Raw genomic sequence first — 72,089 nt, forward strand, 5'->3', positions numbered from 1 at the left:
TGCTCCCACAGACACTAACTGTGGCTAGCCATCCCACAGCAGACCCCAGTGAAAACAAAAGAGAAAAACCAAAAGTAACATCCAGATGGCCAGACTAGACACTCAGAGCTCTGAGATAAGAGAGTCGGCACTCAAGCCCCAACTCTCTTTCTCAGCACCCCAAGCATCTTGTCAAGCCACCAGGACTCATAGCTAGCAACACCCTGACTATATTTGTGATTGGGCTACACTATGTTTGTCCAGAAGTGAAAAGTAGCAGCAACCAAAGAAAGTTTTCTAACTGGTATCTTTTCAGGCAGATGCCAACAACAACAAAAAGTTCTTTCGTTTTTGAACATTTAAAAGCGCAACACTTTCTCTTGCAAGTCAGTGGAGCAGCAAGCTTCTGAGTGGATCTGAGATGGCAGTTTAAGCAGTGGTATAACCTGAGTGGTATTTTGGCTTGAAATTAAAACCCTACTTTTAATCAGCAATATTAACCGTGGGTAACATTGTGGGGTGAACAAAAACTACTCTATCCCACCTGCCACCAACACAAACAACAAACCTAATGAGTGGATCTCAAATCCCACCCACCAGTCAGTATTTACATTTTATTTGAAATTGTATTTAAATCTGTAACACCTTTTGCTTGCTTTTATATATGCAATAGTTGTTTTATATTTTTATTGTATTGTGATGTCTCTTCAAAATGCCTCCTAGGAAGTGATTTGATAATTAATTAATTAATTTTGGATTGCATTTGCATTTGTAATAGCAATTATATTTTAAAATGTTTAAAAATACATTATAAACCATAGAAGGGTAGCATGTTGATCTGTTGCAGCAAAAAACATAAAGAATATAATCCCTGATTATATTGCCACTCTACGTTTAATATGGTGTCTTTGTTTTAAAATTGTTAACTGCCATAAATCAAATGAATAAAGTGGAAAGTATTTGTTCTTTTTTTGGTAAAAAGATCGCATTATCTCTTCGCATGAAAAAAGTCCTGAAGAAGAAAGATCCTAAACGTCTCTGCCATTTCGGAGAGGACACGATGGAGGGCCCCCCCCCCATAGCTGAACTACATTAAAATTGTGATTTTACTGTACTGTATCACTTTTACTGCTCTCACTTCAGACCTCGCGAGGTTGAAAAAATGGCTTCTCCAACATACACCCGGAAGTTTCGTATCAAAAGAATAGGATGCATCCCTTTATTTTCTTATCTCTGTGGTCAGACTTTTTTTTTTTAGGTAAATAAGGTCAATTCCGGGTTATAGGTCACGTGACGCACAAGCGAGCGGGCCGCGTTCAAGCGGCGCCTCTTGATGCTCTTTGAGCCAAACCAGCCAGTCACTACTCGCTTTCCGCCTCTCATTCAAAATCGGCGGCGACAGGCACCAATCGAGGCGAGGGTGACGCGACGCCGTCATGTGATTGACGCATCTGACAGCCACTGATGAGGCGGCGAGGCCTGGCGAGGGTGGGCGTGTGCGGCGGCAGAGTCGGCTGGTGATGGCGGAACGAGGAGGAGGAGGCGGCGGTGGCGGCGCGAGTGGCGGAGCAGGCGGCGGCGAAGGGGACGCTGGGGCGGCGGAGCGGTACAACAATGAGATGAGGTAAGGCGAAGTCCTCCTGCGGGAATGGCGACGGGCGAGGGGAAGGAAGGGGTTGGCAGGAGGACCCGGGAGCACGAGGCCTTTTGTGAGTGCGCGCGCGCGAAAGAGAGAGCGCAAGGGGCACGAGCGCCCTTCCCGCTCCGCTTTCACGGCGCTGGGCCCGCCCCCCTCCGTCCTTTCGTCTCGAGGCGGAAGCGGCCGTTCGGCCTCTGCTCCCTCTCGGGGCTCCCCCCCCGGCCCGCCCGACCTCACCTCAAGCCTCGCTCCTGCCCTGGTGAGATTCCCGCTCAGCGCCCCGACCGCTTTAACCGCCGTTATTCCAGAGTAGTATCGTCTCCATGCTCGATTTATTTATTTCAAACGGCTCTTCAACTCAGGAGTAGGACGAAGAGACGGCCTTGGGGACGGACGGGATGCCCGTTTTGTCTGTTGGCTGCTCCCCCACATGCAGCCGGCTTTTGCCAATGGCGGCTCCCGGACACACGTTGACGTATCGAGCGGCGGGCGGGCGGGCGGGCGGGCGGCGGCGGAGGAGATGCGTGGTTCCCTCTTCCCCAGTTCCTGCTTGAACTGGCTTGTCAGCTGGGGGCCCGCGGCTCGGTGGTAGTTGACATGCCTCTGTGCATGTGGGAGGCTTCTATTTCAGTAGAAAAGAGGATCTGAGGAAGGCAAGGGGAGGAAATAAAACAACCCTTGCCTCTGCAGCAGATACTATCTGTTAAATCTATTCTGTGCAGAGTTAAATGAAGCCAGGGGCCAACTTAAGTGTAAGGCAGGATTTCATATGTTTTATGTAACCAGACTGCATTGAGAAGAAGCCCCTCAGGGTTTTGTGTGGGTGGGGAAAAAAGAGGTACTTGCAATGCAGGCATAGAAGGTTGGCAAGATCACATCTAAAGTTTTATCCTACTAACCAGAAGGAATACTTCACCTGTTAACAGTGGTCCTTCTGCATAAGGAAACATTCCCACGTGGGAAATACCATGAAGCTGACGTATGGCATTAAATAGGGCCGAGTTTTGCGTGGTACACTTCTGGCGTCCATGTGTTGGAAAGCTGTGTCGAATGGCAGCTTCCCAACATATGGATGCAGAGCAAAACACATGCATGACGATTTTCTGTACATTGAAATACTTGCGTGTTTATTATTAAAGTCATTTCTTTACTGCTTTGTATTCCTGGAAAAAGAATCTGTAAGGGGTTTGCAACTTTCCTTAAAGCTTCAGATGAAATACAGTAAAGATCCACCATTTAAAGCAACGTAATTAACAGAAAAATATTATTTGTAAACATTAAGAAATTACAAGTAAAAAAAGCTAATATTAAAAATGTACATATTAAGCATCATTAGTGACTAAACCGAATAACTGACATTGAAGTTGTGCCACCACCCCGGCTCCCTTCCACTTAAAACATATGAAGTAGTCCAGTTTGAAGTGGGAAATCTGTACTTGTCTGTGTTGCGGCTACGTGAAAAAGAAGATAGGGCTGCTTCACCTTCAATAGTCATGCAGAAGAAATAATTCCAGCAGCTGGTGAAAGTCTTCAGCACTTCTATTAAAGTTGCAGAAGTCCAGTTTGCTCTTTCACCCAGCTACCCTGCTTGCATATACAGTGGTACCTCTAGTTCTGAACTTAATTCGTTCTGGAGGTCCGTTCTTAACCTGAAACTGTTCTAACCAGAGGCGTGCTTTTGCTAATGGGGCCTCTTGCTGCTGCTGCGCCGCCAGCACACTGTTTCCGTTCTCATCCTGGGGCAAAGTTCTCAACTCGAGATAACTCTTCCAGGTTAGCGGAGTTTGTAACCTGAGGCATTTGTAGCTCAAGGTACCATCTTTGGTAATTTGCAGTATGATGTGACTCACTGTATCCAGAAATTCCACTGCAAATACTAACAACCATAAGAGTAGTGGAAAAACCCACCCAGATAGAATTTTTAGCTCCTTGTGTTCATAGCAGCAGTCTCTATTTGTTCCAATTTAATTGTTGTGCATCATAAGTAAAAGGCATTGTCCTTTTGAAATGACCCATTTTAACAAACAAAACAAGGCCTGACTATGCATATACAGTATAGAGGACTTGGTACTCTTAGGCCCAGGCTGTTTCTCCAGTCTATTGTAGCAGTGGTGAAAGCAGTGAGGATTTAGAGATGAAGGATAAGAAGCCCTCAGCCTTGATTCTCCCTCTTATGCCAGACTTTGGGTAGAGGTGGGCTGGCGGCAATAGTAGTGAATCCTGGAGTTAGAGCAGGGGTCAGCAAACTTTTTCAGCAGGGGGCCGGTCCACTGTCCCTCAGACCTTGTGGGGGGCCGGACTATATTTTTTTTGGGGGGGGGAATGAACGAATTCCTATGCCCCACAAATAACCCAGAGATGCATTTTAAATAAAAGGACACATTCTACTCATGTAAAAACATGCTGATTCCCGGACCGTCCGCGGGCCGGATTTAGAAGGCGATTGGGCCGCATATGGCCCCCGGGCCTTAGTTTGGGGACCCCTGAGTTAGAGAGAGGACAGGAAGACCCACTAGAACACTGTGTGCTCTTTAGCAGGCTGCAGACCTTCCTCCTCTCAGAAACCTATAGAGGAAGCTTTTTGTGTTCAGTATGAATTGAAATGAAATAACTTATATGTATCAGAAATACTAAAAGTTTTGCATTCTCTTGGATTCTGCCAATTTGTCCTTCCCAGGATGGATGTGGGCAACCAGTTTTTCCCATACACTAATGCATGGCAGAAAACATTTCTTTGCTTTATTTTTCCACATTATATTTTCCATTTCACAAGTTCATTATTATCAAATAATGGAGGCCAATTGCAAATTCTCATTACCTATGCATGTATTGTGATAAAATTATATCAGTTCTGTAGACAGTATTTTTTCCAGAACTGGTAGAATACCTTCCTTAGTGAAAGTGTTCAGTCTTAGCACCCCATTTATAAGATATATTTTAGATTACTTATATTTTACATGTACAAAATACATGCACGTTGTGTCAGTTTACTTAGCTGCATTGTCGCTTTTTTCCTTTTAAAATACATTTGAGCTGTGATAGGAAAAGTTCAGGCCCAAACTTGCTTGAGTTCTAAAGGCATAACCTGAAATCCTCACATATGTGCACCCTTTGTAACTCACGCAATATGCATATATTATGTACTCTTAATAGCTTTATCACAAATAAAATAATCTGATGTGGCTCTTGACCATCTCAGTGGAGTTGGCAGTGGCCACTGAGTGTCACATCACAAATTTACGAGATATACAACAATAGAATTCTTAAACACCTCTGTGCTATGCAACTTCAAAAATTAGAAGGTTGAATATTAAGTGTTGAATTATTTGTCTGTTGTCGTTCACCACCTTATAACCTTTGTTTTTTTCAATTTTGAGTCATCATGCCAACATTGGTATTGCACTGGCACTAAATGGTGGGCAAAATTGTTTTCCTGAGAGCATCAGAAGAGCGTTTGTTGGTTGCAAAGGTGAACGTTTTTTCTATATATACATTTACTAAGCTACCTCTGTAGAGGGCTGGGTGGCACAGTGGGGATAGCATTCTCAAATTCTTATTTAGGCTACAAGTGAAAAGAATGTAGATGTTCCCACCCAAGTGTGTGGTGTGCACCCATTCACATTATGAAACTGTTGGGTGCTTTGGTATTTATTAAAATCAGTTGTTTTAGAAGTCTTGGATATATATAAATACAGGAGAGATGTGGGTATTGCACCTTGTGTTTGAGGTGACTTGCATTTAGGCTTGTGGGAGGGAAGCTTGTGCAGTGCCTTTCCATTTGAAGTATCCCCAGTCTAGATACTGCTTTCTAAGTCATTTAAATTGTGAGGACAAAGCCTCCCAAACAGTTTGGGGGCCCAGTATTGTTCATGATAACTTTGTCACAATCTTTTGGTTCACTTGTAATACCAATTCCCCTCTGTTGATCAAATAATTTGAAGACAAAACTGTTCATTTTGGTTTGCTCACAGAATGGCTCAACAGCAAGCACTGAGATTTCGTGGACCAGCTCCTCCACCAAACTCTGTCATGAGAGGCCCACCACCTCTTATGCGCCCACCTCCACCTTTTGGTATGATGCGAGGCCCTCCACCACCACCCCGGCCTCCGTTTGGACGTCCTCCATTTGATCCAAATATGCCTCCAATGCCACCCCCAGGAGGAATTCCTCCACCTATGGGACCTCCACATCTACAGGTAAAAATATGTATGAGATGAGGATAGTATCAGTTTTTTTTTTTTAATGTCTGAAGGATTGCTTGTTCCAGCAGTGAAAACGGTGATCATCCATTTGCCAATAGCGCTTACCACCTTTTTGTTCAAAGAATTAAAGTTACGTTAATATTAGGTGTTTTCTTCATTTGCCTTTTTTCAGTCAGCCTTCCAAATTTCTGCTTGCCTGAAACTTCATCTATTTCTCTTGCTTAGGGCAGCAGTCCACAACCTTTTCTCCCTCTAGGGCTTTGATGGAGTTTTCCTCAACCTTTCTTCCTATTTCTCAACTCATTTGTTTCCTCTTTTCTTTCATATCTACCCACTATTTCCAGAAAGTCTCTAGTTTTCAGTCCTTACTCTTTCCATTTTGTTGAACATGACTGAACATTTTCCCCACCCAGCTTCCTAGATGTGATCCCCTGGAAGCCAAGCACTTATGTCTTTTGTCACAACTTTTCTAACAGTAGCCTCTAGTCTGTAAGCCCTGTGTGATTGAGTGCAACAGAACTCCTCCTCTTTCTGCATGTCCCCCAAATCTGCTCTGGAGGGTTGGGAGAACCCTCAGAACAGATTTGGGGGGCATGCAAGGGGAGGAGAGGCTGGGAAAGTACTGTTGTGTTTGGGGAAGATGTTCCATGCATGCAGTGATTTAGTTGGATACATCCCATAAGGACTTATTTCTGGATAGATTTGGTTAGTTATGAAGGCGCTGTGAATTTGAACATCCCTTGTAATATTTTTACTCTTGCATATGTTTGTAGAGACCACCTTTCATGCCTCCTCCAATGGGAAATATGCCACCACCTCCTGGTATGATGTTTCCTCCAGGAATGCCACCTGTCTCTGCCCCTGGAACACCAACAATGCCACCTACTGAAGAGATCTGGGTAGAAAACAAAACTCCAGATGGAAAGGTAAGATTTATCCTTAGTAGCAATATTAATAATTGCTGTCTTGCTGCATTGAAGATACAACTATCCTGTTGGGAAAGGCAGAAGGTGTGTGTGTGATTGGCACCATGGGGGGGGGTCTGAATTGGTCCCCTCTTTGGGAAAAGGACCAGCCCAGGGCCTCGTGGTTCCATACCGCACCTTTATTTGGGGCCCCATGTCATGGATAACTTCACAACTGCCCACAGTTTTGGCAGGGACAGTGGTAACCTTTATGGCAGCAGAATCCCCTGCAGGATTGAGCTCAGTGGATGGACACGTCTGCAGAATCCCAACCCCCTCTAGCAGCATTGATCAGGGGATTAGTCTTGCATCCTTAGCAATCTTATGTAGTAGTGTAAAGCCTTCAGAATACTAAGAAAAATTTCTAACAATTATATTGATTTTGAGAGTTTTTCGCAGGTAGGAATCTGAAAGGTAAATGGAAGAACTAGGTTATGTACAGTAGCATAAAATTGTCTTTTTTGTCTCTAGGTTTATTACTATAATGCACGGACACGTGAGTCAGCATGGACCAAACCTGATGGAGTGAAAGTTATTCAGCAGTCTGAACTGACACCAATTCTTGCTGCTCAGGCCCAGGCTCAAGCTCAAGCCCAGGCCCAGGCCCAGGCTCAAGCCCAAGCTCAAGCTGTAGGTGGTTCCACACCTACTACTAGTAGTCCTGCATCAGTATCTCCATCTCAATCATCAAATAGTCAGTCATCTACAACATCTACTAGTACCACAACGACGTCTGTTTCACAAACAGTTTCCAGTAAGTAAAATTGCTGCTGAGTTTAATATTAAATTCTTGCACCACTTGGAGGTGCTATAGGATTTTAGAATGCTTACAGTCTGAGTTATAGAGGGAAATATTGAATATACAGTACAGTATCTACATTATGCTGTGGCCATACATATGCTGAAGTGCTTTTCTTATGTTTCAAAGTGTACCTTCACTCTGCAATGGTACAGTGTAGTTTCCTTGTTCTTTATTTTGACTAGGAGCAATGTAAGTTCCTAATACATCAGTTGTTCAAATGACTTTATTTGCTGTTTGATGAATCAACAGAAAACTCATGCCACTGCTCTGGAGGTTTGTTAGGTGCATTTTATGGAAAATGTGGAAATGAAATAAAATCTTAATCCTTTGAAGAAAGCTGAAAAAACCCATTATCAGCTATTTTCAGAAATTTGCCTAGGCTGTTTGAGGTGAGTGTGCGTGTGTATGGTAAATTTTTGCAGCTGCAGAGATTATTTCATTATTTGATCCTTGCAGCAGAAACCTCTTGCTGACTCCACTAGCAGAGCACCTTGATAATCTTGGCATTAAGATTGAAGTTTATACTAAAATGAAATAACTTGCAAGTTCTTAAGTGGCCTCTTTCTGTAAACTGCATAGTTTTGTAAATTACTTATGAGAGCATAATGAACTTGGCATTTGCAAGGGAATCTTGGTGAATCGTATTAAACATGGAGCTTATGCATGTATGATTCAGGGTTTTGGATGTTTGTTCTCTTTATCAGCACCTACAACACAAGACCAGACCCCCAGCTCAGCTGTTTCAGTTGCCACACCTTCAGTCAGTGTTTCAACCTCTGCTCCTTCTGCTACATCTGTGCAGACTGTACCCCAGCAAGTCCCACAGACTTTGCCTCCTGCAGTTCCTCATGCAGTACCTCAGCCGACAGCAGCAATTCCTGCTTTCCCACCAGTAATGGTACCTCCATTTCGTGTTCCTCTTCCTGGCATGCCTATTCCACTTCCAGGTAAATTGAGATAATATGACTGCCTTGCTAGCCACATGTCCATGTTGTCAATTTGTTTGCACTCATGTGTCTACTGTGTATGGAATTTGCCTGAATCCTCTTCATTTAAAGTATATTCTTCAACAAATTTGGAGTTAGCTGATAGGCTTTTTAGAGTAAAAAAATATATTCCATAATTTATTTTTATTGGCAAGAAGTCATGTAAAACACTTTTTTGGGGCATGAATACATATTATACTTCAAACACAATTTATTGGTTTAACAGTTCATGGTTGGAAGAAATTCACCTTGTCTTTGTTACTTAAGCTGCAGTCCTATACACACTTACCTGGGAATGCTTCCTTCTGGGTAGACATGCTTAGGATTGCACCCTAAGAATGTGATACTAGGCTTTACTGACTTTAAAATAAGTGATGTCTTGGTAGAAGTAGACTACTGTCTTGAAGTAAATAGCTGCTTTGGTGAATTAACTCTTATTAAAACTGGTTAATTACCTATACAAGCTCTTCAAAACATTAGTTGTAGATTCACATATTACAGTGCAACTATTAATGGATGCATATTTGTAATTGATAGAGATAAAACTGACTAAGTGCAAAAGAAATACACTTCTGTTGTTACCTTGCCATGTGGTAATTACCAGATGGAATCAGTAAACATTCATTGAAGGGCAGTATAAAATGAATTAATAAATTCAAAGATAGGGTTTAATTATCTGTCAGTGCAAAAAAAAAGTTCAAATCTATGGTGTCCTCTTTCTTGCCATCACTTGTGCCCTAGAATTTAAAGACGACTGTGTTGCAGACTGGGAGAGGATTTGATGGTACTCACATACACAAGTACTTTTTGGTCGGGCCATATACCGTATCTTTCGCTCCATAGGACGCACCTAGTTTTTAGAGGAGGAAAACAAGAAAAAAATATTTTGCTTTCTTGAATTGTCCTAGGCATAGCAGCCAACTCCTGGAGGCCTAGGTGTCTTTGCCCCCCCATTAAATATTTGAGGAACCTTCTTTTGCAAAGGGGGAAAGCTCCATTTTTTAGGATCAGCTCAAAGTTGCTGAGTTTCCCTGCAAAGGGAAAAAATCCAGTTTTTATGGGGTTCAACTCACAGTTCTGCAGCTTCTTCTATAGGAAAGGAAAGGGACCCATTTCTAGAGTTTCCAGACAGATAATCTAATCAGCCAGTCACATGTCTCCCTCTGCAGACAACAATTGAGGCCTAGGCAAGGGGCCGGGAGGGGCGGGGAAGGGAATCTCCCTCCCAATCTCTTGCAATCAGCTGCTGAGCAGGTTTCTTTCAGCTCATTCCCTCTTGTTAGCCTTTAGCTCTTTCTTTCTTTTTAAAAAAGCACGATCTGGTTCACCAGAAGCAGCTTTGTAATGCTGGCCACATGACCTGGAAGCTGTACACCGGCTCCCTCGGCCTATAGAGCGAGATGAGTGCGCAACCTCAGAGTCGGTCACGACTGGACCTAATGGTCAGGGGTCCCTTTACCTATGTTTTTCAATTTATGAAACTCTGCTAGTTTGGCTTCAGTGCTACTGGCCAAGTTGCCTGTCTTAATAGTGAAAACTCTGAGATCTTAAAATATAAAATATGAAATTCCAACAGTTATTCTGAAAAGTATAAACTTGATTGGTAAAGCAGTGGAACCTATCTAGCAGAGGAACAGCAACAACAGGAGATACAGAAGGAAGGCGAAATTGGTGAAAATTCCACCATCTTCCTCCAATGCGAGCAGAACATTGCTGATTGCAAGTCTTGATCAAATTAATAGTGTAGGTTTTTTTGTTTCCATAGGCAGAATCCTATGTGCCTTCTTTAAACTTTCTTTTTGTAGCATAAAAAACTAGTCAAGTTAGAATACTAATGCACTAAGAAAAAAATAAGAGGTTGGAACATCCAGTAACATCTTTAAATACTGAAAATGTATTTCACATTGTCACTACTGCTATTGTACGTGAAGAAGTACCTGTTCAAATTATTTCCTCCCCTTTAACCTTAAGTGTTTAGATGTGTTCAAAATTTTGCAGATTTTTCTCTATGATTGATCACAAGGGCTAGAAATCTGAGGGTTTTTTTTTAAAAAAACAAAACCCTAAAGATCCAGGGATGCACACTCCAGGTATATGTTCACTCTGGTGCACAGTTGCAGCCATGCAGGTTTTTAAATCCCCTATGGTTAAAAAAATTCTGCACAGATAAATATGCACAGTGCATATTGAAGGTGAAGAGCTTTATATAAAAATACTTGCATGTTTGGAACAGTAGGCCTATTCCTATTAGTTCATATACTATAAGCTACTGGTACATTTTAACATGACAAGTTTGACAGTGGAAATGGCTACTTTTCTCAAAAAATCTTTCTGAACAAAAACTTGCCCACATTCTGTGATCTTTCTATATAATAACTTACAGCACAATCTTATGCATACTTATGCAGAAGTAAGTCACACTGTAATGATACTTGTTGTTTAGTCGTTTAGTCGTGCCCGACTCTTCGTGACCCCATGGACCATAGCACGCCAGGCACTCCTGTCTTGCACTGCCTCCCGCAGTTTGGTCAAACTCATGTTCGTAGCTTCGAGAACACTGTCCAACCATCTCGTCCTCTGTCGTCCCCTTCTCCTAGTGCCCTCAATCTTTCCCAACATCAGGGTCTTTTCCAAGGATTCTTCTCTTCTCATGAGGTGGCCAAAGTATTGGAGCCTCAGCTTCACGATCTGTCCTTCCAGGGAGCACTCAGGGCTGATTTCCTTCAGAATGGATAGGTTTGATCTTCTTGCAGTCCATGGGACTCTCAAGAGTCTCCTCCAGCACCATAATTCAAAAGCATCAATTCTTCGGCGATCAGCCTTCTTTATGGTCCAGCTCTCACTTCCATACATCACTACTGGGAAAACCATAGCTTTAACTATACAGACCTTTGTAGGCAAGGTGATGTCTCTGCTTTTTAATGATACTTACTCTCTAGTAAATCTGTTTAGGATTGCAGCTCTTCACTTAATTTTCAGGCATGTTCAAAACATGGTTAACAAGATTAACCTCTGCATTCATTACAAATTTGTAACATAAATACACCCTAACATATATCGGCAAATATTTTGCTTGACTTGGCAGTTGTGCATTTTGTTCCATGCATGAATAAAGCTTGGGAATATTATTAGAAAAGATATTTTCTGGAAGACTAATGCAATACAAAAACCCATGAATGATAGTTGAATGTTTTTGTATTGGACACTCTTGAAGAAACTTTGTTTTTTGTTTGTTTTGAACTTGGGATTTAATTTCATTTTGTGCATCTCAAAATATGGGAGTAAAAATATTCTAAAAGAAAATTGGGAAGGGTTTATGTTCTTGCATTTTCTAGTGTTAGAAGGTACTTGGTACCTCTTATGCAATTGCCTGCTTTAAATTATCTATTGTCTGGAATGTCCCTTCAACCCTGTTTCACTCCCCTCCTTCCTCAATTGCTGGGTGTCCCATCCTATGTGACCTGTCAGTAACTTTTTTCAATTGGAAAACAGTTATTGACTGCTCTTTTCAACGTTAAGCATTAGCCTACCTTGCCACATGGGACTCTTCTGTGTGGCTAGGGTAGTGTTTAAAGAGCTAATTTATAATTTGTGTTGGCTCCGGAATGGAGGTAGGAGCGGGAGAAGGGAGAGAAGATACAAGGGAGAGCATATATATAGGCAACTAATGAGCCACCAACTTCTCTGTTTTCTTTCATCTTTTGGAGGGGGCCTGTTACCTTGTCCCTTACTTGCATTCACTACCTTATCTTCAACCTTGCCTGTTTTCCCTCTTCAGACTGATACACTATGTGCCTTCTAGTATGATTTGCTTTCTCAACACCACCATTCTTCTCCCCCTGCTCCCCCAAATACATTCCTAAGGCTTCAGTCCTGTGAACACAATGGGGCTTCCTTTCAAGTAAATGTGCATAGGATTGGGCTAAATGAGCTATTTGCACTAATCCTGGACAGATTGCTGTAATACGGCAAGATAAGTATGACCTTTCGTAGCATTGTCTCACAAGGGGGTGGAGAAGCTTGACCACACTGAATTTAAATCCCTGCATCATTCCCTCATTTATTTATTTTTTTAAAAAGATGGCTGTATTGTCATTTAAGTCCTCATGTTCAGTATAATCCGAGATTATTGCAGGAACTTGTAATTGATCTGGAATCACTATACTAAAAGGGAATCACATTTTAGACCTTCCTGCTTGCTTCCCACTGCCATTGAAAAAAAATGGCATGCTAAATTTGTAGCAGGAAAATTGATACTTCTCAGATTCCCAGTGGTAGCTGACATGCAGTGGCAGCTTTCCAACATGCTTGCTTATCCATTTTACAGGTGTAGCAATGATGCAAATAGTCAGCTGCCCGTATGTAAAGACAGTCGCTACCACCAAGACCGGTAATTTTTTAAAACCATCTTAGTCTGTTTTGTCTGTAAGTTGGCATGGTAGTGAATGTTGTTGTTTTTACCTTTATTTGCTTTCCCCAAATAACTGGATCTCTTATCTTTATTTTCAAAATACACTTACAAATACAGATTTCACATGTAGTCAGCAAGATTTTTCCCCAATTAACTGGCTATGAGCTTAATTAGTAAAAAAAAAACTTATGCAAGTTAGACTACTCTATTCATGTGAATCTCTTCCATAACCATATTTTGTTTTTGCTTTTCTATGTGGGATACAGTGTTTGATTTCCCCTCTCCTGCCATTTGTTCAGTGATCAGAATTTGTTTGCATGTTAGTGTGCTTGTGTATGTGTATGTATGCCTATGTCTATGTTTAAATTTACATGTTAAAGGCTGTTCTAGATATACAGTATATGTTTTCATGCAAAAAGGAGCTTGTTGTCAGTACCTTACACATTCATGAAAAAGCTAGAGTCATGCTGGATCAAACCATCTCTGTTACTTTAACTTTAAAGTCCAAAAATTAAAGTTGAAAGCAAAATAGTCTTAATCCCCAGGTTGTATTGGCACCTAAACGTGTGATCCTGACTTCTAAGATTGGGTGCTCCTGACAGTGGTTGAAGGAGCTCAGTAAGTGTGCAGGACTCTCTCCCCTTCCATGGCACTGGGGAAGCTCTGCTTGCATGTGTGGGTCTGCTTTGCTGAATCACATGACCAGAGAACTAAGAAGATTTCCTGATAATCATGCTGCATCTGTGCTGAAGAAGCTGACTTTATTGTTTTACTACTCTTTGTTAGTGTTAGCACTTTGAAGAGCAGTAAATCCTTCCCATCTTCTTTTAATGTTGATTCTTATGATAGTGTATGGAATTAGCAATAAATAACTTCATTCTCAACACTTTAAAAATAGTGCAAATTCACAAGATTCATCAAATGTTTCCTACATTTTGTGCCATCAATGACTGGGTATACAGGGCAGTAGTGATTAGTCAATGTGCAAGTACAGTGTACTAACACAGAACTACACCTTAGAAGAAATGTCTCAGCTTCCAGCATTGCTAGCTTCAGTTTCATTAATAAGCTGATTTCAGTTTGATGCTTTGGATTCACAAAATTATACTTTATCAGTACTTGCCTTTTTATTGCTCCTTCTTATATAGGTGTTTTGCCAGGAATGGCTCCTCCTATTGTACCTATGATCCATCCTCAGGTTGCTATTGCCGCTTCACCTGCTACATTGGCTGGAGCAACAGCAGTCTCTGAATGGACAGAGTACAAAACAGCAGATGGGAAGACTTACTACTATAATAATAGGACACTGGAATCAACATGGGAGAAGCCTCAAGAACTGAAGGAGAAAGGTATAGTGTTCAGTTTTGGACCAGCTAATGTTGCGCTTTGCAAAATTAAAAAGACAAATTGGCTGATGAATGTGTGTGCTTATTTCTAGTATTTTTAAACCTGCTGTATGTCTTACATACAGTTAAAACAAGAGTCTCTTGTGTCTACAGACTCACAATCTAAAAAACATGACACAGAAAGAAAAAGCCATGGTGACTCAGAGGTTGGGGGGAAGCAAGCTCTGCATCTCTTATAATGACCAACATAAACGGAAACAGTTCAGGGACAGGAGGAGTCCAGTGGAGCTGGTCTTTCAGAAAAGCTGATGGGATGATTTAGTGTCCCACCTCCACTAGTATGATGACAAACGTAGTTGGTCTCTAAGGTGCTACTGGAAGGAATTTTTTTATTTTGTTTCAACCACAGCAGACCAACACGGCTACCTACCTGTAACTTCTTTTACAGTCATTCCCTTTCTTACTAGCTCACAGTTGAAGTTCATTGCTTCTGTTGTTGTCTTAATTATGGCACACTGTTACAAAATGCCCCAGTTTTGCATGTGTGACTTTGGGCTCCTGGATAGCAGACCTCTACCACCAGGCTGCGGTTTCTCCCAGCTCCCGTTTGTCTAAATTGAGAAATGCCTGTTGTTTTTTTTTCTGGAGCCTACTACTAGCTGTTTTGAGAGTCTCCCAAGTGTTTGCTTTTTATGGATTTCTTCTTACGGATGGATGATTTCTAGAATTCTATTTAGTAGCTATCTCCAGGTTGCTTCATGTTCTCTATTTAGATTTTTTAAAACCATTTCTTATTGGCCTTGGCATTTCTTATTGGCCTTGGCATTTCTGTTGCAGTATGAAAAGGGTATGACTCTTTGAAAGTCCTTTGTACAGGATGCCTAGCACTATTAATCTATCACTGATAAGCTCTTCCTTTTTCCTCCCCAAATCATGGGTTTTAAAAAAGGTATTCCATTGACTCTCTAGGCTTTGACATTTCAGGTGGAAATACTCCACCTCATAAACTATATTACATTTAATAATTAAAAATTACTGGTAACCAAATCTGCCCTGCATTTCTGCATAGGGCTTTTCAGTACCTACCTTATTCTCTTGTCTGCATTTGTTTAAATTGTATTTTTAAATTGCTGTAACCTTAATGATGAAGGGATCTTAATGATGAAGGGTGGGTAAGAAATCAATTAAACAAACAAACAAACAAAATTAATAATTCTTGGTTTTCCTCAATAAAGGTGAAGGATTTAAACATGAGGGAGCTGAGCCTAATTTCTCCTCTATCTCATTGTGTCACAGTGTTGCTGTGCAGCAACAATCAAATCTTTTCTTCCAGACTGGTTATTCTGTGGGTCTGTTGAAGCTTTCTGGGGCTGAAAATTGAGCAAATTTTGTAACACTTAACAGAGAAGGAGGCAGGCCCCAAAGGATGCCTAATAAAACAGCAACTTTATTGCTAAGAACAAACTAGATTAGAATTGCAGCACAGATAACTTAGTTTGGACAAAGTTCCACCAGTGGTTTGAATGGCAACATAACAGTAGTCCTGGAGCCAATATAAATCACATCAGTAGCAAGAGAATACCACTATATTATCTCATCCTTATTGTGTAAACATTTAGCAATCATTTTCTAAAGTAATTGTATCTGCTGATTTCAGAAGTGATTGCCATTCATTTTATTCCTTACCATAGAGAACCAATGTAAGGTGGTTGCATATCCATGGTAATTTTGAAAAGACAGAAAGTATGAAAATGTATTTCTTTTGGAAATACAGTGGATGCTCATGTTGCAAACGTGATCCGTGCAGGAGGCACGTTCACAACCTGCAGCATTTTCAACCAGCAGCACCGCATCTGCACACACACAGGTCGCAATTCGGCACTTTTGCGCATGTGCAAAGCACGATTTAGCACTTCTGCACAAGCGCCGAAACCCAGAAGTAACCCGTTCCAGGACTTCCGGATTCGGCGCGGTGTGCAACCCGAAAACACACAACCTGAACCGGCCGTAACCTGAGGTATGACTGTATAAGTAGAAGACTGTAAATAACAATTGCTTTAAATAAAACCAGACTGCCTAGTGAAAACAAAGAGCTGCTGCTTTGAACTCCATGCATGTGTGATAAGGTCAAGGAGCGTCTCCAGACTACATACCTGTTCCTTCAGGGGAATGCAGCTGTGTCGGGAATAGGCAGATTGTCTTAATTTCTGAATTGGGAAACCACCCACAAGGCCTTCATCTTACCAGGCTTCAGACTCAGTATTGGGTCTTGTCCAGGCCACCACTGTATCCAGGCACTGATTGAGAAATTGCACAGCACATTAGAGTTGGATGTATCACAAAAATAGAGCTGGGTGTAATCAGCATACTGATGATACCATAACCCAAATCTCCTGAAGACCACTTCCAACAGCTTCATATAGATGTTAAACAGCATCATGCAGCACCTAATAGTGTAGCTGTCTGGGGGCAGAAATATAGCCACCCAATGTCATTCTGCTAGCTCTGTAATAATTTGTATAATCACAGATACATGTCCATAGTTGAGAATAATTCTGACAAAAATGAATTCAAATGTACTTTTCATTATGAATAATTATGCTGATAAGAAACTTAAGTTTGAATTTACAGAAAGTGGAAGGTAAAAATCAATGCTTTTCCCTAGAAAAAGTAGAAGAGAAGATGAAAGAAAGCATTAAGGAGCCTGCCGAAGACCCTTTGCCTATGGAGACTGAAGAAGAGGAACCCAAAATTGAACCTATCAAGGAACTTATAAAAGAGGTAAAAGACATGAGAAACCTACAGCTTAATTTTGCTGCATTTAAATACTCTCATGTTGGTTTGTGAAAACAAAGCTGCAGATCAAGTAGAATGAAGTGGAAGATGCATTTAAGTAAACTGAAATAAAATAGAAAATGCACACATTTTGGTCTGGATATTGAAAGCATATTGGCAGCATATTGACAGCTTTCTAACTTGAATAGCTTGTTCTTAGGAACTAACTAGAAACAATATTTGATTTTACAAATTACTTAGAAAGTAAAGCATTGTGGATAGTCTTCAGTGGTTGAAAAACTTGATTGTATCCAATGTTAGTCATACTTTGTGTCAACCAGTCGAAATGAATAAATATGGCAACCTAAGTTCATTCATTCAAATGCATATTCTGAGTAAAAACAAGCTGGATGCAATCCACAGTTTTTAAGGCACAGATGCAGTGCCTTAAATATTGAAAACTTGATTTACATTTAGGAACATAAGCATCAAAACAAAGTGCTATTGCATAGTTTTGAAAGTAGTAAGATATCACAAACTTTTGGCAGCTTTTATATTACTTTGGAGCAGATTTTGGGGCACATGGGGGTGCAGGTGGAAGGGAGCAAAAAGAAACCAGACATCCCATTCCACAGATGGATTACCACTGTGCAAAAGCAGGTGGGCATCTTAGGATGTTGTCCTTAGTGTGTGTTAAACATAAACATTACAGTTCAGAAACTTTTCTTACACATTGGTTTCACTAATTTCCAAATTACTTTTTATTTCCAATTGATTTTATATAGTTCCTCCTTATCCTTCTTGTTAATTCACTATAAATCAAAAAGTTGCTTTTAAATTACCTTTGATCTCTCACCAGGAACCAAAAGAAGAAGAAATGACTGAAGAAGAAAAAGCAGCTCAGAAAGCAAAACCTGTCGCTACTACCCCTATTCCTGGTACTCCATGGTAAGTAACATTTCCCCCCTCAGATTGATTAGTGTGAATATATAATTTAAAAATTCCTTCCAGTAGCACCTTAGAGATCAACTAAGTTTGTTATTGGTATGAGCTTTCTTCTTCAGAAGGCACATGAAAGCTCATACCAAATAACAAACTTAGTTGGTCTCTTAAGGTGCTACTGGAAGGATTGTTTTGTTTTGTTTCGACTGTTGTTGTTGTTTAGTCGTTTAGTCGTGTCCGACTCTTCGTGACCCCATGGACCATAGCACGCCAGGCACTCCTGTCTTCCACTGCCTCCCGTAGTTTGGTCAAACTCATGTTCGTAGCTTCGAGAACACTGTCCAACCATCTTGTCCTCTGTTGTCCCCTTCTCCTAGTGCCCTCCATCTTTCCCAACATCAGGGTCTTTTCCAAGGATTCTTCTCTTCTCATGAGGTGGCCAAAGTATTGGAGCCTCAGCTTCACGATCTGTCCTTCCAGGGAGCACTCAGGGCTGATTTCCTTCAGAATGGATAGGTTTGATCTTCTAGCAGTCCATGGGACTCTCAAGAGTCTCCTCCAGCACCATAATTCAAAAGCATCAATTCTTCGGCGATCAGCCTTCTTTATGGTCCAGCTCTCACCTGTAACTGAATATATAAGTACTACTTTTAAATCTGTGCAGTCTAACCATAGTGAACATTTTATTCCTTGTTTATTTCTAATATAAAATTAATGTTAGATTTACAATGATTTTATCAATCAATAACACTAGCAATAGGCTTATACATTTCATGCTGAATAAAGCAAAAATAGGCTTTACATTATTTTTGTATGAGATTGACCAGCAGTTAGCAGTGATCGTATATCGTAAGTCTACTTTCTGTTTATAAAACATTCTAGTACTGTACAGACTGGTACAATTAAGTGCTGTTGACCTTGGCTATAATCTTGTGCACATTAGTCTGGGAAGAAGCCCACTGAATACAATGTTGCTTATTTATGAGTTAGCATGCTTAGGACAGTGTTGTTTTATGGAGTTTAAGAGCATGTGACATAGGCATTGGGACCTCTGTGTTTTATTAACTGAAAGCATCCTTATACACCCTATCCAACAAACTTGGATAGAGTATTGATAAACCATTGATGGATTGTGGCTTTTCTGCAGGTGTGTGGTGTGGACAGGTGATGAGAGGGTTTTCTTTTACAACCCTACCACACGCCTGTCTATGTGGGACAGACCAGATGACTTAATCGGAAGAGCAGATGTGGATAAAATTATTCAGGAGCCTCCTCACAAAAAAGGAATGGATGAAGTGAAAAAACAAAGTAAGAGTAAAAACAGTATTCTTCATATTTTGTCTTGGTTATTTTGCAATTTTGAATACTCTTGCAGGTTCAAATTTTTTTGTGCTTATTGAGAAGCAAGAGATATATTGTGCTTATCTAGAAGCAAGAGAGAACTGCACTGGAAAAAGTTATCGGTCAATGCATGATTTCTGGGACTCAGTTGTGACTAAATTAAATCAATTTTGATTGCTAAAAGTAGGTTAAGCATATATTCAGTAATGTGAATATTTACATAATCTTAGGAAGTGCAGGTCCTCTATATTTGATATCTCCCATTGGTTCAAAAGCTAATGTTTTCTTTCACTCAACAATTCCCTCTACTTTAAATCCACCGGCATGTAGAACAAAGTTAGGGAAACATGGCTAGTGGTCGGGATGGTGATTGATATACATATATATATTTGGGGGGGGGATACAGGAACCCCTTCTGTGATGTTGGAGATGCAGCTGGAAACCAGATAGTGGTTCATCTCATCTATGAGCTTGATTTGGCCTTTTTGGTTGGATGGTGCTAAAGGATTAGTGAGATTTCCAATGTGGAATACTGAAGCACTTGGAATATTGAAGTGCTTTTTATTCTGTATACATACACATCTCACAAAATACATTGCAGTCTTACCAAGTAGCTTGGGCATAGTCGAGCTATGGCGCAAATTAGTTTCAGAGACTTTGCTGACTGCAGCACTCGCATTGTAACAGAGTCCTAGCATCCCACAAGAATAACTAGGGTGTCATTCCTGAACTACATGGTTGAGTCTGGCTCAATAATTCACAGATTAAAAAAAAAAAATCAATGTGTCGCTTATGGGTTTGCTGCATTGCGTTCCTTTGGGAGGAAGGGTGGAATATAAAATTTAAAAATAATAACAATATTTAACACCAAGCCATAACTGGCTGTTCCATCTGATTTGAGCCTCTGCCTCTAAGGCTTGTATGTATTAGGTTCTGGAAGGTATGGTAGAGTGGGTTTTTTTAAATTATAGATATTAATTGGAAGCATACATTATTGATCAAATGTTATTTGTTATTTAATTTTATTTCATAAAATTAATATACCTATTGATTGTGGGGGGAAACCTCAAAGTGGGATATTGCATTTTCTATTGAGATTCTAATGTGTATCCATAGAGTAACTTTGCATGTCTTAAAATTAACATGAGATGCATTCTTTACCTTTATGTAGACAACAAGCGAATATAAGTGGTGTGTTTTTTCCCCTGAACTGTACCTATAGGGATGCTAATAGAGGCCTCTCTTACAGTAAAAGAAGAGCATGAAATGCTAGATGAAACAAATGATGATGAACCAATTAAAGCAAAGAAGCGGAAGTAAGTTGTGTATGAAAGGATAGACTGCATTAATTTCTGAGCTTTAAAAGTTTTTAAGTCTGAACTGGGGCTCAGCTCTTTCAATGTGGAAAGCTAAGTTTCCCACACTGCACAGTGGCTTTTGTAGTCACCATATTGAGCGAGATTGCTTGTCTGCAGTATGCCCAAAGTATTGCTGTATGCTCAATCATATTTTTTAATTAATTGTTTGGGGGGTATCGGGCCAAGTTAAATAGTCTCTGGTTCCACTGTGCATTGAATGGAATCCATCCTGAACATATGTTACCAAAGTGATGTAAAGCTAAAGATTTAATTGCATTTTTTTAATGGAGTCTTGTATGCCTTCACTATCATAGGAAGGAGGAAAACAAAGACATTGACTCAGAGAAGGAGGCTGCCATGGAAGCTGAAATTAAAGCTGCTCGAGAGAGAGCAATTGTCCCGCTGGAAGCGCGAATGAAACAGTTCAAGGACATGCTACTTGAAAGAGGGGTCAGAAACTATTATTGTATTAAGTTCGCTAGAATGTTGCAGACTTTTTTCTTTTGGTGACAACTATCATGCAATATTGCATCCCTAAATCAGATCGGGAAAAGAAATAGGACTGGAACAACCTTGGTGTTTCCTGATTACACTGACATTTTAGCCCAAATAATGGAAAAATCTGTTAGTTTCTATATTCTTCTTTCACTGACAAGTTATTCCTGCATACTGTCGTTAGGTTTGAAGGATATTGGTTAGCTGTACTAATAAGATATTCCAACTCTGTGTGGGTGCTAATGATAAGGATTTCCCATGCTTTGATAATTTGTTATTGTTTGATTGTTCAGAAGGCACATGTGCAGAATAACTGGTCAAAGATAAAACCAGTGTTCACATAAAGTAAATGCCATTGGGAAACACACACACATTCTTACACACCTATTCATCTGTTGGAGTTCCGCAATGTAGTATTGTTGCACACAACTGGTTGGGTGGGTGCATAATCTTAATTTGGGGAGTTGGATAAATTGGGCTTCCGTTCAAATCCTTATACTATGATAGTTTCACATTTGAAGAGTGTGTCTGTTACCTATGTGTATTTTCTGAAGATAAATTTTGGGTTTCAGTAGCATATTCTTTTCATGCAAAATGAAGCCCACAACACTTGTCTTTTTTAGGGGCAGTTTAGGGCAGTGGAGCATTTTTGGTATGGGTGGGACAGGAGAACGGCGCATGTGTTTGCAATTGATTTCAAAATTCTCTTGTTAGAGTAAAGAATATCAGCTTTCAGTGTGATTTTCCAATGCAGTTTCCATGAAATGTAAGTTTGCCTTGTTAAGCTGTCTTTTTAAAAATGCTCCAGAGACGATTGCTGTGCAAAACCTTCGGGTTTATTTGGGGTGGCGGCGGGCGGGTGAGACATTGGATCATTTAGAAAAAGAGCTATGCAGGCAGCATAGGAAGTCAGAGTAGAGAACTTCAAGGCTCTCTTTTGATGTGGCAATTTTTAAATGTCACACAGTAGTGGCTATTTTAATGAGTAATTAGATGTGTGTTAGTTCTGTGTAATTATGTAGACGTTTTTGGAGCCAATTAGTGTGGAAATTTGCTATGCTGACCTCCTGGAGCTCGTCATCTATTAGTGATGAAACTGCTGTAAGGGTTTCAGTTATGGCTCTTCTCTAACAGATGTCCTGTAGGTTTCAAGCAAAATAGCTCGAATTGCTTGTCTTTGGGTGAATTTAATTGCTAGGAAAATCAGCACTTTTCTCTCTTCCACTCCACCCCTTTCTATTTTTTTAAAGGTTTCTGCATTTTCTACTTGGGAGAAGGAGCTACACAAGATAGTTTTTGATCCCCGCTACCTGCTTCTTAACCCTAAAGAAAGAAAACAGGTAAAATAAAGGCCTACAGGTAAACACAACTGGTCTGTGAATTCTGTGATACCTGGAGTTTCAGATAACAAAAGTTTAGGGAATGGGGTGGGAAAAGGGTAAGGTTCCAGGTATTTCTTAAGAAAGAGAACTTGACAATTTCTATAGGGAAATGAAAGCTTCAAACTCAAATGCATGTTTAGGTATGAAGCCCCACACCCTCAAACCATAATTGTCACAGAGATAAGGAGTTTCTGACAAAGAAACCCTGAATACGTTATTCAGACCCAATATATTCTTGCGTGAAATCTTTTACCACAAAGATGAAAATAAATGGGAAATGTAAAATTTGCAAAAGGGAACAATCAGGATTTATTTATATGCAGTTTTAATTTATTCATCTCCAGAGTGATTATTTAGTTGAGACTTGGTAGAACCACCAGTTTCTGGACCAAGCTGTATGTCTCTCAAAATAAATCATGCACATATAGCCCAATGTTAAATGGAGTTTTTTCCTCCTATCCTAACCAGCAATAAGTGTGAATACTGTGTCCTCGTGAATAAATGATAATTTGATTGCATTAATATTGCCATAAAAGTGTTTCTTAAATGCTGGCCATGAGGTATGAAAGAAAAAAGAGCTGGCTCTTTTCTGATAGTGCAACCTTGGGTTGCGGATGTAATCCGTGATGGAGGCACGTCCACAACCCGCAGCATTCGTAACGTGCAGCACTGCATCTGCGTGCGCATGACATGATTTAGCGCTTCTGTGCATGCGTGAGTGGCGAAACTTGGAAGTAACCCTTTCCAGTACTTCCGGGTTTCCCGCGGTCCACAACCTGAAAACACATAACCTGAAGCATTTGTAACCCGAGGTACCACTGTATTAGCTTCTCTTAGTGAGAATTATACTTTTTGGCTTTGATAGAGAAGAATATGTCACTGTCTCTGTATGTAGCAGTATCTTTGGCAATACCTTTCTTCACCTCCCCTCCTGGCTGCTTGAGCTGCGGGACCCCCTTGTTCCATGCCACATTGTTCAAGATGGGCTTGATCCCAGCTTGAGTGATGACATATAGATCTATCAAAAGACATGCCATTATCTAATGAAGACCTCTGTGCAATTTAAAAATACAGAAGTTCATCCTGATGGAAGGAAGCAGTTCTTAAGCGTCCAACTATTTTACGTTAGGTACTGTTGCTGCTGTGATTGTTACTTGGTGCCCTAAAGAACAGTGTTGAAATTTATGTTGAATGGCTTTACATAAAAGTTCTTATAGAGAGGAATATTTCAGTGAGTCCAAGCTTAGTGAAGTAATACTCTTGGGGTCACATATGGTAACTTCTCGTATTACTGCAAATGATGCATCCAAGCCTTTGACTTGTCCTTTGGAGTTCTCTCCACTTACAGGGTGATAATGCTCCAAATGGTATACTCTGTTTCTGTGTTTCTGTAGGTATTTGATCAGTATGTAAAAACCAGGGCAGAAGAAGAGCGCAAAGAGAAGAAAAATAAAATAATGCAGGCTAAGGAAGATTTCAAGAAAATGATGGAAGAAGCGAAGATTAATCCCAGGTAAGAATATTTCCTCCTACATAAATAATTGTAAAGCTTTTTTCAGGTACTGTATACAGCTAGACTTGGTTTTACTCAAAGTCCAGTACTATCATGTTTACTGCCATTTAATCCAAATTTTATGACACTGGCTATTTCAGGATATGAAGCAATCCCAAATGCTTGGCATGGTGTGGAAGATGGATTTATTTGCCCTAAATGTTCACAAGCCATGTCCTCCAATCTGTAGGTTTCCTCATCTTGATTAGCTGTGAAAACACTATTACTGTATTAAGTATAGAATATAATAAGGAACTTCTACTTTTTTCCAGCATTATGTAAATGTGAAACATATTAGTACCAGAAGAGAGCCAGTGTGGTGTAGTGGTTAAGAACAGTGGACTCGTAATCTGGGGAACCGGGTTCGATTCCCCGCTCCTCCACATGCAGCTGCTGGGTGATCTTGGGCTAGTCACACTTCTCTGTAGTCTCTCAGCCTTACTCACCTCACAGAGTGTTTGTTGTGGGAGAGGAAGGGAAAGGAGAATGTTAGCCGTTTTGAGACACCTACGGCTAGTGATAAAGTGGGATATCAAATCCAAACTTCTTCTTCTTCTTCAGAATTGTTTGTGACTTTGAGCAGTATTTTTTAAAAAACTATCTGTTCTACTTAAGCAAGTACATATGCAAATGGGCCCTAGCTATGACAGGCAAGTTTCCATAAGCTGTTGCATAGTCAGCATGGAGAAAGGACCAGGTGGATTCTCTCTACTTAGCTTTGTAAGGATAAAAGACAGTATACAAATTGAATAAATAATAATAATAATTTCATATTATTTATTAATGACCAAATAGGTTTCCATAGTTCAGTTACATTGTAAGCAAGACATTGCCAATATATTGTTTGAGAGGATGTAGTTATCATTTCCTTTTAAAGACTTGAGTATTTCTTTTTGCGTAAATTAAGTAGGATTTACTTTGCATTACATGTTTGTCTGCTTTAGGTTAATACTGTGGTTTCAGCAAAATGCAGTGAAACACCCAAATGTTTCTTCAGAAGTTGTGCTACTTTGCTTGAATTAACTTGATGTCTACAAATGGTTACCCTAAACACACTTATTAGGCAGGGGTGGGCAACCATTTTTCTGTCAGGGATTGCATTCCCCCAAGAGTAATCGGTTGGAGGCCACATGCCAGATGTGGGTGAGGCCAGATCCAGTGGTGGGTGAGACCACGTTTTTTCTCTTTCTGATGCCCCCTTTTCTCTTTCTCCCCTTTCCTGCCTGCCCAGCAGACTGTCAGGGAGTGACGAGTCACTCCTGCCAGCAGTCTGAACTGATTGCTTGCAAAGAGTTTTTTAAATTAGGCTGTGGGCCACATAAAATAAAGTCAAGGGATTCAGGTTTCCCATCTTTGTTGAACAGGACTGAGCTTGAAAATAATTGCTTTGTTAGTGTAACCATTTTCCCTTTCTTAGCCTTAATTGTTTCTTACTACTTTTTTGCACTCCAAAGGAGACAGAAGTATACTGTATATCATTTATATATGATGTTTGCCTTCTTTACCCACTGTTGACTAAATCCAATCTCCAAAGGACCTGCAAGTCTTGTTAACTAATTTCCCTTTTTTAATCCAACGTAACAGTGCCCATTTGGAAGTTTGCATTCCTTAAAAATCATGTTTGTGCTTTGTGTGCTCAGGAATCCATGTCCAGTCTTTCTTTTGCAGCTCACTTTCTTTAGTTTAGGTTTACATTCACTTCAGTCAGTTGAATAAGCTACCCAATTATTCTCTTGTTTTAATTTACCCTACAGCAACATTAGGCGGGATTTCCCAAGTCTTATTATTTCCATGCTGAGATGAAAACATTCGTAGGATTATAATGTCTCATGTAAACCTGGGGCCAGATTAGCATCAGATCTTGGAAAAAGCACAGTAGTGTTTGTTTTTTTCGAGGTAAGTGGCAGTACTATATCTACTGCACATCTGAGATTTGGAATCTGGCCCTGGAGGTGAGAGTACTGTTAATAATTAAAACTGCAGGGAGCAAGGGTGGGAAACCCTTCAGACACTACTGTCCTTGCTCACAGTATTAAAAGAATCTGGATTTTTGTACCATGCCAGTTCTATTTCTGGCAGAGTTGGGTGGCAAAAGAGCATTGTTAAATTTACATTGCATAATCATGAAGTATCAGGACAGATTGACAATGGAATTTGTGTTCTGCAAGGATTATGTTGTTATATGTGAAGAACTGCATTCAGTGTGTGCAATTTTTTAAAAAACAGTTTTAGCTGGTTCATGTCAACTTCCTAAAAAAGAAAAAAGACAAACTTTATTTCTTGGACCTTCAAGGGTGGCAAGGATACCAATATATTGGTGCTTAGTGTATCCCAACAGAACCAAAACACAATTTTGCTTTTGAATATATTTTCCGTCTAAGAAAGCCCTGCCAAATCAGTACACTTGCCGTTTTGTTACAGAACTACTTTTAGTGAATTTGCAGCCAAGCATGCTAAAGACTCACGATTCAAAGCAATTGAAAAAATGAAAGACCGGGAAGCCTTGTTTAATGAGTTTATCACAGCAGCAAGAAAGAAGGAAAAAGAAGATTCGAAGACCAGAGGAGAGAAGGTAAGATTTTTATATCAAGGATGTGAAAATAGCTTAATGGGAGGATTGGGGAGGGGCCCATGCTAGTCTTCTAGATTTGCCCTTCATCCCTCCCCCAATTTATTTTCCTTTTGTTTCCCCCCCCTCCCCTAGTTTAAGCATTTGACCATGTATCTTATCTGGAGGTGTGGGGTTGGTCATTTTACTCTTTCCCCCCCCTAAATTTGGAATGAGTTTAATGTTCTAGAAAATGTACTATGATTTTCTTCTAAATTAATATCTAGGTTTTAAAATCCTAGATATATTTGGTGGGGTGACAAATGTCTGACTGGAAAACTCCAAGCAGAACATTACATACCCATTCTGTCAGTGATGCAAGCAATATTTGAGAACTGTTTGTGGGCAAATTTCAAAATGCTAACACTTCAGTGGTTTTTTAAAATCTTCTAGTAAATGTATCTTAGCATGACTACTTATCAGAATTAAAGGTCGCCTATGAAAGATTAATGAATTTCAAATGTCATTTGTCTGCACTGTCAATACAAGAGACAAAGTACACATCACTGGGGAAGGTGGATGCTACAAAGTATCTTCAACAAGCGTTAGCATCAAAATATGCAGCAACTTTCTTCAATGTCCTAGCATACACCTTTGAAACCTAATCATTTCTGGTATTTCTGTTTCCTTACATACTCCTTAAGTGAAGCTAATATAAATTCATTTCAATAAGTAGCATAGATGGAGGCAAAACTTTCAGGCAAAAGTTACCTGTCGTATAGGAATAGAAAACATTCACAGCTGAAATGCAAAAATCTTAATGTTGCAAAATAATAATAAATGGAAAATCTTTTGGGTAGGATCCATCACTGTTCGAGCGGACTTCCACCCATGTACAGTGGTACCTCTAGTTACGAACTTAATTTGTTCCAGAGGTCCGTTCTTAACCTGAAACTGTTCTTAACTAGAGGCGTGCTTTTGCTAATGGGGCCTCTTGCTGCCGCAGCGCCGCCGGCACACAATTTCCGTTCTCATCCTGGGGCAAAGTTCTCAACTCGAGGTAACTCTTCCAGGTTAGCGGAGTTTGTAACCTGAAGCATTTGTAACCTTAGGCGTTTGTAACTCGAGGTACCACTGTATTGGGTATTTTACTTCCCCCCTGCTGCCCTATTGTATGAGCAAGCATCTGTTCCACACTTTATTTGATGGAACCTCTTAGGGAACAGAAAATAAAGGCGAGTGACTCACATAAGGCCACTCATACTAGGCATGAGATTCAACCCAGCAACTACTCGATGCACTGCTCAGTCTCATAGGCTGCAGTCCTTTACCCACTTACCTGACAGTGAGCCCCATTGTACTCAGTGGAACTTCTGAAAGATATGTACAGGATTGTGCCCTTAGACTCTATGGTACATCAACTCTATATGCACCAGAATGATTAGCTTTCTAGAGGTGAACATGTATAACCTAGAACTAGCCTAAATTGCACTCTACTTGTTTTAATCTACAATCATGGCTTAAACATTATTGTTGCATTTTAGCCATTATCAAAATGAATAGTTAATAAATAAATTCTTTTATGTTGCATGAGTTAAATCAAACAAGATTTTGTGTTAAATAAATGTGTTTTATCTTTGCATCTGAAACTAATTATTTCTTTTCTCCCAAAGCCTCTTGTAACCATTTTATGTATTCTGTTTTGTAACAAGTGGATAGATTTTACAGTTTTGTGCTGTGCGGCCTGTCAATCAGTTCAGTCTGACAGCTGTCAATCACTGACACGCAAAGTATTATGGGATTCCCTAGTGAGGAAAGAATTGGTATCTCTGTGTGGTGACTTTAGCCTCCCGCAGTTCCGGTACTTTACATTTTTTTCAGTTTTTTTCCTTGTGAAGTGATGAGAGTTGTGCCCAGAATGTGTAAACTGCAAAAAGAGGAGAAAAATCCTCCTAAATAAAAGCAAAGTATTTTCAGCCATACATGCTTTTTTGATTCCACAAGAAACATAAAAGTTGATTTAAAATATGCTTAAAGTGTTAAGTGAAGCTTTCTCAGCCAGTACTTCTCTTCCCAAAAAGAGGTTTAATGCAGGGGCAGAGAAACCTGTGGCCCTCCAGATTTTGTTGGACTCCAATTCCTATCATTGCTGGCTGGAGGTAATGGGCGTTGGAGTTAAACAATATCTATCTATAAGGCTTCAGGTTCTCTATCTCTAATTTAATACTATAATTTTATGATTTCCCACAAACCTTTAAAGTAAGTGATTTGGGTTTTGTTTGTTTTGGCATCTTCCAACTATGTGGTTCATTTGTTTAGTGAAATTAAAGAGAGAAGAAAGCAAAGTTCCCTTAGGACTAGTAATATGACTATTCTTATGCTGAAGGAAGAGATGTAAGGCACATCAACAATTGAGGAGTTTCATCTTTCAGAAGTGTATTATATAGCTCCGCTCAGTAAGGTCTAACTTAGCAGAATGTTGCCACAACTAAACAATTCTGCTTCCCTTCCTTTTCACTAGAAAAACTTCAGTGACCCCCCCAGCTACCATGTCCATGGTTTTTTAAAAAATAAATAAATAAAGCCAGAATAGAGGGACAGGTACAGTTTTGTTATTACATTTATGGATTTAGTATCTATAATATTGGATTTACACTTTTTATTTTCTACTTTACTTTTCCTGAAGGGTGACAGTTTTCAAGTAAAATGTGGTGTTCTCACCACTGTATGAAACCAGAAAAACTGCATGTTTCCTAAACCCTAGAATTATATTAAAATATTAGAAGAATGGATTGGCTGGTTTGGGTAGAAAAGACTGTGGAAGGGTTGCCTTTAGTTGGAATACTGTATGTTCCTGAAGCACTAGGTGGTAAGATCATGCTGGCTTTCAAGTTAGAAAAAGGAGGGCAGCTGCTGGTTTCTAGAGAGACGGGTGCATGCTGTGTAGATGTCAGGCAGGTTTGTTACTGTGCCTTCTTTGTGTTGTAATGTTCTGAAGCCTTCTAAATGAATCCCAGTTAAATTTTGGCTTGAAGATTAGTTTTGTGTACAGTAGAAAAATAGCAATCGATTAAGTGTGCCTGTACAATTACCCTTACTTTAAAGATTTCCACAGAAACACATTTTGTTTTTAATTTCGTAAATGTTGTTTTCATATATCTGGCTTAGAAAGCTTTCTATTTTGATACTAGTTGCATGCTATGCTTAAGTTCATCTTTGGAATAACAAATACCATTAAAAATAGCTATAAGGTTACTGAATATCTTCTTAAACACTACTCTGATAGATCTGCCATTGGTGGAGAGAAAAATTGCTCTACGCAGTGTTGTGCAGCCTTTTCATGATTTTATTTGCCTTTGGACTTTTAAAAAAATCATTGTCCTTGCCAAATACTGTGCCAAGAACCAAACATAAGTGTTGAGGAAGATCTAGCATTATTTTTATGTAGTAATTAATAATTGAAAGAAGCTAGAATGCAAGTTTTAATTGGCTGGTAAGGCACATCTGCATCAAGCTGCAATGTTAATCATACTTAAGTCATTGGGATTTTATGTCTTATAATGCATTAAGACTTGGGGTTGCAGGTAACACCCTCTGCATGCATAATTTGGGTTGGGGGGGTAGGAGTTAAGATTTATAATATAGCCTGTCTTACAATGGAATAATATCAGTTTTAGAGCTAAAATAACTATGATCTGTCTAATCTCAGAAAGAAGCTGTGAATGCTCTTAAAGCGATAAACTTGGCCCCTTGGCAAGGCTTAGCCATTTAGACAGATAAGATAACTGGTAAAAGGTTTCTTAATGGTCAGAGGCCTGATTACGTGTGAGCATAAGTTGTTTGTGTGAAGCATCTTCCCATGTGATTGCAGCAGTTGTACTCTTACTATCTAGCAGCCATGCATGGGGCAGAGGTGCTGTGGAGAAGCAGCCTCCTGGTGGCAGTGCTAGAATAACTGGAAGGGAACGGGGTCAGGAGAGCTCCAGGTTGGCAGTGCATCCGTGGTGCTGCCACCAACCTGGAGCTGCTCCAGCCTTGCCACCTCTCTGTGCAGCAGCACCACCTGGAGGACGCTCCACTTCTCCCACATACATGCACAAATAACTGTTGATGCTATCACAACTCCTGAAAAGGTGGCATTTCACTGCCACAACAACATGAGAAGTTGATTCATCCAAACAGATTATGATGTGCTACGTGCCTTGTAGTTGTGTGATTTTACCTCTCCAGGTGACAGCACATGTGACTCTACCAAAGGCTCTGCAATGACATCTCTGTCATACATAAAATTAAGAAAATTCCAGAATTTCCAAGGGAAGCCAACAGAAAAAAATAACTTGGGCGAGAGGGGGAAGGAAAGCGAAAAATAATGCTTATCTTTTGCTGCATTTGTTTATATGGAAGGGAGAATTGTTTCATGAAACATTTAATTGTAGAGTGAATTCTACTATTATAATAATAATAATAATAATAATTTATTATTTATACCCCGCCCATCTGGCCGGGTTCCCCCAGCCACTCTGGGCGGCTTCCAAAAAAACCAGAAATTCTAAAATACAGAAATCCATCAAACATTAAAAGCTTCCCTAAACAGGGCTGCCTTGAGATGCCTTCTGAAGGTCTGGTAATTGTTCTCTTTGACCTCTAGTGGGAGGGCATTCCACAGGGTGGGTGCCACTACCGAGAAGGCCCTCTGCCTGGTTCCCTGTAACTTGGCTTCTCGTAATGATTTATGCTTGCATTTAGCCAGATAACTATGTTTGGACAACTTCTCACTATTTTGTATGAAACTTAATTGTGCCCTTCATACCAAGTTTTGAAATCAATATCCATTGCTAGCTGCTACCAATGGTGTCCTTGGAACATTAATGTGCCCAATTTCATGCTCACATATAAATATTGATACTTTATTCTATGATTCTATTCCTTAATTCAGTGAGTTGGTCCTTAAAAGTGCAATGAGAAATTTAAGGATGTAGCCCACCAAGCATTGCTTCTGTGAACCAACAGTCTTCAGTGGACTATACCATGGCTAGAATCCAAAAGTACAGTTTACACACGTGTTCTAGAGCTCTGGACTACTTATCAAAGCAGGCTATTGTTATAAGTGGTGTGGACTTAGACTGCATGCACACACTTCCTTAAGGTGGAAGGATTGCACAAATGAACACATATGTCCCACGGTGCGCACTACACATTTGTGTTTCCCTACCATGTAGAGGACAGTTGCAATAAATATGAGGACTAGTCTTGGGTGCAGTTTCTGCAGGAGCAATACCAGTTGTGTATATGATGCACACTCTTTAAGTGGAAGAGCAGATTAGAGCTGCTGTAGTAGGAACTTCTCAAGCAAACCCTAACTATTGAGGTGGTTCTCTTCCACATGTGTAAGCACCCTCTTTAGGTAATGTCCTAAGACTCTCATGACTGCAGTAGCCTTAAAGGAATTAGTCACAGTGCATTTTGAAGGCTTCTGTATTATGTTTTAATATATAATCAAATCTCTCTTTCAAAATGGCAGTGGATTAAATTTAAAGTTTAATATTCTAATGGAATCATCTAGTTTTGAATCTATTAAATTAAAATAGTTTTTGCTGTACGGTGAGCCTGCTTCTTTTTATTTCTAAATTACACTGCAAGCATTCAGAAGTCGAAGTGACTTCTTTTGTTCCCTTTTTCTTCCTTTTGTCTTATGTTTTGAAATATAGATCAAAATGGACTTCTTTGAACTGTTATCTAATCACCACTTGGACAGTCAGTCTCGCTGGAGCAAAGTGAAGGACAAAGTAGAGACTGACCCTCGTTACAAAGCTGTGGATAGCTCTTCACAAAGGGAGGATCTTTTTAAGCAGTACATTGAAAAAATAGCCAAAGTACGTGTGTTAATAATGAAGCTGCTTCCATGTTCATAGTATTTCAGTGATGAAGCAATTGACAATAGACTTTGAAATACCCCACACTAGCATAAATCAGTTTTCTTAGCAGTGGTAGGAATTGTGGTAGAATGTGTCCTTTTATTTAAAATGCATCTCTAGGTTATTTGTGGGGCATAGGAATTTGTTCATTTCCCCCCCAAAATATAGTCCAGCCCACCACATGGTCTGAGGGATGGTGGATCGGCCCACGGCTGAAAAAGGTTGCTGACCCCTGGTCTAGATCTAATTTATGTAGCCCATCGGAGCTGTGATAACTATAGTTAGCAAACATTCTTAAATTTTTTAATTGAAACCTTACACTAGCAGCAGCAGTTTAATGGGTCATATTTTAAACTAGCTGCATTAATTTGCTTTATCAGTTTTATTTCTTGAGTTCATTTTGTGTTAAAGTTCGTAGTTAGGCTAAGCAGAACGTAATGTGTATTTTGGCTTGCATTTCAGAATGTGGACTCTGAAAAAGAAAAAGAAATGGAAAGACAGGCTCGCATTGAAGCAAGCTTGCGTGAACGAGAGAGAGAAGTTCAGAAAGCTCGCTCTGAACAGACAAAGGAGATTGATAGAGAACGAGAGCAGCACAAACGAGAAGAGGCCATCCAGAATTTCAAAGCTCTCCTATCTGATATGGTGAGGTTCCTATGTGTTGAAATTAACAAGGTCAAGTATGCACTTGTGTATAAAGAAGACATTAATTTGTTTCCTGTTGATTTTAATCCCATAAGAGACTGATGTGAGTATAGATGCCTTCCCTAAAGTCCTATGACCTAAAGTCCTATGATTTCAGAAGAGCTAAATTATCCATCTTTCCTCCCCCCCTTTTTCCATTGGCCAGTGTAATAATTGGGTGGTATTCAACTAGGTTTTGCTTAGATACTCATAGAAATTAATGAACATGACTAGGGGTCCATCTCCATTTTACAGCAGTATCATATCACTTTTTTAAATTTTTTAATTTTTTATTGATTTATTATGCAAATACAAAACAAAGGCAAAGCATACATACATCTGGCAAAAATAAAGACCAAAAGAAAAAGAAAAAGAAAAGAAACACCTACATACAAACAAAAACAACAGGTACAAAAATAAATACGATACGAAAATGGAACAAATTCAAAGAATATAAACAATAAAGTAAATAAGTAAGAAAGACTTCCCAGGGTGCCATTTCTCTGCTGAGGTACTGGCTTTTTCTGGGATGGGTTCCATTTGCTTATTTTTTGGTTTTGGTTTTGACTTCCATCAATCACACAGCAGTACATTTCCTGTGGCTAAAACAGTTTCTCTGTATTTCATTATATTCCTCATCTTGGTATGAGGAGTCATATTCTCACTGCCAAATCCTGGTTGTTGAACCTTGATTCAATAAATAAGTATTTAGGCATTTCCATTCCTTCTGGATAGTTTTGTTAGACTAAGGCTTTGGTTAGCTTAGCAAGTTCCAAGTACTCGCTTAACTTTTGTAGCCATTCTTCTTTTGCTGGTATATAATTACCCTTCTAATTTTTGGCTATTAATACCCTAGCTGCTGTTATTGCATAGAAAAAGGGTCTTATTTTTTCTTTTGGAATTCTACTATTTATTATCCCAAGAAGGAATATTTCTGGCTTTTTATGAAATGTAATTTTTCATACTTTTTTCATTTCATTGTAGATTGTATCCCAGAATTTTTTTATTTCTGGGCACACCCACCACATATGAAAAAAGGTTCCCAGTTGCGATTTGCATTTCCAACACTTACTGTTGTGGTTTTTATTAATTTTAGACAATTTGACAGGAGTAAGATACCACCTATACTGCATTTTCATCCAATTTTCTCTTACTTGGTAGCATGCTGTAAAATTTTGGTTTTTCTTATCACTTTAAACAGTCATGGCTTCCCCCCAAAATTCTGAGAACTGCAGTTTGTTAAGGATGTTGAGAGTCGATAGGAGACCCTAGCCCCCTCACAGAGCTACAGTTTTCATAGTTCCCTGGGAAGACGGTTTGACTGTTAAATCACCTGCAGAAATCTGCCAAGAAATAGCAAATGGTAGCAAAAGACAGGAAGCATGATGAGGAAAGGGAATGTTGCATAGCAAAAAACCAATCCTGCTTCCCTCAAAATGAATAATAATAACAAAGAGAATGTGACATTGATGGTCTGTAACATATTGAAAATACAGGGAGCTACTTTAGACCACAATATCTTAATTTCTCTTTGCTTTGAAGTAATTTGGGGCTATATGTATGTTTGTACATTTTGTATAATGGGGGGTGGGTCACTGTTCCCCCTGTATCTACATAGATAACCAGTCAGTATTTTAAAATCAAGGACTCCAGCTCATTTGTTAAAAGTAATGTGTGATATCCACTGCTACTTATATTCTGTTGAAATCAGTGGGATTCAGTAACTTAAGCAATTTGAGGCAGTTGCTGATGACCCAAATGGTTGGGTATTATTCCTCGTCATGTGACGGAGACAGGAGAGCAACGAACCCAGGCACAATCTCCAGTTTTTTCTCTCCTGTCTGATGGATCAGATCGTTTCCCCCCAGCTCTCACTGATGTTTCTTTAAGCTAAGTTTTTCTACTTTCAAATGCTCCTTTTTACTTTTTTTGTGTGGGGCTACTCTTGAGTATGACTTGTTGGATAATGCTCGATGTTTCCATGAAACTCATAGGTATAAGTATTGTCTTCAGCACAGCCAAAATCCATACTTCTTATTTGGGGGAGGGGCACCACATAGCAAAAGAGACCACCTAGGGAAGGTTTTTACATTAATGCAGACATATTTCTCCCTCTTTGGTAGATGTATTTATACCAAAGTAATGGAGAATTACTTTGACACTTGACACATATTTTTACGACCTGGTCTAATTGTGACTGTAATTGGTTTTAAACTGTTTTTAATGCTGTATTTTAATATTCCTGTAACCCACCCAGGGACTTTCTAGTGAAGAGCAAGTAATAAATGGAGCAATAATAGTAATAATCTTATTGCAAATTAACTAAAGTTTTTGAAGTACCATATATATTTTAACAAGCTGTATAGTGATTGAAATTATTCCTTCCATTAGGTGCGATCTTCAGATGTGTCGTGGTCCGATACTAGAAGGACACTTCGAAAAGATCATCGGTGGGAATCTGGCTCCCTTCTGGAAAGAGAAGAGAAGGAAAAACTATTTAACGAACACATTGAGGCACTTACAAAGAAAAAGAAAGAGCATTTTCGGCAACTTCTAGATGAAACTTCATCAGTAAGCAGATGCTGTCCAATTTTTCTTGGATTCTAACACCATAGTTTTATGTGTGTTTTAGCTGTTTCTCAGTATACACTTATATCTTACTACAAAATATTATTGAGATTAAATTGGTATTTTCTACTGTCGTTTCATTTTCCACTGACTTCTGCCTAGCAAATCTTGGAATAAAATGTGTATTTGCTGAATGAAAAATTAGTCTCTTCAAGCCCGCTATTATGTTGTGCCCCTGTTTCTAGATCTGAGCTATGTTGAGCGGGTGGAGAGAGATTTGCAAACATTTTTCTGATTCCTTTTGACAAAGTCTGATGGTTGGTAGCAGATCTCAGATACATATGAAAATGTTTATTGGTGTGGCAGGGAATAAGTTTGATCTTACATGAATAAATGTTAACAATTTAGTAGCACATATTGATTTATAGTCTACCAAGTTAAACATCTCACTATTTACATGGCTTCAGTTTCTCAACTTATTTTATTATGCAAATCTTGTTTAAAAGTAGCATTGTGTTAAAAAGTGAAAACAATGTAACAAGACCAAAACTGTCAGTCAGCACCTTTATATCTCCTTCCCCTCACTTAACAATTGAGCACAATTAAAGGGCATCCCACAAGGCAGGAGAGACTTCCTGTGTTGTGCAGCAGTAGTATAGGCTGTTTGTGAGAGAGTGAATCCTTCCCCCTGGACATCTGCTGAATAGAAGGTCTTTTGCTTCTTTGCAGCAGCCTCTTCTACTTTTGGATGCCTCTTTTACTTTTGGATAATGTTAGGTCAGAGACCATCCTTTGCAAAAATTGCAGCTTAGTATTGCATGTTTGAATTTCTTACCCCAGCCTGTAATATTTCTATTTTTCTATTTCAAAAGATTACCTTAACATCAACATGGAAAGAAGTAAAGAAAATAATTAAAGAAGATCCCAGGTGTATTAAATTCTCCTCCAGTGACAGGGTAAGAAGCCTTACAGTGGTCATTCCAGACTACCCATGTGATGTTAAAACCAACAGCAATTTCCTCCCTCATATATTTTGTTCAGCAGCCCCTAACAGACATTAGGAGATCTATGTTGCAATGGAGATGAGATGTCCAAATTTGCTTCTTTCTTTTCATGCAGAAAAAGCAAAGAGAGTTTGAAGAGTACATCAGAGACAAATATATTACAGCCAAAGCGGATTTCAGAACGCTTTTGAAAGAGACCAAATTTATAACATACAGGTGTGTATTCAAAAGCAACATAGAGATGGTTCCTCATCCTTTTAATATTTATGTCGAGTATCTGATTAGCTTTAGCAATTTTTTAAACAGAGAAAAATTGGATTGCCATCAGTTCTTTCCATGAATTTGAAAGTATTTTAAATCATGGATTTGGATTTTTGGGATGATGCTGTTCAAATTGAATATCTGTGCCAAGCTAATTTTTATGTACACAAATATTTAGAGATGTATATTTTGTAAAATATGTGGCCTGCTCTGGAAAACCCTAGTTCTGAATTTTTACTTATCAGTGTGAACAGATTGGGTTGGATCCAGAGCTGTTCTTCCACTCCCATAAGGGTTGTTTCTGACCTAGCAGAAGAGTGTTGCATGAAGAAAGTTGTCCCAAGTCCAGAAGAGTTCCTCTGTTTTGTGCAAGCTCTTCCTCAAAACCATTTCGTGATCCACAATGTTTATATACTACAACCTGCATTATTATCATTCACTATTTCTTACAGTGTAGCACAACTCCTTCTATGTTGTGCTGCTGCATTATGAAGAGTTGCTGAGCTCAGTTAGCCTCTGCCAACCTGGCATCTTCCAGATGTTTAGGACTACTGCTCTCATCACCCCCAGCCATCAGCCATGTTCGCAGCATCCTACCAGCATGTTGGCTGGAGCTGCGGCAAGTTGCCATCCAAATCATTTGGAGTCACTAGTATCAGGTTGGCAAAGGCTACTTTAGTCCCTATAGGAGAGCTGATGAGAAAGCACTCTTTCTGCTCCAAGCCACTGGTTGTTTAGTTAACAGCAGTCCCCTTACCCATGGATATATCTATCCATTTAGGATAATTTGACCCCAATAGGTTGTGTACTTTTCTTTTTAGTTGGTGCTTTTGCAAAGTATCTATTTAACAATTTACATTGTTTATATACTACCTGTATGCTAAAGTGTTCAGTGCAGTTTCAAAAATGTTAACTATTAAAACAAAAAAGTTGCCAACTAACAAAATAGCAGATTTGCCTTCAGCTATTTGTGATCTCTGCTGATCTCTATTTGAGGAGCTTAGCTTTGTAGGCTGGAATTCTCTTATGCCTTACCTTCTTGGTTCTTTAAGTAGCCCCAGGAAGATGAAGAAAGGACTGACAACAACAGTTCTTGTAGGCCAGTGGTGGTTTATTCAGAAACTGATGGCATGAGCTCCCCACTCAGGCTTCTTCTCTTATACTTGATTATTGCTATTGTTGTCATTGGAATAGAGCACTATCTCAGATGAATGTTAATAATCATATTTATCTTCGGTTGGTCTGGAGTACAACTGGGATATTGGCATCCATTTTCTACAGGTGTTCTTCAACTGCAGTGTTTAATTTGAAATGTGCTCATTTTTCTTATTTTACATTTTTATAGTTTAATTAGTGCTGATTTTAAAAGGTACTGGCAGCCCTTGAGACTGAAGTCTTCTGTTTACCTGCAGAACAGATACAGCACAGGCAGTGGCAGTGCAAGATTTTTTACATTCACACATCCCTGCCATTTTGCCTCACCCCTGACCTGAAGGGGCAACCTTATAGGTGAGAGGATAGCCCAGTCTCTGTGTCCTTTTGAGCATTTGGCCTACCTGATTGCAATGTCAAGAGAGATTTATTTTGGTGGGTGGAATTGTTACTGGGACACCTCTCCACTAGTATCTTCACCAAGATTCCAGTTCATTTCTGTGGTGCACCCAGTCATCCAATGGTAATGAAGACCTTTACACTTAATTGCAGATCCAAAAAGCTGATCCAGGAATCTGACCAGCACCTGAAGGATATCGAAAAGATATTACAGAATGACAAACGTTATCTGGTACTTGACTGTGTGCCGGAGGAGAGACGCAAACTCATTGTGTCCTATGTAGATGACTTAGATCGCAGAGGTCCCCCGCCTCCTCCCACAGCTTCAGAGCCTACAAGACGAACAACAAAATAATTGTGACATACTCTTGAACAAGAATATCTGTTAAGTCAAGAAGATTGCATGAGCCATCTGTCAGGTTTAATCGTATACATTACCATGAACCTATTGCAAAAACCATCCAAGGAGCAGAGAGAAAAGCAACATTTGTGAACATAAAGCAGTCTCTATACAGAGAGAACATTTGCATTATCGATGCTTTTTCTCTTTGTCGCATGACTGACAAATATTCTAACCATGCAGCTATTTCCAGTGATTTTTAGGTCCTAGAACAATGCGATATCTGTGTACAAGGTTTGAATGTTGGTAGCATTTTGAGGCGTTCTTGGCAGCGTTACATGTGAAAGCCTTGGGATGATTGATATTTGTGGTTTGAAGTTAAGAACGGCAAAAAATACCACAGATATCCTAATGGGAGAGCCAAGGTCAGGCATTCTTATGATTAAACTATTGACTGCTGAAGACAGCAGTAAGATTATGCCCCTTCATGAACCTGAAAATATAGGGCCTAATTCTCTACTCATGTGTGGCCTTTCCTGTATATAAATCAGGACTAACCCCATTAACGTCAGATCCAGCATGAGAGGAGAATGAGCCTTGCAGTGACCAAATTGAATAAACACCATTTGATCTTGTTCACAGGCCTGCTTTGATTCCCCCCTCTCCTTGTCCTCCCCAGTAGGCACAATCAAGTTGCTTTGCCCAGTAGTCTGGTAATGTTTTTGCTGTAAATTGGAAATGCACAGGAAAAAGTGTGTTCCCCAGGATAGCACGGTTGTACAAATAAACTTTTATTTACCATAAAGTGATCTCTACCAACTTCTGGATTAGAATATGAAGTTCCCTTCTGGGTATTTCTTGTAAACTATATTCCTGTTTTGAATGTTAAACTTGTGTTTCTAAAGTTTAATTTTGAAATGTTGGGATTGTTCAGTTTACGTATTTGAACGACAATAAACCAACCCTTTTTATATATGGATTGTAAATGCTTAGTAAATGGCTCATTACATTTGGGCAGAGTGGAGGAGGGAGAATGTGAAGCAAAGGAATTACCATATCCATAGCCCTTGCAGAGTATAAGATGGTGGCACATTTTTCTATTCCCTTCTCCCCTTTTTAGATAGATAGGGGTGTTTTTTCTTATTTCATTTCCAGGTTTTCTTACCCAGTGGGAAGGAAAATAAGTATATTAGCTCCAAGGCTGGCATAATTTGATGTTGCCACACCTACAGTGGGAAGACTTATGAGGGCTAACATTCGCGGACTTCCTCAGGAATCATAGGATCACATCCTAAGTGTTTATTTGATGAATCAGGCAATCTGGAAATCATACAAATAGGCATGGGATTTTTTTGGAGAAATCACCTACACATTTAAAGTAGTCAAAATGCAAGAGCATGGGCATCATAATGGTGTGTGTGTGTCATTTTTTACTTTTTGAGGGATTGTATGAAGGATATTGCTTGCTAAGGGTTTGCAGTGTATTCAGAGGATTCCCAAGCTAAAGTAAATTGCTTTAGAGGGATTCTGGCATTGTCCAAGGTGAAGCAGTATGTATGAGATGCCTCAAGGCAAGAATCCCACCCCCAAAGTTTGGTGATTTGAACACCCAACAAATGCTGTAAAGAACATGTCTCTAAAGCTTACCTTTTAACAAAAATGGCAGGGTGGTTTGAGGAAAAGGTAAAGCACCTGTTGTGATTGACAGGTCTAGCTTGAAATCAGAGGGAATGATTACTGTCCAACTAGATTTGACTGTCCAATTCCAGTGCTTTTGGGGGAGGGATGTGGGAGTAAATAGCCTTAGTGTTGAATAAAATACTAACAGTATCTATATTTTGTTGAATTTCAAGGTAAAAATAAAGTATAGCTTTCATTTCTGAGTACCACAGAGCACTTTAGCCGCAAATGCTTCTTTTAAAAATGCATAATTAGTATGTGCACATTTCCTCACTAATGAAAGTAAAGCGAGTTCTGTAGGGCCCCTTTGTCTTTAGAGTTGCCAGATCATTTATGATACTCGCCATGAATGGAAAATTATGGGGTTGTTGTCATAGGTTGTATATGCATTTACAAACACCCCCCGCCCCCTATTGCTTGCAGACCATTTCAATCAAAGAACTCGGATCAACAGATGACTGGTGGAATATTTCTCCTGTATGATTCCAGAGACATCCTACAGATGCAAAGTATTATTACTGGTATTACTGGTATTCCTTTTGCGTCTCTTTCTATGGTGCTGGTGAGGTATGCAATATAAACAGTGTCTTTGGTAAAGACTTGTCTTTATAAACTTGCCTGCTTTTGGGGGGGGAGGAATACATCTTGCTTTTGTGGTTGCATCAAATATAGTATTTACTTCAATAAGGTGAGCCTGGTGCAGTAGGAGCAAACTTCACACCCACGTCTTATTGCACAAACAGTAGCCAATGCAGTTGCAATCAAACTAAGTGTAGTGATGAAAGATACAATGCTCTGTACACAACCAAGTGAAAATACATGCATTTATGGATACCCAAACAACTTGGAAGTTTATTGAAACTGTCATGTTTAACCACACATAATCTAAGTAGTTGTTCGGGTTGGCAATTTTTTTACAAGCAAAAATATGGTAGCACGTGATCCAAGAGCTGCATCTCAGGATATTTTGCAATGTCACAGAAGCACAACTCTTTTTTGGCAAAATGCAGTGTTGCTGTTCCAGGTTTTGATCCAGTGGAATAATCTGCTAATGTAAAAAGGGGAGGTGATTTCTACCAGTTCCCATTCAGCCCGCTTTGCCACCTAACACCTTTCTGGAAGATCTGCCAACTCCCTGAACAGACTGCAGGAGGAAAGGGGAAGCAGTGAAAATTATTTTTTGCCATATGATAAAAGACCCCCTCCACTGGATCAACATCTGTTCTGCAAGGAGAAAAGGCATCACTGGATTTCATCCACAATATGCATTGTTACTCCCCAATGTCCTCTGTTCTATTAATGCAGCCTAAGGCAAACTCATTGAATCTCACAGTGTAGTAGCCACTAGAGGCAACAGAAATGTCTTTGGCCAGCCCTGTTAACTGAGTTCTATGCATTCAAAATGTTTCCAGGAACAGTTGTTGTGTCCCTGTTCGTTTCAGAGGGATGTGTACCAATTAAAATGTCATCAATACATTGGAATCGAATAGCTGCAAGATCTGAACTGTAACTTTAATCCCCTGAACTTTTTATGTATGTACAGTTCCACCTTTAAGCACTCAGAAAACCTATAAGGATGAATAGCACTTACGTTTTAAAAGCTAGTTTGCTGGAGTCAGTTTTTCCTTTCATAAACAAATGTGCTTCAGCAGTTATGAACAGTATTGCTATGTGATGGATAATGCATGTAGCATTGCACTGAAATAAGACTAATCACTGTCCTGCATATACAAAAGTTATATTCCCAGAACTGTGGAAATGAGCCACACCTGATGATAGAACTCAATCAGCAACTCACTTGCTCTTTTCAAAAACAGTATTTTAAATGAGTCCTCGTATGAAGATGAAACAGCCAACTGTATCTACAACTGAGAGATAAAGTAATATATAAATTATGTACCTTTGGAAAAATATATATACCGGTTGCATAATAAGGTCCTGGTGCATTTGATGTAAGTGAAGTGATACCACCTCATTTTGACTCTTGTTCAAAACTCGCCTTGCTGCCAAATACAAATGTTATATTAATTGCTAAATGACTATACAGTGGAATGGAAGATTTCTACACAGCCTGGTTTGGAACACTATACTGTACTTAAGACTACAAAACTCATTTCTGTTATTCGTGTAAAGTGGCAAGCCCATTAAGAAGGCTGATCGGTTAGCAGAAAAACATGAGCCACATTGTCTTTGAGCATGTTTAATACATATTAAGTGTAATAATGAGAGAACCTGCAATGCATACTGCTTCATTAGTTAAAACCAAATTGCACCTTTTGCTCTGCCCTTCTTTTTGAATTGGTCAAAACCTGTTCAAAGCTGTAATTGTTCACCCCAAAGCGTGTCTACAAAACCTGCTATATACAGTATATGTATTATAAATAAGCACAAAGCCCTTCTGTTTTAAAGTCATCTCATGCAATTTCAGCTCACTTATTGATGCAAAACTACTTTGCAAATGTAACCAAATTACTATTTTTTCCTTCCTGAAATTTCAACTTAAATCACCATCCTGAAAGTACAAGACATGCATTTTAAGTAAAATGAGAAATAAAAATCTCAGAGCAGAATAACTGGAATGATTAACTGACAGTTGCATTTGTTCATTACATTAATTCCGAAGACGTTGATAAGTCCCAAGCACACATGCAAAGGTGTAAAACTAAAGTAGTATACCAGTTCAGCATTACTCCGAGTAAGCAACAAAATTATGATTATATATATCAGCTTTCTAACTTCAGTTCTGTTGATCACAACCTACTGTCTCTTGCCCTTCATGTTCCCAAGGAATAGGGTCATTGTCTTGAGCATCGGGAACTGCTTCCCTGTCGTGCCAGAATTGTTCAACATCTGGCAAAATGGGCATCTCCTTCTTGATTTCCATGCTTTCTGAGGTTTGAGGGACAGAGGGGGGCTCTTTTTCTTCATCAGGAGTCACTACCTCTGGAGAAGGAGCAGAATCTGGGGCTTCCTCCGTGTTGTCAACCACTGTTTCCTCCTGATCTTCTGGGGCAGGCAGAGGTTTCTTCAGCGTAAGCCTTTTCCACAAGCCTTTGAAGCCCTCCCTGAACTCTTCTGACATCAGTACAAAGATGAGAGGGTTGGCCGAAGAGATGGCAAACATCAGGACCTGGGTAGTGGCCATGAATCCTTGTGGGGGAGCAGGCCCACCCTTCTTCAGGTGCCAGACCCACAGCCAAGATATCCAGTCAGGAAGCCACATCACGGCAGAGGTGATGGTAACACTCAGAAGCATCATAGTCAGGCACCTGGATCTGATCTGGTTCCTCAGGTTCTGAGTCTTGGTCCCCCTCCGCTGGCATCTCCCATAAGCTCTCCAGAAATAAAAGAAAGCAAAAGTGAGGGGGGTGCAAAAGACCAGCAGGGGATAAAGCTTGACAAAGGCTGACATAAACTTGTGAGCATGGGCTGGAATAATCACGACGCACAAAGCAGAGCCTACCTCCGGCTCCCAGAGGCTGCTGAAGAACCACAAAGGCAGCGGGATTCCCAAGGCCAGCAGCCAAATCGCCAGCAGCACAACGAAGATGGTGTGCCATTTGATGCTCACCTGCTTGGCCGGGTTATTTGCATACATGAAGCAAGTCTTGGCAACCACAGCGATGGTCAAGCTCTTGGCCGTCATGCAAGCGTGTCGGAACCAGTCGGAGGTTTTGCAAAGAAACCACCCCAGGTACCAGGCTCCTTTGGAGTAAGCCGCTGCCCTGAAGGGAACAACAAAGAGGACGAGGAGCAGGTCTGCCAGGCTGAGGTTGAGGATCAAGGAGTGGATCATGGACGGCTTCCCTTTCTTGGAGTTGTACAGTAGGATCCCAATGACACACACATTCCCTGCAAAGCCAGCCAGGCAGATCACCCCCAAGAAGGCTGGGATCACCACCTTCCACTCCTTGGAATCCTGGGGCTCATAGCCGCCTGCATAATGGATTGGTAAAGCCAGGGAACTGTTCATGGTGCTGAAGGCAGATTCTGTCCACCAAAGCGTCTGTTATTGTCGATGATGCACGCCAATGGGACTTAAATCCTCCCCGTGCTGTTCTGTCTCCTTTAAGCCCTCTGTGGGTGAGGCAAATCTACCATTCTGTAAGTAATACAAAACCTCTGCGAAAAGCCTTGATACAGTACATGTGGTTCTAGCCAGACCCTCTCATTGCTATATACCTGCGACGGCTTTGATTGACAGTCCCCTGGTGGGAGCACGTAGCCTGCTGCTTATTAGCAAGTCTAATAACCAGTGTAGCAGCCCCATGGAGTAATTAAAGTGATTCTTCCATAAATGATGTAAAACTCAAAAATGCTGTGCCCAATTCCTTTTATTACTATTATTTTTTTACGAACGATAATGTGCAACTAATCTCTGGACATTTATTAGAGTAAACAGCAGGACTGAATGGTTTTCTGATTTCAATGCTAATTTGAACTTGGGCCATTGGCTAAAATAATTCTGCAATCATGCAAAAAATATGTAGAACTCAAAAAGCTCCACTCCAGGTGCTACAGGTACAAACTTTATAGAAAATTGCCTTTGCAGTTCTGGGATTTAATGACAGGGTGGTGTCACTGCACAGACTCTCTTAATGATTTGATAAACATTTGACGTGGGTATATTCCATGCTCTTTTACTGGGGGTTTTTTAAACTTACATTTTTATTATTTTAGATCATTTCACAGGATATAGATTTTTCTCCCTTCGCATCTTATCCTCACAACCACCCGATGAGGCAGATTCAGTGAGAAACAGACAACCAGTGAGTTTCATGGCTGAGTTGGAATTTGAACCCTGGTCTCCCCAGTTCCTAGTCCAACACAGTAACCACCACACTTTGCCGAGAATCAACATTCTACTGAAGTTCAACAGAAATTTATCCTCCCGGAATTTAAGACCATTATATCTAGGCCTGTCTTCTGGGAAAGTTGAGAGCAAGTCCTTGCCCTCTTCTATGTGACAGACCTTCTCCTATTTGGAGAGTCCCACCTCAGTTTTCTTTCCTCCTGGCTGAACATGCCCATTTCCTTCAACTTTTCATCACAGGACTTCTTTTCCATACTGCTGACCACCTTTACTGCCCTCTTTGGAACCTGTTCCAGTTAGTTTATATACTTCTTAAAGTGTGGCATCCAGAACTACAGCTAGGTACAGGATGCCAACAAGTAAGTAGGATGTGTTTTTTACCATTGAATGATCGGTGAGGGTTAATGGGCTTTTGTATTTAATGCTACATCACTGTCCACAAATTTAGTGTCAGATAGCCTAGAAATTATGATAGTTGAAAACCAAAACCTCAAATATTTGTCTAGTGTGGAGAACAAAGCCTTGTTGCTGCTGCTGCTGCTATATTTGCTCTATTTAATATTCTCAGCCAGTTCAATCTTACTAAAAGCTGGCATCGGGTATCATGTAGAAAAACAAATGGGTAGAAATTGAAATTGAAATGGACATGTGCGTAGCCACTATTTTAATAAGGCTGTTGTTGCACTGCTTTTCCCACCTTTGCGGGTAAGCAGGAAGGAAAAGATTCTTTTTGCTTTCTGATCCAAGGAAGACAGTGAAGTGGGTTGTCTGTTTATTATTCACTCACTGTTCCCCAGCTGGTGTTACAAATGGGCCACTTTTTAAAGTGACAAGGAACATTATTCTCATTGCAGCACATTAGTGCATATATAATTCATTTCCTCTTAGAAAGCCTCCGCAGCACTACCTGCTGCTCATTTTTTCTGTGCCATAGTTTGCCTGATACTAAAGGTGTGTAGGTGGTGGGAGTATCAGTGAGCTTGTGAGAACATGGATCATATTCCCAGGTGTCGACCTGGCTTGCTGATTTGTTGATTTAGCTACTTTCTTCAAGAATGGTGCCAATGTGTTCATTCCTATTTCTCTCCTGCCACCAAAAACAAACACAGCCCTCTGATTTCAGATGGTAGGTTACTTTGTTTTTACAGTGAAAGTAGGTACCACTTCCGTTTGGTACCTAGCCATTTCCCCTTCCTACTTCTCTGTCCACACCTTCCCTCAATCTGCTTAGGAGGCTTGAGAGAATCCCCCAAAGCAGATTGACAGATGTCGTCCCACTTCCACAATGACTTCCTTGGATACATCGCAACAATGGAAACTTACTTCTCCAAATGCACAAGCTGCAAACCACACAAAATGCAATGAAATACTCTGCAGCGATATCCTCCTACAGGTATAACCACTAGCATGGACCCACTCACAAGTAATACTCTGCTGTGGTCCCCAGTATTTGCCCCAACATGCTGTGTGGGAAAAGAAAACTGCTGCAGACTTGGCCTGCCTTCCTCAGGGTTAGCAATGCAATCATTATGGAAAACTCCCATGAGGATTTGTGTCTATTTTGAAAGCTTCCATCTGTCAGGGCTAAATGCATCTGATACCAAAAGCTATTGCAAAGCCATCTAAGCAAAAGAAGAGCAGGGGATAGCTGCCACCTGCAAATATTAAGCTATATTAGCACATGTAATATTTGAAGCATCAGTACTTTTCTTGATTGGCATGGCTGATCATGCAACTAACATTGTTAGCCAAAATAGTGTCTACCTGACATATGCAGTGTGCACTTTGTTGGGTTGACAGCTGGGTATTGCTGTTTTTCACATTGGCAGCCTGTGTTCCAGTCTCTGTTCATCCTTGTGAGACGTTGGTGGCCTTTGCCATATCACTGTCTCCAGCCACATACAGCAAGTATACCCATTCACATTGACAGCTACAGCCAGACAATTCCATGGGACCTGAATGAACATTGTCTATTTGTGTCCATAGAAAATCTCTGCACGCAACAGCATGTTTCCTTGAGCCAACCTCCCTTGCTGCATCCAACTCCTGGATTTGCTTATCTGTAAAATGGAAGCAATGGCGACCTAACTCATGAGCTACATGCAGTGCTTTTTTAAAATAAAAAAATGTTTAGGGACACTCTCATTTGGACTCAAGAATATCACAATTTTATAGTTCAAATCAGGGAAAATAAACACAGTAAATGGACAAAAGTACTAAGAACATGTATTACCTCATATTACACAGCTGACAGCTGACAGTAACTTCCACAATGAGGCCAAACACCATACATCCACATTCCACACTGCTTCGCACACTAAAAGCTCACTTCCATCTGAGACTCAGGAAACACCCCTCCATCAGAGGTGGTAACAACAAAACTGACCAATCACTGTGCTAGATTCCAACTCCTACTTCACGCATTAAACGCTCGCTTCTGTCTGAGACTCAGGAAATGAGGCTGCCATCGGGGGTAGCAACGGAACTGACAATTCACCGTGCTAAAGAAGAAACAATTTTTTTAAGTTTCTTCTCCCGTTAGATTCACAAAATGTTTAGGGGTACACGTACCCCTGCATCCCCCCAGAAAAAAGCACTGGGTACATGGAAGGATTAATAAAAGACAAGGAAATGGTTTCCATTGCTTGTGGCCTGGATACAGGAAGGACAACCTTCTCCCACATAACCCTGCTTGTATGCTGAGATTATATTTGGACGGTAGCAGATGGTATGGTGGCCTTAGAGTAAGGTACAGGATAACCAAGGCAAGATTAATGATGCCCACACAATTGTATTTTTGTGGAAGTAACACCTGGGAGCTGACAACTTTACATAACCAAATTAGCAAGGTGAGGATAATTTATATTGAGTAGAAGCATCAGTGCAGAGTGTGGTTTGCATTGAAGTCACCCCGCCACCTCTTTTTAGTTTAGTTCAAGTCCTTGGATAAGTGTCTGTCTGGCTCACTACCCATTTACTATGCTTGCAGTAAATGGGTTTTGGGTGTGAATTTTGGGCTAAGAAGGCTACCTTACTGGAATATGTTATACGAAACGGTGGGTCTTACATGCAAAATCCACTAGATGGCACAGCTTTGTCATAGATTTGATGCAAAGCGGAATGGATTTCGGATGTGAACTGAAAGCAAACTCTCCTTATGGCTGCAGAGGTGGCTTTCAGAAACCAGACATGTGGGCATATTTAAAAAGGCATAGGAGAAATGCTTCCCCATATTAGCTATGACTAATTCACAAAGGTTCCATAAAACAATGTGGAGGAATGCGAAGGACAATCACTTCCAATTTGTGGCTTCTCATATGCCACATTACAGAATGGGGATGCATATGAAACAATACAGGGATAAACTAGTGATGAGGAAACAGTGGTCCTCTCAAATGTCACTGGGCTACAACTTCCATAATCCATAACCGCTAGCCATGCTCACTGGGGCTGATAGGAGCTGAAGTCCAGCCACATATGGCCAAGGGCTCCCTCTCCCTGCTCTAAGAATTATAGGGGGGGGTGAGAGAGTGCTAAGAAAAGCGGAATCCCTATGAGGAGGATGAGTTGATGATGATGAATTACTAGGGTGAGGTTAGAAGCAGGACCAGCCCTACCATTAAACAGACTGAGTTGGCTTCCACAGATGCTTTGGGGCAGGAAACAGTGTCAAGGTGTTGCAGGATAGGGCCGTGTGTGCTTTGTAACCTGCCTCCGTCCTAAAATAGTCTGCTGCCTTCAAGTGTGATAGAGGATGATTCCCTGTTGTTAGTGCTGAAGAAAGTTTCAAGTGCCTTTTAACATAACATGGCAGGGCGTGGGGACATATTGCTTTTTTGCCTTAGGACCGGCCTTGGTTCACCAGGAAAGGAAAAGAGAACCCCTTAGCACAAACATGGAAGATGTTGTTAAGCTGAAGGGAACCTTTCAAGGGCCACCTGCTGGTCTTCTTCTTTAGTGATCACTTGCAGCCGAGTAAGACTGTCTTCCGTAAACACGGTTTTAACAACGAGACCGTAAGTGACTGTGGAGGCCAAATCTGGATCCACACATCCTTCCACAGTGTGGACATTGGTTTCCGGGCGGGAGTTGATCACAGTGATCACAGTGTGGATTTGCCAAGCGTGCCTTCCTCTTAGCACATTTCTCCCTTGCGTCCTGAGTTCGAGTGTCTTCAAAGCCCATGGCACCTTTGGTAAAGGCTGTTCTCCAACTGGAGCGCTCGCAGGCCAGTGTTTCCCAGTTGTCAGTGTTTATACTACATTTTAAAGATTTGCCTTGAGACAGTCTTTAAACCTCTTTTGTTGACCACCAGCATTACGCTTTCCATTTTGAAGTTCGGAATAGAGTAGAATCATAGAAGTTGCACGGCATATTAGTTTCAAGTGCCATAGTAGTTGCTTTGGAAGCCGAAGGGAACCTTTCAAGGGCCACCTGCTAGTGGGGGGGGGCAGAGGCAGAAGCGGGTGGTGCAATGACCACACATTTTTAGCTTTGAATGGTAAGCTATGTTACCACCCCTCTCTATCTGTGTTACACCCACCCCTCTCTATCTTCCATCTAGACAAGGCAGAGCCATTGTCAGAATTCAAGGGCACATTCTGGCCAGGCAAAAATGCCCAGGGTGTGATACAGAGCCAATGACGGGTGTGGCCTGGGGAGGAGTGAGGTTCCCTGCTTCTGCCTTAGTGCTTCATGTAATTTTATCAGCAGGGCATTATGATTAACCTGAAAAATTCATTTTGCAGTACAGTAGCATTCCTGACCTGCCTCATTCTACCTCAAGCTGCCATATAGGGGGAAAGGACTTAATACAAACCTTACTATGCAGGCTTCAAATAGTTTATCCAGGTTCTTGAGCTCTATTAGTTGAGTGTCCTCTTTTTAGGGATGTTTGAATTATTTGGAACAAGCCACTGAGGTAAAAATTCTCCTGAATTCACACAAATACATGTATGTGCTTGCCGCAATATGGCCCAGCTGCAGTGGTGGCATCAATTCCACTATACCCTGCTTACTACAGTAAGAGAGAGAGATATATTCATTGTCTCATATAGGGCTACTACCATGGCTTGGCTCCTTATTCATTCATTTCATAATTTGTATTACATCGCCATAAATATAATGGAAGGTGGAAACTGTAGCCCAACATATACTGCAGGGCACTATTTTTAGGAAGCCTGCTCCAACCACTATGTAACACTACTGAGATGTCATTGCCAACACCAGGGAGGATTCTACTGAGGGAGTGTTAAGTGTACTTGGTTGTCTATTCTGTTCTCTAAAATGCCATTTACAAATTTTAAGTACATGCTTTCCCCCTCACACACCTCTTTGATATTTTTCAAGTAACCAGGGAAAGGTTATTCTGACATCTGAAACAAAGCTATTGATTCTCACAAGCTAAGGAAAATCAGACCGTTTGCCTCATTTCATTATTTGCAAAATTGGTGGTGCATGTATACAGTAACATTTGGTAACAAAGGATGCAGAGAGCCTCTCTAAATAAGCGGCAGTTTTGCTGTGACTTCCTACTGGACTAGGGGTTTGGCACTAATTCCATACCTCACATACTAATTCTAATTAAAGTACACACACACACACAGAGAGAGAGAGAGAGAGAGAGAGAGAGAGAGAGAGAGAGAGAGAGAGAGAGAGAGAGAGAGAGACACTAATCAGTATTCAAATTTTAATACAAAAATCTAACACTGAATTGTTAAAGTTGGAATATCTATCACAGACAATGCCAGAGGGGTGGGGGGTGGGGTAAGCACCCACCAAAAAGGTGCTTGCCCCCCATTCCTGAACTCCTGTCATTAACATATGATGTCAATTTTCTTTCTTACCAACCTAGAAATATACTTTGCTCCTCCTGTGTTTCCCCTGCCCTAAATCCCCCCCATGTCATCACTGATGTCCAGTCTTAAGATTCACCTCTGTGGAGTGTGGGGCTGCTTTGGATCATTGCTCAGTCCTGGCTTTAATTAGTGTCTGACCCACAGATTGTGTGTTTTGTTTCTTCATAAAGTTATTAATGACTCTTGGTTTTCTTTCCCCCCCACGATAAATTAATTGGTATCTCTACCTTGGTAGCAAAGATTTCCATCTTGAGTTTATAATTGCAGTCCTTCCCTCTGTGGGTTTTTAATGTCGCCTGTTAATTACTTCCCTGTACATGGGATAGCAGAATCCATACTGGGGGTCCCCCAGTCAAGTCTCCTTCCACCAGTCATTCCTCTCCAGCCGTGCATTTGGAGATAACTAGGGTTGGTATTTTGCATGCTTTTGTGGGCTGCTCACCCAGCTAAATTCAGCCTATTCAGACTAACACAAAGCTCTCTGATTAAAAGTATCGCTCTTCAGCCATTGTGAGATATTTTTAGCATCTACAAAGGCAGAGAAGATGGAAAGCAGGCAAAGTGCAATATCTGTAATCGAATTGCTGCACTTAAAAAGGAACCGTAGAGTACTTTGTCTCAGGTTTGACCTACCATGATGATTCTCATTAATCTGGTCTGATGAAGAAGAGGGGGGGGAGAAAGAGAGGGTTAGCCAGGCTGTATAAACAAGGAAGAAACACCTCCTTTTCTTGTTTTGTTTTAAGATGCATCACACACACCAGCGCAGTCGCTGGCAATGAGGGGGCAATGAGGGGGAAACCTCCCCAAGTCAAACAAGATCTGAAGGGACCTGAGCTAAAAGACTACATTGGTCGGGGCTTGAGCCTGCCCATACAGACAAGAAGCTATCATTCCCTCCTGCTAAATTGTTGGTTTGTTTTTTTCAAACCTTGGTGTAATGGAGGTTTATTTAAATTCTTCCTTGTGGTAGGCTCCATGTGGCACACTGATGTGAATGCAAACAATGGGCTCAAGTCATGACGAAGGCCTATGTCCTACTCAGAGTAGACCCATTAAAATTAATGGACATGACATAAAGTCAGGACTACGGTATTTTCTGAAACTGCTTACAAAGGAGATTTTGCCCCCCCCCCAAAAAAATCTCAATCATGACCTTGTTGATTTACATAATCACAGTATCCTCAGAGTTACTGTTAGTTTATCTTAATTACTGGGTCAGTTTTGGATCTCTGCTCTTTCTTCTTTTCTGCAGAGATTGACTTTGGTTATTAACTTTCCATTGTGATTATGCTAAAGAAGTCACAATCTCTGTCAGCCCCTGCATTTCTCCTAGGATGACCCTGGATTACTATCGGGTTAACCAGGACTAGTGCTCATTTGAAATGCACTAGTTGAAGGGCAAATCAATTAGTTCATTAAAAAAAACTCGTAGAGTTCTATTGCTGATCAGGGACTTGGGTGGTTGCAATCAACTCAGGCAGTGATGTACTGCTAGACAAATAGATCAGTGCCTTTCAATTTCCCATACCCTGGGGTGAAATCCACTGACAATGTCAGGGAGCCAGCATTGCATAAATTAGTGCGCCAAACATCCACCTTCTAATTCAGTATCAAAGTATGCTTCTCACCAGCTGGTCAAATGATGTTAAGTACCCTCTGCCCCTTTCAAACATCACAGTTGCCCCTGAAGCTAGTCCAAGCCTGGAGACAGACATATAATCATTTAACTTTCTTGTCTCAGAATTAGTTAAAATTTGAGTTCAAAGCCCTTCAGTCCCTCTTTAGATGCCACAGCTCTGAGCAAGGCTTCAAAAGGGGGGTTGTAAACAGCCAGGAGCCACATGGCAATGGTAAACAGCACAAGCCTACTCAGGAGTAAGGGGGTCTGCCTCTCTACCGGTAGTTAGTAGCTTCAGGTTGCAACTTGAAAAGCAGGGATGGGGAAACCAGATATTGCTGTACTACAACTTCCAGCATGCCTTGGGGGGGGGGGGAACAGGGTTCCCCATTCATGCCTACAAGCTTGGTGAGCAGTTAGCTCATTGTCTGAAGTCTCTGGACTTGCAGTTAAACCCAGCATTGCTGCTCATTAATGCAGGATAACCCTAAACATGAAACAAAGTCCTGGCACTGTGCTTTGGAAGGCTGTCTGTAGCGTAACAAAAAAGAGGGTCTCTCTTTCTCTCTCTGGGTGGGTGTGGGTGTCATAGGTGGGGGGCATATTTCTGGAGGGGCTTTCTCTCCCATGCTTTGGGAAATCTGACACACTGCTTCCACTCATCCAAGTGGGGCAATCAACTGGAAAAAGCAAAACCCAACGCTCCTCCTTGACCCTTAATGCACTCCCTTCTTAAACAGCCCAGCTGCAGCATTTCTGGACCTATTGTGGCTTCTGAACGCTCCTCAATAGCAGCTGGCTGTAGAGCACATTGCAGTAATCCAGACATGGCGCCAGTCAAGTACCGTACTTGCCATCTCTCCTCTTCACTTGCCACTCCAGTCCTTTTGCCTGCTTTTCCCCTTCACTGCCTGCTGTTGGAAGCAGGACTCCTTTTTCCTGGCCACCTTCCTTGGTCTTTATCACTAGCCTGACACCCAGAAGTTAAGCAGGTCATGCTTTACCTGACATGGAAAAAAGTGCTGATGCAGATAGCTTGAAACACTCAAGGAGCAGGGCAGTGGCAGCCTATTTGTTTTACATCTGTCTTAGTATGTGCAGGAGGCTAACTAAAAAGTGAAGGAAGAAAATCTCACCGCCATGGCCACCACCGCCACTGGGGATAAGAAAAAGCAAAGCTTTTGGCAAAATGCCTACTCCCTGTGAAGCTCAAAGGTAGCCCTGGAGTGCCTGTAAACACATTTCTTTCGCTTGGCTTCACACCTCCCTGCAGGAGTTCATGCATTTTTTATCCCTACCTTTAAAAATATGGTTAGCATGTTCATTAAATGAATAAGATTATTATTAATTTTAATTTATCTTGTTTATTGAGACCAGCTGTTCATTAACATTTATTTATCTGCTTATTTTGCAGCTAAACCAATTAAGTAAAATGTGCCGTGTTTCATGCCTAGGGAGGCATTGCCCATTTTGAACTGCATAGCCCATTAAAATGAAATAAAATGCTTTGGAGGGGTTTTCATGGTACCCTGCTGCCTGCTGTCCATCTGTGACCATAGGGCAGTCACTTACGCATCACCAAAACAAAACAAAAAAGGAAGCCCCTCACCAGAAAAGAAGATAAAAGAGAGCATAGGTTTGCACGGTATTGAAATATGTTATTTTATACAGTGGTACCTCTACTTACGAATTTAATGCATTCCAAATGCACATTTGTAAGTAGAAAAAAAAAGTAAGTCGAATCCCATAGGAATGCATTGGGAGAAAAAAATCGTAAGTAGAAAAAATCCTATCTAAACCGCATCCAAGATGGCGGCCGGAGCTCCATTCATAAGTAGAAACATTCGTAAGTAGAGTTATTCGTAAGTAGAGGTACCACTCTATGTACAGATGCACATTATTTATATGGAAAAAGCAATGCATCTCACTATAGTGGGGTGCTGTCCTGATCTTGAAACTAGACTCTGAGACAGTCTTTCCAACAGAGGGCAGGTTTTCTCCCAAATACTGCCTCAGAGAGCCCTTCAAACAGAGGACTGTCCACTGCAGAGTAGGATGCATAGCTATTCCACTTGGGAGACTCCATGTGCAGAAGCTGAATGCATGCGGAGAAGGGAATAAGATCAATGGTTCAAGCATATTTTACTGGGCTGTATTCAACAAAGTCATTGTCCAAGTGAAACTTCCCTTCTCTCTCCTATGTGCTCCTGCATATGCACCCTTCCATCGGCTCTGGGCCTCCAACCCCGCCAGAACACATTTGGGGTTAGGAGAGAAGACTACATGAATGGCAGTCATTCCGCTCGCACAATAAACAGAACTGAGACCAACCATAAATTATACAGTGCAACCTTGGTTCTTGAACGGTTGAGTTGATGAACAAATCAAGCTCCCAAACGCCGAAAACCCGGAAGTAAGTGTTCTGGTTGTCGAACGTTTTTTGGAAGCCAAACGACCGAGGTTTCTGCAGCCAATTGGAAGCCATGCCTTGGTTTTTGAACGTTTTGGAAGTCAAACAGACTTCCGGAATGGATTACTTTCGAGAACCAAGGTACCACTGTACTACAAAATGAATTCATTTACCCATGCCCATTTAATTAAGACTATGTGTTTGAAAAGAGCCTCTGCCTGCAGCGAACATGATCAATACGTGCTTCCCATCCAAAGCTCTCCGAGAACCATGTGCAAAGCCTCCTTTTTCTCTATCAAGGCCTTTGCATGTGCAGACTCCATGTGCATGTTGGATCACCTGGGAGGTGGGGTTGTTTTTATTAATTTCCCCAAAAAAATGGAATCAAATTAAGACACGATTAGGCAGACTTCTGTGCATCGATCACACATCCTTGCCAGGTGCTGGTACATAACGGAATGCAGTCAACCTAATGAGCTCCCATCTGCACAATGGTGATGCTGGGAGCACACGTAGGATTTTAATCCTCGCCACTTGCTCACTCAAACTGGGAAATATCGCCCTGCATGTGGGAGGATCTTTGCCATATCTTTTCATGCAGCATTTCTCTGGAACAGCCATCCATTATTCAAAACGAGTGTGGCATTATCTAAACTCCCCCTAAAGGGAAATAACCTTGCCAGCTCATTCCTTGAAAATCATGGATATTATTTACTATTTCAGTTGTCAGAAATGGTCTAATAGACTGGAATTTAAATGAAACTCACTTTAGGGGAGGAAAAGTCCATTTTGAAAGCAAAATGCCTTTCAGGAGGATCAAGTAGTCAGATTTGCTAGGGGTCATAAATTCTGAGCTTCATCTCCTCACTTAGGCTGGCAGGTTCCTTCTCAGCAATTTACTTACTACAGCTTATCAAATCAGTTCCAAACTTCTTCAGACGAGACACTCCAATGTGAACTTGCTGGGATCCAAAATAGCATAAACCAGCCCACTTACATCCATTAAGGTATCATCCATCAGGTGTCAATGGGAGCTCCAATGGGATCTCAGACACATTGGCCATGATCTAACAGACTGGTGTCAGAACTGTATCTGTCATTCCATGTTAGGGAGGGGAATACAAATGTATTAACTAGGAGGAAATCTGTTGGGTTTCATCCAACAAAATCATTGTGGGGAAAGTGGAACAACATCTGTGAACACAATGGAACTCCCCCTCCCAATGCCTCTCAAATCTATTATGGGGTACAGAGCAGATTTGGGAGTGGGGGAAGGTGCCTTTGCTCTCATATTTTGCAGACGTCTTTCTTTGTGTGCAGGATATTTAGCTGGATATTTGTGTGGTAGGTAACTACCGTACTAGTCCCTTATTTTGCCCCACCCCCACACTGTCCTGCCACCATCCTTCAACTCAAATTACATGTTGTGAGATTATCATCTTAAGAAGGGGCACATTTCAAGCCATCCAAAGCAACTCCACCTCTCTCTTCCCCTGTTTGTTTATTCAGAAAGACAAATAAACACTAATGAGCTCTGACCATCTGAGAGAACACCGCCCCAGCAAGATAATTTTCTCCCTGTCTCACTGCCACACTCACCAACAAAATTCAAGTAAGCCAAGTCATTCAAGCAGCCCTTACAACTGAACATCTGGAAACATAGGTAGGCTGTGCCTGCAAGCACCTTTGGCTCTGGAATTTGCTCTCTGTCCTCCTTGATTTGTTGCCACCCGAAGAGAATGAGAGATCTATCTGCCCATGCAAGCTTTTACCCCAGGGAGGAGGTTATAGGCTAGGCACATAATTTACTCTGAGAGATGGGAGTCTCTAACTGTTAACGTTGGCCAGTGAGTTATGTGCATTAGCCTTCAAATGCCCCTAGGGAGTGACGTGACAGGTGCATATTTCACTTGCAAAATAAATATATCATATTATTTCAAATTAAAATACTCTCTGCCTTTCAGCAATTATAGCATCTGGCCTGTCATGCTCATTTCTTTCCCCCTCCCTTCCTCCCTCCACGTTAGTTGCCGACTAGTCTTCTTAGAGCATGGCATGCACATCCTCTGTTAACTGTTTGCATGCACCACACTTCTCAGTACATCCCAAGTTCTTGACAGTTGCAAAGCATCTGTGATAGAATGAAAATACTGGTCAATCTGGAAATTCTATAAAGACTGGGAAAGTTTTGGGTGGGGGACTGAATCACTGGGCAGCAGCGCCAGTACTGGTAGCCTTAGAACAGACCTGAAAATAGAATATTCAGTGGGCCTTTGTCACATATTTGAACTTCAAGAAGTAACCACAGTGGAGCTGACACCTCAGTTATGATAGATTATGGATACTGAAAACAAGTGGTAAAGGTGTATCTAAGGCAACCATGCTATACAGACATACTTGAGAGGAAATCCCATTGAACTCAGTGTACCTTCCTTCTGAGTATAGGAAATCCAACCCTGGAACCCACCACTGTAACTTTATAAACCAGGGGTCCCCAAACTAAGGCCCCAATCGCCTTCTAAATCCGGCCAGCGGACGGTCCAAGAATCAGCATGTTTTTACAGGAGTAGAATGTGTGCTTTTATTTAAAATGCATCTCTGGGTTATTTGTGGGGCATAGGAATTCGCTCATTTTTTTTCAAAATATAGTCGTCGTCCCCAGGTCTGAGGGACAGTGGACCGGCCCCCTGCTGAAAAGGTTTGCTGACCCCTGTCATAAACAGTCTTTAATATTTCTACAACATGATCCTCAAATGTATGCTGGCTTTTAGTGTAATACAAAGCAATTGCAAATGGTGCGACTGAAGAATAAATGAAGGAGGAATGAAAAGAACATTGCTATCAAGTTTGCTTCATCACAAAGTTTGTGAGCTGAATTCAATAATCATGCTTTCTTACCTCCCATAGAAGAGTCCCACTGGTTCTTGGAGCTTGGACTTAATGAGCAACACATAATTACTTACCCCTACTCTTGAAGAAGAGGAACAAAAGGTTGATCACCAGAGGATATCAAAGAGCTCCAGTTGATTCAGAAGATAGAAGTGAATGAACAAAGCGCCCCCAGCAGCATCTTTAGGCCATGATACAGAAATAAATGACACCAAGGACAAGGGTCAGTGAACACTCAGCTGATTTTTAGTTCATCAGCTGCCCTAAATGTTGAGAAATTAATGCTCGTTAAGGTTCCCATTATTTCATGATGAGTGACATACAGTGGAAAGAAATTGCATCGACAGCATTTTATGCTCAGATATATTTGGCTAATATTTAGCTTCGGCACTACTTTAGATGCCCAGCAAATGTATAAATGTATTAGTTTTAATTAAAGAGTTCCAAATAATGCATTAACCTCTGGTTGACCTTGGATACAGATTTTGCATCAGTGGCTAGAGCCAGTCAGTTTAGACTCTCTGGCTACGCCAAACTCACTGGGGAATGCCTAACTACAGATTACACGCCTAAATGTGTAACTAAAGCCTGATACCCCACTTTTACCTCAGGAAAAGATGCAAGGGGGTGACTTTGAATGGGAGAGTGATGGCAGGTGTGGGGATTTAACCCTTCCCCTACCTGTCTTTATCTGCTTCAGATTGTCCCTCCCCAATCTTTGCTACCAATTTTCAAATGCACAGCTGCCAGTAAGTGGGTCTGCTCTGCAAGTGCTTGCTGGAGCCATTCCTCATAGTTGACCTAAGCAGCTATGCATAAGCCAGGTGCACAATGGAGATAATCATCCGCAGGTTGTGACAATCAGAACTATAGTAGTTAGCTGAGGAAAAGCCTTACAAGCCAGTACTGAAAGAGAACACAGAGTAGTTACCTGAGAGTTAGTGGAAGGACACCTCTGTCGGAAGGTAAGTAGCTCATTCTGAAATGCCTTGTGCAATGAAAAGTGGGTGAGATATGTTTTAAATTAAAAATTTTTCCAAATGCAGGTTATGTACAAAGGAACTCAAGGTAGTACAGGGTTGCCTTACAAAAGAGGACTGGGTGTATGGCTAAGTACTAGGCTGGGGCTACCAGAAATGTATAGGGCTGGGCTGTACAGACAGGATTTTACCATTATTTAGTGTTAGAGCAATTGTATATTGGACTTTAAAACCTATGACCGACCAGAGTTTAAATTAGCATGGCACCCCTCCTACATTTGAATGCCATTTCTATGAATGCTAACTTTTGTTTGGATACCTATCTGGACATTTGGATGGTATGGATTAAACTGTATGTATAAATCAAGATGGATGTATAGATGTCTATCCTATTGTGAATGTGAGCTAGTGATTTTGTTTTTGTTCTGTTTTTCCTGACCCCCCCCCCCCCGGTTTTATCTTTAATACATTTATAATAAATATGTAGGAATATCATGTTTTGAATTTTACAGATTGCCAGTCAGGGTTTATTTTTACCTGCTTTTATCTTTTGGTAGATGAAAACAAGTGCTTTTCCCCACCTGCTTTCAGGTTTTTGTTGAGTTTAGCCATCTTAGGTGGTCTTTGTAAATGCAGAGCATTGCTATATTTAAGGATGGCTGGATTAGACAAATTCCCATCTGTGTTTGTTTCATTAAGACATTCTTTCTGCCCCATTTTCCCCTCACATATACCTGGGGAAGGGGATCAGTTTGAAAGACATGTAGATTTCACTCCCCACCATGTGTGCACCGCCAACTTCACAAATTTTCTTGGGAGGGTGGGAGGAATGCCCAGAACAGATTTAGGGGATGAGGGGGAAGCAAAGGGGGAAAGTCCTGTTGTCTATGCAGAAACCTTTGTGCTGGCAGGAACATATCTGGTCAGGGTGGGCCGTTCATTGACTTTTAGTTTCCCTAATAAAGGAGTTACTTGCCAACTTTGCCAGAGATGTTAAGAGCCAACTGGACTTCTAGCCCCATGACCTCTTTCCTGTCCAAAACCCCAGTCCTACAACAGTATAGATGGCTAGAACATTTCCATGCAATGCAAGAAAAGCCCAACAAAGAGAATGAACAGATTTCAGAGAGCTTTTGAATAGCTGAAGAATAGATGAAGATCAAGCTGCCCTTTTTCATGCACTGGTCCTCTACTGCTACTCTGTTGTTTATTGCCATTCTCGGGGAAGCTAACTTGGCGCCAATGTTACTATTGCTTTGGCACCAGGCAAAAACCTTTTTTATTCACCCAGGCTTTTTAAGTATGACATATCTGTTTTATTGGCTGTTTTTATCTGTGTTTTATGGCGTGGTTTGAGTTGTATTTTTCACTTGTTATATTATTGCGAGCTGCCCTAAAATCAATTTTTGATGAAGGGCAGCGTATAAATAATATTTTAAATAAATTTTTAAATGGAGGAGGGAGAAAATAACACATCTAGAACAAAACTCCAACCCATCCATCACCACAGCGAATAGGTTCAGAAAGCACCAGCTTGAACCACCGTGGCCCCTGCTGTACATAATAGCTCTTGTATCTTTTAATGATTGCGTAGAAGAGGGAATTGCCGAAAGCGCAGGGGTGCTTGTCGTGCAGGGGTGAGAACCTGGGACAATATCATTTATCAAAGGCATGGTGCTGCTGATCTCATTACTGTATTTGTATCCCTGAACTGCCTTAGGCCAGAATGCATGGAGTCACCCAGTTTTATCCTGTGAGCAGGTCTGGCCTAGCACAGAGGACTTCTGGGCCTTGGCTACTGACATTCCAAGGTTTCCTTCCTCAGCTAATAATTGTGTTAGAGCAGGCACCCCCAAACTTCGGCCCTCCAGATATTTTGGACTACAAATTCCCATCTCCCCCGACCACTGGTATTGTTAGCTAGGGATCATAAGAGTTGAAGGCCAAAACATCTGGAGGGCCGCAGTTTGGGGATGCCTGTGTTGGAGTCACTGTCTGTACTTCTGGTAGAGATCCACACAGGCAGGTTGTGTCCCTTGCCTTCAGGGAGGCCAAAAGCAGATTTAAAAAACCTGAGGGGAGGAGCAGGTCTTTCAGGCTTCAACTGGCACTGAAACATTAAGAATCAGAAAATGGTTGACTCCTGATCATTTAATGCCCTATTGTCAGCCTGCTTAGCTTACAATGAGACACAAAGGCCCGAGTCTCCCTCACAATTTAACATCCCTAAGGCAGTAATATTCAATTGAACAGGCTGGGCCTGCCCAGAAAGGTGGGGTAGGCTGAATCTGAGGTGGGTCCAGGGCAGTGGAGGCTGCTCTGTTAGAGTGCATGGGGCCGGGGCCCTGCCCCACCAACCTCAGGCAGCCCACAGCAAGCTCCCACCTGCCGGCCTTTTTTAACGTACAGTATCTGCAACCACCAGCCAGGGGCTGGCTCAGCCTGTCAGTAGTCTCAACCTACTGTTGATCTCCCTGACTTCAGCCCTACCAACTCCCAATGGACACCAATCACTGCTTGCTAGAGATGTAAATTATTTGGAAATTTTGAAGCTCAGAAAAAAACCACGGGTTTTTTCCAGTTTTTTTCGGGGGAAACGAAAAATTGAAAAAAATGCTACATTAGCACTTCTTTTTTCTTTTCCAGATTGAAAGTCATTCTGTTACTTTAGAAACATAAAATATAGCTGTGGACAATTTTAATGGGCATAAAATTATCACAACTAGCATATTAAAAATATATTGTATCCAAACAGGAACCGAAATTTAACCTGTCATTCATCACTGTTTGCTATGCAACATGCCTACTCCACCTCCCATGTTTTGCCCATGAGACCTTATGTATTTACTCTGTTAACCACTTTAGCTACTACTATATGCTTAAATTAGTTTATTTCACTTTTTAAAGACTGTTTTACAGCATTTAATGTTTAAATTATTTTCATTTCCCCCCCTTTCATAACACTTCTCTGATTGCCACGACAGCACATACAATTTCAGGCCCCTTTTGTTGCTCTATATTTTCTTCCAGTGCTTTGAGGCCTAGTGAAGAGGAACATAACCAATGAATACCACACACATGCAAAAACAAAACTGAAACCTTTTTCTTTTCTCGTGACAACAGCACCTCCTAAAGGAAGAAATGTATCTTGTTCTTGCATTGGAGAGTTCAGTTTGTAACCTAGGACTTGCTTGTCCTCACAGAAATTAGAATAATCTGATACCATACATATTTTTTACAAATGATTTATAAAATATTTTATAAAATATTTTATTCATCATGTTAAAATAAAACATTCCATAAGCTATTTTTTATTTTTTCAATTTTTTTGGAAAAAACAAAAAAGGCTTCAGGAAAAAAACGGGGGGAAACGGGTTTTCCCCAAAAATTTCCAGGGGTTTTTCCGGGCCTTCACATCTCTGCTGCTTGCCATGCAATGTTTGGGGGCCCATAAATGCAGACAAGAGGAATGCAGACTTGTGCAGATGAATGTCAATCTGCAGAGTGACTCAACAATTTACACTATAGTTTTGGGCCTACTTTTGCCCCACAGGATCTTAGGGTATTCCCAAAATTTGCCATTTCCTTTCAGATGTTGCTAATGTGGGGCCCTCAGGTACACATGCACCCAGAGATTTTTCTCGGTGCCCACAGGATCCCCTCCCCCCCCCAAATTACGACTTGAAAGAAGGATTATGTGGAAGCCATTAATTGTGCGGTGGGGTATATGTGCCCATGACAGTTTATCTTTGCTGACTAGTGAATGGAATGCTTTGAAATTATAAATCCAGCCACAACCTGCCTCAAGTATGCTTCATAGCTGAGACATGACAATGATTCCTAAATGTTTTGAGGCACCATGCAAAAATAAAAAATAAAAATGGACAAAGCAGCACAGCCACCACTTACAATCTTACAAATCTAGTAGACAAAACTAGTAGTTCAAAACTCAGTGCAGCATCCTGTTTATGGATTATGGAGAAGAGGTTTATGGATTATGAATTTTTTAACTTAAGAAAAAAAACTACTAATGGTTAAGAGTGAGGATAATGTGGTTATGAATAGTTCATAGGACAAATGTTAAGGATACATTTATGCTGCTGCCAAAATAATAGAATGTAGGAAAATCTCTTGTTTTTTGTAATAGCAAATCATGGTTCTACACACACACACACATTCACACATCCTTAGATAAATTCATGTACAGTGGTGCCTCGCAAGACGAATTTAATTTGTTCCACGAGTCAATTCGTTTTGCGAAAAATTTGTCTTGTGAATCACGGTTATCCATAGGAATGCATTGAAATTTCTTTTTTTGCCCATAGGAACGCATTAATTAAATTTCAATGCATTCCTATGGGAAACCGTGATCCGCAAGACAAATTTTTCGCAAAATGAATTCGTCTTGCGAGTCACCATCAGATCGCACGACGCATTCGTCTTGCAAAAAATTCGTCTTGCGGGGCATTCGTTTTGCGAGGTACCACTGTACCATAGCAAAATTGGTGGCTTTTGTCCAAATGCACTGTTTAGTGATTTGATCAGATGCCACAGCCCTATTGGCTTAGATGCTGTTGATATCACTGAGGGGCAGGTAGAATAGAAAGGAGCAGCTGAATGCTAAAGGAAAACCAGGAACTGGAATCCTGAGGATGATTGTTTTTCAACTAGATTCCCTTTTATGCCATAAACATATATATTTGAACAATATATTTTAGGTGCAAAACTTTAAGTGGAAAGTAGGTGGCTCGATGGATAACACTTGCTGGGATACTGCCTGTCATGAATGTAGCCCTAGTCAGAGGTGCAAAGCACAGAGACCAGCAGCAATAGTACCCATTTGTCAGAACACCTGTATTGATTTCAATATTCAAGCGCTCCTAATCCAATACACAATTACCACAGATTGTTGTGCTGTCTAATTCGCTGTCCAGTCTAGAACCACAGAAGCATGGACGAGGCTGAGCATTGATGGAAGCTTCACGCTGCCTTATCCCCAGGGTTCTAATATTTTTCCTGCCTCTTGTTGTTCGGTCTTCCAAGTCTCCCTTCCTTTGTTTGCTCTGTTCAAAGCTACATGATAGGCAGATTGACATCATGATTACAGGGCTTCCTGGCCTTATCAGGATGCTCTTTTCTAAAAAAAAAAAAGAGGCTGCCCTGATGGTGCAATTTCAGCCAATCATACCTTATTAATCCATGTCCTCCAAGGGGAATTGCTCACCTATAAGCCAACCCTGAAAACTGTTAACTCTGTGGTTTTGTCAAAGGTAAAGTCCTGTTTGTTTGCAAGCGGCATCTACAGCTCTCATTCCATTGTCTTCTCTCAGTTTAAGCAGAGCTAGCATTCATTCATTCATGCATCCGTTCCTTCGATCAGTTCATAACTGATAACAATGCACTGGGGAATTACAAATACAAATACAAACAGAAATATAACAGGAGGAGACATGATTATAAAAGCCAGGCTCACTGAGATACAGGGACCGAGGGCACTGATGGGCTCTTTGTGTTCACGATTCTATGAAATGTGAGTTATTTGCATAGTTTAGGGTTGATGTTACAGGGAAAGTGCAATTCTTGTGGTTTTAACAGCTGGGTGGCAAGCAGAAATTCAACAGGTTAAGCCTCTTCTAGTTTGGAAATACAGTAGGGAAAGTTTCCCTTGTTCACATTCTGTGTCAGAAATTTTATTACTGTGTGGCCAATGATTTATTTGGGGGACCTTCCGCTCCACCTGCAAAAAAGGACAGAAGTTTGCATATGACCCAAAGCACATGCAAATTTTATGCAAATCTGTGCCCTCTTTTGCAAATTGGGTAAAGGTAAAGGGACCCCTGACCATTAGGTCCAGTTGTGGGGTTGCAGTGCTCATCTTGCGTTTTTGGCCGAGGGAGCTGGCGTAAAGCTTCCAGGTCATGTGGCCAGCATGACTAAGCCGCTTCTGGCGAACCAGAGCAGCACAGGGAAATGCCGTTTACCTTCCCGCTGTAGCGGTACCTATTTTTCTACTTGCACTTTGACGTGCTTTTGAACTGCTAGGTTGGCAGGAGCTGGGACCGAGCAACAGGAGCTCACACCGTCACGGGGATTTGAAGCGCCGACCTTCTGATCGGCAAGCCCTAGGCTCTGTGGTTTAACCCACAGTGCCACTGATCCCACAGTGTACTATGCCCAGAAAATCTTGTTGATGCTGTTGAAAACTAAACACCTTTTAAAGATCTATGAATACATGCGAAAATAACATTCACAGAAAGCTCATGGAGACTTGTATTGCAGAATAACAACCCTACACTTTATTCTTCCCAGAGTCTAATATTCTTGGGAAGCCACAAACGGTCTGAAGAGGACACTGAAGCCACTGCAGCTCAGCCAAGGCAGGAGAACACACTCACTTGGTTTCCAACAGTTATTGGGTTGGGTGGTTGAATAAGACTTGGTCTTAAACCCCTTCTTAGCTGTGACGTCACTGGGTGCCCTTAGCATGCCACCTCTTTCCCCTTTGTAAAACGGCTTACTTACCTCAATACTTAGGAACACAGTATTTGCAAAGCACCTGCTCATTAAAATACTACAGCCTCGGTTAGCAACAGTAATACGGTGGGTGGCAGTATTGTAATAGCCCTGCCCTTGACATCTTGGGATGAATGATGCACACTTTCCAGTCTCATCGCTGCAGCAACTTTCGCTATTAATCTCTTAATTATTTCTCTATAACAAGACTCTGATATCTTCTTCTCCTTCTGGTTAACAATCTGCCCCAGGTCCATCTGGGAGTCTCGTTTTCAGCAAGTTTCAGCTGATGGAGGCGCATGAGTGATTTTTAATTAAATACAAGTTATTTGTTTCCACAAATATAGAGCCCTAATTAAAAAACAAACAGCATAAAACTTCATCTTTACAAGCACCCGGGCAGGAAGCAGCGCTGTCTGAAATGCTGACATTCAACGAACAAATTAGAAACATTTATCAGCTCAGGATGCTGCTTGCATATGCAAATTGGGCTCTAGCAGGCGAGCAAGAAGTTAGAGCAGGATGGACTAGTAACTGGTACTAGGGAAGTTTGTTTGCAAGGGGAGGACTTGACAGAGTAACACTGTTTCTGCACCCTCTCACATCCATGTTCCCTGGATTCCATTCTTGATTCATTGATTGCACTGACACCTCACTTTTCCTCCAAGGAGCTCAGGAGAACTTATAGGTTCTAAGGCGACCTGCCATTCAGGCTTTGTACAAACATTTTGTTTTAGAAGCAATGGAGAATCAACACTTGTTTTTTCTGTGTAGTCCACACACAATCTATTCCTATTAAATTTATTATCCACCCTTCACTAGGGCAGTTCCCAGGGTGGGTTACAACAATTTAAAATTCAGAATTAAAACAGTGAAAACATCTAGATCTGTTGCATTCCCCCCCCCCCCGAAAAATGCTTATCAAGAAACATTAGGAAAATAAAAGCTCATTGCAGATTGATTCTGCAGTGTGTCCATTTGAAAACAGATGTAGGAGGTCCTGACAGCGAGGGTGGTGATGTTTCCACACCTGCCCAGCAACAGTGTGGGTGGGCATTTGTCAAGATCACAATCCATGTTTCTTTCTCCATTCACCTGGGGCATTTGCAGGGAGAAAAGGGCATGGGTGACCTAATCAAAGGAAGGTTTTTCAACCACACATCAAATAACATCATTTTTTGTGTTAGATAGGGTTTAATGTGTACTCAGGCTTAGACACCTAGATAGCTTCAGTGGTAGAAATAAATCATGTGCTTTGGGGCCATTGAATCCCGTGATGATGTCACTAATCCAGTACAGTCATTCCTTGGTTCTTGAACTTAATCCATTCTGGGAGTCCGTTCGACTCCCGAAACTGTTTGAAAACCAAGGCATGGCTTCTGATTGGCTGCAGGAGCTTCCTGCACTCAATCGGAAGCTGCATCGGATGTTCGGCTTCCAAAAAACTTTCAAAAACCGGAACACTTACTTTCCGGGTTTTTGGCATTTGGGACCAAAATGTCCGAGCACCAAGATGTTTGAGAACCAAGGTATGACTGTACAGTGGAGGCTTAATCCCCCCCCCCGAGAAATGTATTTATGGGGAATTTAGAAGACGCTTCAATAATTACTTTACAATTTATGTGGTGTGGTGGCAGCTGTTCTTCTCTGTTACCTACTTTGCTTTTCTACAAAGCAACTCTAAAGGGCTCATCAATGGGAATTTAAAGGAATGGAGCAATTACTCTTATAAGTATTACCCATGCACAAAAAAGACAATAACAAGAAACAATACCTTGAGTATTTTTTCTGACAGTGAGGGTGGGAGAGGGCGTGACGAGCTGAGCCTTGATGCTACCTGCGTAAATGAAACACTTGATTCAGCCTTCATTGCTGGAGAGGCATTCATGGGAGCTGATTCATATGAAGTTTGATGGGCTTAATGCACTTTCCCGCTGATGGCATATCTGCCTCGAAAATATACCCGCACTAATTGTTTTCAACAGAGAGAATAATGTGAGCTGCTTGTCTCAGCTAGAGGTAATTCCCAACAGGCTCAAGCAATATAGTCATGCCAGTGGTTGGGGATAATGGCAGCTGGAGTTCAGGAACGTCTGGGAGGACAGAGGTTCTCCTTCCCTCATAGGAGTGTTTCTCAAACTTTGGTCCCGAGTTCTTGTTGGACTACAACTCCCATCTTCCCTGCTAGCTAGGGATGATGGGAGTTGTAGCCCAGCAACAGTTGGGAAGCCAGGTTAGAGAAACACCGTCTTATATAGTGTCTGCACAGTATTTGCAGTCACGGTGAATGCATTAATTGGAGGACATTTCATTCAGCAACAAACTACCGCAGCTTGAGAGCTAGCAGAAAAAGAAGAGATATTCAAGGTGTTAACTCAGGCGGACAACAAATGAATAACAACTACACATTTACTAGATGAACAAAAGCGATTTAATGGCTAGCTTGTAAGAGTCAATCATTTCCTTAATCCACCCTCCCAGATGCGAATATTCAGAAAATATTACTAAAATGAAAAGGAAGCTGAGGATGCTGGCCAGTGAAACCAAACTGTCCCTTTCCAAGCTGAGTAATAGCAAAGAAAGGCCGTCAATCTACCATTTTTTTAAAAAAATCTGGCAGGGCAGGGAGAACAGCAAACCATAATGGGCGGAAGGGAGCACATACATCACTAGGTGCAGCAGACATGGGATTCCCTGGGGAGTCTTAACAAGGTGCTGCCTAGCCTAAAATCCACAGAAAATCTGACTGATAATACTGCATTATGATAAGGTCCTTCTGTCAGCCCAAGGCTGTGTCTCTCCACCGCCCCGCTCCCCCCCCATCCCAGGCCTGAAAGGTGTCTCACTTTCCCAAACCCATCCCCTTGATCTTCTTGGTGGACAGCAATTGGGGCTTAATCCTGATGGAGGGGGGAGGGGGAGGGGGAGAAGAAGTGGGCATTAAAATTGATAGCTCAGCAGCTCTGATGATAGAGAGCTTAATACTTGTTATGTGCTATGTCACTTATGGCTGGCGCAGCAATCTTACTCCAGTGACAAATTGCATTAAGGGAGGGATGAGAAAGCGAGAGCCTGCAAATTAAAAACAAACCAGTGGTGCTTACAGCATTCCTGTCATTGATGGGTGACGGACCTCCTCAGCTTTAGGCTAGGGTGTCAAGTGCAACAGAGACAGCCAGCTTTCACATTAGATTAGCCATGGAGATGCAGGCTGCATCCAGGCAAAGGGAATGGCATTGCCGGAAGCAAACGAAGAAACCAAGAGGTGGTCTCCAGGAGGAATAAGTCTGAACGGATTATATCAAGCTAAGTTCATATTAGTTCTCTTCTTGCGGGTGGGGCATACAGAGCAGCTTTCCTAGTCGAGGTCTGTTTTCTCTCAAATCCCAGCAGTTTCTGCCTGCATCCTTAGGAATCCCTTGCGTTTCAAGCCATATGTGATTATTCCACAGGAGCACCTACTTTTCTATATTTGGTTTTACTATCTGTCGGTGCTTGGGAGTACAGGGTGAGAAAAAGTGGCCCACCCAGGACATGATCTGGCTAAAGGGGGGGGGGTATCAGTGGGTGGAGTTTGTGGGTTTCTTTAAGGACCTGCCTTTCCTTCCATGCTTTGAACTACTGCAGTAAATGACCATTGTTATAACCCATTACATGAGTTTAATTGTGAAAAAACACAAATCCTTTTGCTTTTTTTTAAAAAAACCTCTGCTATCATGAGGTATATAAAGGAACCACAACCAATAATTTTAATACACACTTCTTTTTCAGTAATTTACTTTTGAATAAATCCGATACGTATCCCTTCAAACCTCCTCGCTAGTCTTGCCGTACTACTGAGAACCCTGGTGTGCAGCCAGGGCCCAGCTCTAGAACCAACTCTGAATGCCAAGGATCAGTCCAGGAAGAGGGGAAGTAATGGTAACATGCTTCTGAGCACATGCCTTGGTCTTTCCCCATGGCTCCTCAGGTCAGAGAGTGCAGCTTCTTTCCAGGCAGGAAATTAACAGTGACTGTAGGCGATTTCCCCCCCACCTGCTATTCATATGGACACCCCTAGAGGTAAATAAGAAAAAGCAAACCAGGCCATAGGCTCTATAGCTCTTGAAATGGTTTCTACCATTTGTGTGAGTGCCTCCGAATTTCCGATTAGAGCGGTGTTGTCTGTACTACACAATTTTTAATTTTGATTTTAAAAACATACACAACTTGCCTGTTTTGACCTTGTCAGGCAACCATTGTCACGTATTTGTTGTTTTATTTAGCAAAAATTATATATGAGTTGATTGCAAGAGATCCTGTAAGTGGTTTACAAAACTACTGTATCTAGATGCTTCCAAAAAGCACCCCCAACATATTGTGATCCAGATATTTATCTATATTTATGCACAAATCCCATGACATTTCTCAGATGACTGTGCTTAACTGAGACATAATCTCTAGTTGGAAAGGAATGTACTTTTGTGTCCTGTGTGACTGCAGAAGTCTTAAAAATTGCGTAATGCCACAATAAATGCAGGTGGCGCTGTGGGTTAAACAACAGAGCCTAGGGCAGGCATCCCCAAACTTTGGCCCTCCAGATGTTTTGGACTACAATTCCCATCTTCCCCGACCACTGGTCCTGTTAGCTAGGGATCATGGGAGTTGTAGGCCAAAACATCTGGAGGGCCGCAGTTTGGGGATGCCTGGCCTAGGGCTTGCTGATCAGAAGGTCGGCGGTTCAAATCCCTGTGACGGGGTGAGCTCCCATTGCTTGGTCCCAGTTCCTGCCAACCTAGCAGTTCAAAAGCATGTCAAAGTGCAAGTAGATAAATAGGTACCGCTACAGCGGGAAGGTAAATGGCATTTCCGTGTGCTGCTCTGGTTCGCCAGAAGCGGCTTTGTCATGCTGGCCACATGACCTGGAAGCTGTACACCGGCTCCCTCAGCCAATAATGCGAGATGAGCGCACAACCCCAGAGTCGGTCACGACTGGACCTAATGGCCAGGGGTCCCTTTACCTTTACCATAAATGGAAACTTGTCTTTAGGAATACATCTACAGCACCTGACTCCTGTGAAAGGATAAGGTTAGGTCCCGAGAAGTGATGGGATTGCCAAGGTGACGTAGAAATAAAGTAATTAAAAATATAAATTAGGGGTTAACAGGCAAATGAGTGCAAAGTTAGTGGTGTAATTTTAAATAAATGCTCTTGGATACACCACTTTACATATCCAGGCTTATTAAGAGTTCTGCCAAGAGATCATCATGAATGTCTTTGCAGCTTTACATTGGAGTATGTGAATCAAAGAAAATAAGCTTTTAATGAGGCAGTGCCAGAGAGGTCAGGTGGGGGCTCTTTGAAGTTGTCTATAATTCATTCCTCTCTCTTCCTCCCTCCCCTGAATCAGCCCTAATTCCCCCAAGAGGGGCAAAGAGTGAGAAAATGCACACACACACACACACACACACACACAAACAAACAAACATGTTGCGTTTCTAAGGCATCTGGGTAAAAACTGGATCCAGTAGAATTAGCCTGAGCTTTGGAGAGAGAGAGAGAAAGCTGAAAGAGAAAGTGGCAAAGGGCATCATTCTTCCAATTTCATCCTTCAGCTCCATGTACTCCTCAAGGAGTACACCCTCAGAAGTTCATGACCAAGAGGGCAGTGAATAAGGGGAGGCTCAGAGGCTTTGTGGTCACCAGGAGAGCACCACCTATTGGTAACCCCTGTAGTACAGTACATACGGTAGATGAACCAATGCAATTTTATGTTGTGAGCTGCCCTGAGATCTATGGGTGTAGGGCAGTATACAAATGTAATAAAAATAATAATTATCATGTCCCCTTCTCAGCTTGCAATTTGGGGGCTCTCGTAAGCCCTTTCCATGCTTATAACTATAGCATTGGAAGGCCAGGTGGGTTTATCAACAGTTCTGTGCCCTTGGCAATGTCTCTGAATCAGATATTGGCTTTTACCTTAATGCCTTCCTGATTATCTTCCCAGAGACATCTGGTTGGGAATGGGATGCTGGTGCTCTGCCAAAGCCAGTTTGCACCCAACCCTGGTGGTGTTGCCCCTTACATGTGGTGGCTTCCTATACCCCTCTAGCAGAGTAAATAATGGGGTGCTATGTGGCTACTTCCCACCCCAGTGAATTCCCACCCCTGCTGCAAGCCTGGCAGCTGTGCACTCAGAATATACAGTGTGTCAGCAATTCAGCACATAGTAATATGCAAGGCCATTATGTTCAGCGGTGCTACTTTCCAAGAGATCATTTTCTCATCCATTAGTAAT

General features: G+C 41.1%; 2 protein-coding genes across 9 annotated transcripts; one reads left to right on the forward strand and one right to left on the reverse strand.

Moving 5' to 3' along the window:
* Nucleotides 1-1,498: 1,498 nt before the first annotated feature.
* On the forward strand, nt 1,499-43,664 carry TCERG1 (transcription elongation regulator 1). 8 transcript variants are annotated; one of them, XM_035105330.2, is made up of 22 exons: nt 1,499-1,603; nt 5,590-5,815; nt 6,595-6,747; nt 7,258-7,540; nt 8,293-8,535; nt 12,902-12,964; nt 14,134-14,334; nt 16,997-17,112; nt 17,966-18,054; nt 19,196-19,356; nt 20,612-20,705; nt 21,062-21,197; nt 22,493-22,582; nt 24,019-24,137; nt 26,598-26,748; nt 32,433-32,597; nt 33,102-33,284; nt 35,715-35,894; nt 36,764-36,847; nt 37,011-37,111; nt 38,502-38,665; nt 38,861-38,997. In XM_035105330.2, exons 1-21 carry the CDS (start codon nt 1,500-1,502, stop codon nt 38,647-38,649), a joined length of 3,090 nt encoding a protein of 1,029 aa, XP_034961221.1. In that variant the 5' UTR covers nt 1,499; the 3' UTR covers nt 38,650-38,665; nt 38,861-38,997. The 8 variants fall into 8 exon arrangements, with proteins under 8 accessions (XP_034961221.1, XP_034961225.1, XP_034961219.1 ...); XM_035105334.2 differs by having other exon boundaries at nt 38,569-38,665; XM_035105333.2 differs by lacking the exon at nt 38,502-38,665 and adding an exon at nt 4,996-5,087 and having other exon boundaries at nt 1,535-1,603; nt 38,861-43,664.
* Nucleotides 43,465-44,700, reverse strand: GPR151 (G protein-coupled receptor 151). Its single transcript, XM_035099366.2, has one exon. The coding sequence runs from the start codon at nt 44,698-44,700 to the stop codon at nt 43,465-43,467; it is 1,236 nt and encodes a 411-aa protein (XP_034955257.1).
* Between the last annotated feature and the right edge of the window lie 27,389 nt (nt 44,701-72,089).

This window comes from Zootoca vivipara, chromosome 2 (assembly GCF_963506605.1).
Source record: "Zootoca vivipara chromosome 2, rZooViv1.1, whole genome shotgun sequence".
NCBI classification, from domain to species: Eukaryota; Metazoa; Chordata; class Lepidosauria; order Squamata; family Lacertidae; genus Zootoca; species Zootoca vivipara.

Excerpts from the sequence above, each read along its gene's own strand:
- TCERG1 (XM_035105328.2), top strand. The coding sequence starts at position 1,500 with ATGGCGGAACGAGGAGGAGGAGGCGGCGGTGGCGGCGCGAGTGGCGGA. Across the intron at positions 7,541-8,292 it reads TGTTTCACAAACAGTTTCCA|CACCTACAACACAAGACCAG; the intron begins GTAAGTAAAATT and ends TCTCTTTATCAG. Across the intron at positions 37,112-38,860 it reads ACCAAATTTATAACATACAG|ATCCAAAAAGCTGATCCAGG; the intron begins GTGTGTATTCAA and ends ACTTAATTGCAG.
- GPR151 (XM_035099366.2), bottom strand. The coding sequence starts at position 44,700 with ATGAACAGTTCCCTGGCTTTACCAATCCATTATGCAGGCGGCTATGAG.